Genomic DNA, 61,812 nt, shown 5'->3' with positions numbered 1-61,812 from the left:
GCATAATTTTGAAATGGTAAACATAACGCTCAGTATTTCTTTCAGACTTTTTTTTTCCTTTGGCGTGGCGTTTGGCACTTGAATTTTTCGGATAGGGATGGGGGGGGGGGGGAAACACTGGTAAAAGTATATATTTTCTATATAATATATTTCGTTATTTCGTTCGTGTGGGTGGGGTGGAGGGGGGGGGGGGGTAGGAATTAGTCGCCCCTCCCATCGGAAGATATTCTGGAAAAGAAACTCAAATACAGCTACCCAACTTTAGAAGACTAGTAGCTGTAAGAGCTTACACCAGGGGCGGAACTACAGTGCCGCCAGACCGTGCAATGCGGGGGGGGGGGGCAGGCCGTTTAGGGGCCCACAGCCGACCATAATCAATTTTTTTATAGTTAAAAAAATTATTTCTTGTAAAAAAAACAGATCTTCACACGCTGTTTCGTAAAAAAAATATAGGCAAACGTTCAAACCACTTCCATTACTTATTTCTCTTTATTAAATAGTCAAATAAATGTGCTCTTAATTAGGAAACTTTTTTTTTGCACTAAACAAATTAAAAAGCAATTACTTCTAATAATTATTATTTTAAATAAACATAATAAAGAATGACATAGTAAAAAAAGGAAATATATTAAAAACTAATAATATAAATACAAAAAAACTTTCAAATAAACATAAGGCGAGAAAACCACTACACATACAAAGCTTTCATGCTTCATATTCTTTGACCGAAACGATACGTCAGGAAGCACTATGTCAAGCAATGAAACAGAGAATTTCAAAACAGACTCACACAAATGATGTGCTGTAACATATTTTAATAAAAATATAAACTAAGAATGTTTAATTTTTTCAAATTTCGAACAAGCCCGTATTGAGTAATGTTCATATTTTCGTATTTAGTTTATATATATATATATATAATATATATATATATATATATATATATATATATATATATATATATATATATATATATATATATATATGAGGCCCAAAACAATTTTTTTTGCAGGGTGGCCCTATTTTCTAGTTCCACCACTGGCTTACACTTAAGTACTCCACATCTCAGTCAATCACTAATTAATTAAGCATTCAAATTCTCAAATATTTAAGCGAAACTAGACAGTATGTATAGTAATGTATATAATTTGGTTTTTCTAATAGGTCTTGGTAGCCTGTGTTATTTTAATGTGCAGGAATTTTAGCTATTTAGTTATTTCTTTGCTTTGTCACTAATATTGTTCAATGTGTAGTAAAACACATTGCGTTTTGGCCAAAAACTATTTTATAAATATTTTTCTCAAACAATTATAATATTAAAATATATAGGCCTATAATTCACGTGTATCAGGTACCGATGGCTAGTCACTTTTTAAACTTAAACGAACTCGAACTAAAGTTTTTGATAAAGTCAAAGAAAAAGTAGAAGCAAACATGAGCAGAACAAAACGTACTTTAAACTATTAAGTTTTTGCCCTAGTGCATTTTTGTATCGACATATTTTCTGGTATTACTGCGATGAAATTTTCAGATTTCTAATTAGCACACAGTGATTAGCGGCTCAATTAAACGCCTTGGGCGAACTATTAATTTATGCATTTGGTATTTACATTGTCTTTATTCGTCAAGATCGTACGCGCTATTGGCATATATTTAAATTACAATTTTTACGTGAAGACGAGTTACCTCTCTTGTAAAGAGTTTATTTCCCATTACTAACGTACATTGCCGTCGTTCTTGTTGTGGCCTAACTTTCTAAAACACCTTTCAGGATGGAGACACGGCTTTACACATTGCGGCCCGTGTCGGCAACTACAACACAGCACAGGCCCTGCTTCAGTGTTCAGCTGATCTCAATATAAGAAATAAGGTCCGTTTTTAAATCAGCTTTTTGTTTCTTTCTAATGGGTACATCTGCGTTCACGAACTAGTCAGTACCGTATCGTATGCCTTTACTACTGCTATAGGTGACTTTTTTCTCGGGGGGGAGGGCACTTGAAATTTTCGGGGAGGGGGGAGGCGGACTAAAATTTCCGGGGGACAGACACTGGTAAAAGTATATATTTTCTATATAAATTCCCCCGAAAAGATGACTGGAAGAAACTCATGTTTGAACGGGTGGTGTATTTTTACTTTAGTTACTATTGTTACAGTTCGGATTAGGGTCAGAATTGTGACTAGCACAAAGGTTATGACCCCTAGAAAAATAGTATGTGTACTACAGCATTTACAAACAAAAGCACTTTTTAAAAAAAACCCACTTAAAATGCTAAAGAAATTGTAATAATAACATTACAAGCGCACTAATAAAAGAGGAAGGGAGTGGCCGGACGCAAGAGCTCACGATTATTCACTTGAAAGTCTCTAGTTCGAATTCCGATCTAACAAAAACTGAGCAACAATACTGCATTTGTTTTTGTTTTGTTTTTTTAATTTCTTTTTTTTTATACTGATATACTAATTGATATATTCCCATTATCTCCTTTGGTCGTACACAGATTGGACAAACTCCTCTTGACTTAGCTGAAGGAAAAGTGCGAAAACTTTTAGAGAAATCCGAGGTAAAACAAAATCATTTTTAATCTTCATTGACCCACAATTTGTATTCGTTATAATGCTATTTTCCCACGTTTTCTTTAACTTGCTTTCGTCTCTGTTTTTCCGATCAAATCTTGCGATCGAAATTTCAGGCACTTTCCAGTTAGCTAGCGCGCTGAAATTTTCAGGGAAGCTTTGTTTTGGATGACAATAGAATATTCAATTGTTATTATTACTAAATTGATCAATGGAAAGATTTTATTGAGCATTTTAGACCGCTATATAATTGTAGTAAAAACGTGGGGAAAAAGGGACATCACCCAGTAACTGTAATTTGATGAAAACAAGGTTCGGTACTCTCCCTCTTTGCTTACTGAGTAGTGTTCACGCGGTGTTTGTGTACAAACAACCGTAACAACTGGTGGCCAGTATGGGGGAGACGATATGGTCGAGTGGTTGGGCACACGATTGCTATCCCACTCGACACGGGTTCAAATCTATGTGTTCTAGTCAGTAACGTATTCACACAACGTGTTTTTTACGAGTTGTCTTCGTTTACCCAAAAAAAAGTGAAAAGATAAAATCGATAGCAAGATTTTAATGCAAACAAACAGACAAAGACTAAAAAGTAGAAAATAATAATCATTAAAAAAGTTTTTAAAAACCCACGTTTTCTGATTGAACTAAAAAGTAGAAAATAAATGCTATACATCACAATAATGCAAGCGATCACTCTACTATAAGCGATCAAAAACGTGGGGCGCCGTGATTTTCTTACAGTTTCTAATACTGTTGACTCTCTACAAGCTCCCTAATAAAAGTCAATAGTATTATCTAATCAATAGTAATATAAATTTTACTTCGGCGCCCCACGTTTTTGATCGCTTATAGTAGAGTGATCGCTTGCATTATTGTGATGTATAGCATTTATTTTCTACTTTTTAGTTCAATCAGAAAACGTGGGTTTTTTAAAACTTTTTTAATGATTATTATTTTGTATATTATGTTTAATCTTCATGGTTCGTATTCATAGCAATTTTTTTTATATTATATGCTTCATTTTAAATATATTATTTGTTTCGCAACTGGCTAGCCAGGTGTTTATGTGGCGCTGAAGAAAGGAAACTCAAAAATATTGTCCAGAATCTTGAAGTATACCTGGTGTAGTGTAAACAACGTGGTTCAGGTATGACCTTATAGTAAAGAATTAAATTATTAAGGTAACCTTATGATCGCTGGAAGGTTCGTGTCGAATGAGTTGTTATGCTAGTGCTAGTGTAACAACCTCAATCCTGGCTCTAACTTACTATACTTCATTTGTCTGTTTTGCTTAGGATGATATGAGCCTCCTCAAACTGGCGCAGTCCAAAGCTGATGAAGATGTAGGGGTGTCAGCATGCTACGATGTTTTGATGAACTTTAAATCAACTAGTGTAAGTAAACCAAAAGGGTATTAAATATTTATATATATATATATATATATATATATATATATATATATATATATATATATATATATGGTGACCAGAAAGATGTGCAACGGAAAAAAGCGCATCTTTCTGGGAATCTATATATATATATATATACACATATATATATATATATATATATATATATATATATATATATATATATATATATATATATATATATATACATTCACAGCTTGGTGTATATTTTTCTATATGCAGGAATTTGTACATGCTGTTCTCTCAGAAGATGTAGATTATCTGCGACGGGTTATATCATCTAAGCGAGGTTGCCCTGTGAATATAAGATACGGGGTAATGCTCTTTCACTGACATGTGTTGGTTTCTTTTATGTTTGATGGGGTAGGGAGGTGGTTACTTTTTATCATGGAACATTCTAATCTCGCGCGCTTCTTGTGCTTATCGACTTATATACCGTATATATAATTTATGTAGAAATCACATACTTCAATCAGCGCCCCTACCTCCAAATAGTCTTAAGCTCCCTTCCCCCCCCCCCCCCCCCCCCCCCCCCCCCCCACCCCCCCCCCCCTCCCTTAAATAAAACCCTGCTCAATTGCATTTCCTAATTTCTATGTTTTGAGTCATGGTGGTTTAGGACTTCTTCTAATTCAATACAAAAATTACGTAATTTTTATGTATAGTCTAGAATGTGAGTTAATCCTTTTTTTTCCTACAGGGTAGAAAGGGCAGGACCCTGCTTTGTTTTGCTATAGAGAGCAACAACATCGAGATGGTGAAGCTACTGGTTGGCGCCGGAGCACGTGTAAATAATGTCAGGGTCACTGAATATGGCTGGGTTGGTTAAACTATTGTAGTTTTATATTTTTGTGATAACTCTTGTTTTAAATTTAGCTGGTTTTCATAAATCACCATTAAAATATAGTTTTAAAATCCCAGTTGTCGGTCCTTAGCAGTAACAGTAACTCTACATTTGCGTTTGGGTTGCCTCCCCTAGCTAATAATAAATAGATAATCATAATTTTAATATTTTATTCTATGCTTCTTACGGTCAAATTATTTGTTTAATAAAAATAATTTTATTACTGTTTTCTTTTTTTTCAGAGTCAACAGACAATACCGTTAATTCAACTAGCCTTAAAACCAAACACGAATCCAGATATCCTATATTACTTGTCGTCAGTTCAAAATACTGTTGCCGAATTGAATGAAAAAGATCAGGTACTCTAGTAGTTTGTAGTAGTACTTTACTTAGTACTTACTTTCTTAAGTTATTACTTAAGTACTAGACACTACTAGATATCTAGATCTAGTAATTGTTATTTCTAAATGTGACCATCACAATGGCTTAGTGAAGCCACTGTGTAATGCAAAGTAAATTTCCCTTTCAAACTTTCAAACCTAATGCCTAATAATGGTCTACGGGCAAGTGAAGTAGAGTTCACCTGTTTCCTGTGCCCAGCCACTTTACTTACCCTAATTGAGTAACTCTAACGCGAGTTAGGTACCCATCAGAGCTGGGTTGACTCAGGTACGGTCTACTGACTTGAACCTGGATTTGCACTCAAGGCTTACTGGTTAGCAGCCAGCTCTCTACCGCTAGGCCACTCTGTCTCTATTCATTGTGTAATGTAGTGCAATATATTAAATATATAGATCTATGTACATGATATAAGAATTTATATCTTAAACTTCTCTTACATCCAGTTTATTATTATTACTGTTCTTAGGTTATATAATTTATAATAAATATGAATAATATGTAGCTTTTTTTTAAAAAAATTACCTACTCTGAGAGTTAAAAATTAAAATTATTATATAAAGAAAAGCTTTAAACCTTATATAAATCAAAGCTTGTAATGAGGTAGCTATAAAAATGAAAACGCAACATTAGTTTCAATATTGTTTTGTATTCCAGAACGGCAACTCTGCACTGCTTAGAGCTATTGAAGAAGACGCAAGTCCAGAGGTTATAAACTGGTTACTAGAAGCTAATGGAAATTTGCTACTTCACCGAAACATTGTAATACTGTTTTCTAATCATCTTTGACTTTGACCATTCTTCAGCTTTATTCTTTACAGTAGCACCACAAGTGGGAGGGGAGGCTGACTACAGGGAGTTACAGCTAATTTTAATGAGAAAGTCTGTTTCTCCCTATTAGTTTAATTTTAATAACTTATAAGGACCATATACCTCAACAGCCATAGGGTGATACCATCATCTGTGATGGAGTTAATGAACAACTTCTCATTGTTTAAGCACATCCAATCTATAGTCGATTGAGGAGGGGATGACACTCTAGCCTAGGTTAATAAATAATGTATGCTGATTGAGAAAGCACTTCTTTATGGCAATAGAAACAGCAATAGAGTTATGGGTGCTAGAAGGAAACTCTTGAATATACAACTAATATGCTTTTTTTATCAGCGATCCCAACATGCAAGAGAGGTTGCTGTTATAAAGAAACGGGATGATGTCATTCAGATAATAGATAAGGTACATCCAACAATTGCTTAATTTGACTGTGTTAAAATTATCATAAATTAAGAACAAATTTATACAATAAAAAAATATATTTAAAAAAATTAATAAATCTGAGTAGAAGTAAAATATTTCCTAAATAAATTGTATTTTTTAAATATAAATATAATTTACTTAACAGTAGCTAAGAAATTATTTAGATTTAATTTATAATTATTCTAATTTTATTAATTTTTTTCCCCCAAGTAATGTTATCATATTAATTTATATGTTTTTTATATTTTAGTTTCTCTTGCAACAAATTGGAAAAGGGTTGTTTTTTAAGCTGGCAGTTCATTTTTATGGTCTTGAAAACCTTCAATTTAAAGATAAGGTAACCCATACTATGAGCATACAAAATGATAGTTTTTCTATTAAAAAAGAAGGCTACTGACTTATGACCTTTATATCAAAACTATAAGAAATGATTGTCTGTTATAACCACCCCAGCAATCACAATTGATAGGAGAAACTATATTTTACCATTTTCTTGAATGTGTATTAAATATGCATTTGGTACAGTGCATTTTAAAAAAATGTATTTTTACTTTATAATGTATTCAATGTTGTCTAGGCAACAGGACTCACATTGATACAGACATTGGAGAAGAAAAAGAGTGCAGACGACATGAAGACTTTAAGGCATTATTCCAATATTGAGGTAACAATAACATTGAGTCTGCATAATATTATGGTTATATACATTCATTGTTGAGCTTTATGAAGTCTATACATTAGTTCATAATATTCCCAAAAAAAATAATTGGTTAAATAAACTGTAAGGAAAGTCTTGCAGTTGTATAAATAGTTTTTCATTATAACAGAAAAAAGGAAAAGAATTATTTGAAGCTGTTTCTATTGGTGATATGGGAGCAGTTAAAAAGCTACCTATGGCAGATTTTCAAGATAAGGTATTTAATTATTTATTTTTTATCTATTAATTTACTGGTTGTTTTTTTTTTTTAAATCTGCTTTTATTGCATGACTTCCAATATCTTTGTTGTTTATTTATCAATTATTTTAGTATTTTATTCATTTAGGTTTAGTAAAAATGATATTACTATTTTAGTAATTAAGTTTTAGTAAAAAAAAAAATTATCTTTTTTAACATTCATCAGAACGGCTACACTGCACTTATAAAGGCCATTGTTTTCAATCAACCAGAAGTAGCCAGATTTCTCATCACCATCAGACCCCAACTAAAATCTATTCCAGACAATGTGTGTATTATTCTATTTACTATATGTTAACTAAATAATCTAAATTTTTAAAATCTGAATAGAAAGAAAATTATCTTTACATACATACAGAGATAATCCCATCCATTATTACTAAGAATATTAGCATCAAGAAGTCTAGTTAAATAATTTGGCAGGGTCTATCAAAAGTTCAGGCTAAGCAGATGGTGATGGGTGCAAGAAATACTTGATTCCAAACTCTAGCAGCCTTTCAACCTTCAGAGCATAGCTGGTAATAGTTTAATATGAAAAGATTTTTATTTTTTCTGCTATGATCTAGACATCTTAGGTATGAAAACATCTTTTAATATTATCTATACCTTAACTCTGAGAATATCTATATATATAATTCTCTTCTGGGATCAGTTAGAAAACAAGCTGCAAGCGCCTCCTTGCAGTCCCCTCTCTTTCTCTCTATCACTATCACTACCACCCCCACCCCACCCCAACATTGTCTGGTGAGCGGTGTTCACTCTAAATTTTTACAAAGCTAAATGTTTACAAATCGTAGAGCCGTACAGCCGGGTTTCTATTAGGGGCAGATAATTTAGTTCGATTTTAAACTTTTTTGAGGTAACTGAGAAATATCTAAGAGGAGGCTGCTTTCTCGGGGGGGGGGGGGGGGGGGGGGGTAGGGTCGGGGTTAGGGGAAAGGGGGGGGGTAGTGTTTTAAAGCAAATATTTTCAGTGGCAGCATTGGTACTGTCGAATTTACAAATTATGAATTACTGAAAAGTAGAAAATAAAACAACTAAATAGATGCGTATGATACGCTGCGGGTCGGCTCGTTCTGTTTATTTTAAGAATTTCTAAATGATTTTTCACTGGGTACCACTATCCACAATGTGTGAAAATGAAAATTATTTTGCAATATTAATAAAAAGTAGCTTTTATAAGTACCCAAATGAGAACTGATCCCACAACAAATCCATCATTATGTAAATGTTGTTTAGAGATGATTAATCCAAGCACAAATGCAAAATGTATGTAACTGAACCAACAAACAAAATTAATATTACTGAATTAAATTGATTGCCCAAATTCTAAAAAAATGAACTAAAAAAAAAACATTTTCAGAGCAATAGATACCCACTTCACTACGCCTTTGCACTTCCAGAATCTGAAAGTATAGAATTTGTTAAAATGCTACTAGAGAATGACCCAGAAGAAATTGAAATGAAATTTGACAAGGTAACAATAGAAATTCATATACTATTTACATTGCTGCCACTGTTTTAAATAGACTGTTCAATTTAAATTGAGTTTCATTAGGATAATCAGATAATCAAGTTTCTTAAATTTTTAAATGCTTATAACAAGTAAATAGGCCTAAATATTACTATATACCTTATGTACTACTTGTAGATATTTTATTTTTGTGTTGCTAGTTTTGTAAACAGGTAAGCTCATTTCTGATGGAATTTGAAACTTAAAACAAACTTTCATTATAGTAGGCCTACTGGTTATTTCTATTTGGTTTCCATCACAGGATGGAATATTTCCAGCAGAATACATCAACCTGAGAGAAACAGACAAAGTCATGGAGTTGTTAAACGATGCCAGAACATTAGACGTGTATGGCGTTAAGAATAAGTCATTAGATTATTGGAATCATGAAAATGAAATACAAAAAATTGACTCAGCTAGTATTAACAGGGTAAGTAGCCTATTAAGAAGCAGTTCTAGAAATACTGGAAGCCTTAGTTATGCTATGGGTATTACTGGTTGCTTAATTCCCTGAAATGCTGGCAATGTGTAATCATGAAAGGTATGTTTTGCTCACTTATTAACTAACTATTTATGCAGGAATAAAAATAAATTCTCTTGTAATAACAGTATAGACATACTGCCTTACTAAATCATAGAGCTTGTGTGTTCACTGTGTAGATTATACTAATACTAAAAAATGCTAGTCTATTTTTGTTATAAATACATATTAGGAAACAAGCCAATGTGCAATATAAGTAAGAAATTGCTATATACATTTTTGTCATTTTAATAATATGTACATAAAAAATAACCACTGTATCACAAGGCTGCATGCTTTCATCAATGATCTTTTTCAAAGTCATTAACTGAATCATGATAAATACAGCCTCAGACCAAAAAGCTGGAATTCAGTGAACCCTTACTAAACAGTAAACAGCTAGACCTGCTAGAGGACCTAGATTTTGCAGATGAAATCATCCCACTCTAACACTGACAGCAGCTTACCCTGTCCAAGCTAAGCAAAGTCTGTGAAGAAGCATTTAAGACAGGCTTACAGATCAACAGGAAAAACAGACATGATGAGAATGAACAAACAAAGAGTTCCCATTCAGGATACAAGAAATGACTATTTCGGAGGTGAATCGCTTCACATAACTAGGAAGTGTAGTGAATGGGTAGCATTAGCAAGGCTAGGCACGCACTCATCACAACCTGGACATGATGAACTCTGTGCCTACACTGTCCAAAATAGACTTTTTAATGATAACAGCATTGTGAAATCTGTTCTCTAATGGTACGTGAAGATGAAGCTAATTAACAAACTTCAGATTTTCATTAGCAGATGTATGTGCCACACACTGAATATCAGGTGGTTTTAAAACGATTCCTAATGCTGAAGTGTGGTAAAAAAACTGAGCAAGATTCTACAAAAAATACAACCAATGGGGATGGATTGGGCATAAACCAATTAATTAGCAGACACTAAATCCCCAAGATGTAGGCCAAAACAAACTCTGAAAAGATCAGTGAAGCAGCTGGAATGATGTGGAGGAAACTAGGGGAATTGCTAAACTGATGGAGAAGTGTTGTGTCCCTATCCTCCTTAGGAATGATTATGTACACAAAATACATACCTACTAATAATGCAATCAATTACTTGCTAGTACTCTAGAAGAACATAAAAACCATTTATAAATAATGTGATTGTCTAAAGATCCACTCAGCTGTAGCACAACTATGCAAATTCCATCTAAATCATGATTTGTTTTATTTCAGGATTTGTCTACAGTGAGCTCACTTTTTGCTGAACATTGCAATGATGCTCAATTTTATCAACACTAACTGGTTTAAATTCTTCAAAATAGATCGTATTTTTACTACAACTTGAACCATACTGCTATTAATAATTACAATGCAATATTTCATGTACTCAGATTGTCACCAAACCAGTTTTCATGTCACATTAAATTTTTCATGTATATAGTGGTTTACTAAATGTTTTCACTTTCATTTGACTGTTTCACACAGCTTAGTGTTCTAAAAAAATTGTTTTACTTTTACTAAAAAATTATTACTAGAGCTACAAATCTCAGTGAGTCAACATGTCTCCGAAGTTGTTATAGCAACCAGAAATTAATCTAAAGGTCAAAAGCCCAACCTTTTTAATAGTTCCAAATTCTTGAGTGCTTATCTTAATTTTTTTTTGGACCAAAATACCAAAACAAGTTAACACTCAACCTAAAGGTAATGTGGTAATGGTTGCTAGCCTGAATATCTGGTTAATATTTGTTTGTACTGACAGGACCTTTAGTTCACCAAACTCTAATGGTACCTGGCTGGGCAGTGCTGACAACACAATATCACTTTGTCATGAACATGTATTCTACTTACAAATTGTATGATCCTGAACAGATTACAAGAGCAGAACCCTACAACTGATCAATACACTAAATACAATTACTTTTCTCACTGGTTTTAGTAACTGTCATATTGAATGAACACAATCACAAACAGACTTGTATCATACAGTTACCCTGAATACAGCCGAACTAAATAAAAACAAGAAACAAAATCAGCAGAAAATTAAAATATATTTTAAAATGTATTTTAACGCTTTCTGCGCATAGATACAGTATTGTTTTTGCGCCAGTTTCTTCTTCTGGAGCCACCAGTAGTTTTGTTGAACAAATGCCCTTTGCCAAGACCACGAGAAGACTTTCCAGCAGAGGTAAGACCACGCAGCTCTCTGTGTTTGTGCACTGGGTTGCAGATCCATTGGATGGCAGGATCACGTCTGATTGTCTTGTGGAATGGGTCCACTAGAATTACCTCAAAGAACTTGTAGGTAGAGTCTTGACCTACCCAGTAAGAGTTCAGTACACGAAGTCCTCCACATTTGCGACCAACACGTTCCTAAAGAGAAAAGTTTTTACTTGTTAGTCTTACACATAAATATCTAAAAATCAAGCATTTGAAATACGTATTGATCAGAGTTGAATAATTGTCCTCATAATATTTCGGAAGACCATCGTGATAAGACTCATCATTTACAATGCAAGAAAAGTGGTATAAAAAAAGTCCAAGACATAAAAAATCAGTTACCTCAGCCACGTTTCTCTGGTTACGCTGGAATTTCAGCTGGTTAACACCATGGGTTTTGGGTTTACCGTAGGTACAACCTTTGGGAACTGGGCGTTTGCGACCACCACGCTTGATGCGCACTCTGTAGACAACGTAACCTGGGGATCAATTTCAAAAATGTAAGCTTTGACTGCTTTCAACAATTTAACAAAAAGTGATGAATAAAACTATCATCTATGATAGCCGGGCTTTCAAATGTATTACCTTGCTTAGCACGGTACCCAAGACGCCTAGCTTTGTCTGGGCGGGTTGGTCTTGAAGCCCTGTGAACAGATGACAACTGCCTGTACTGCCAACAGCGTACACGGATAAGGAAGCGCATTATGTCACTCTGCTTCTTTCTGTAAATCTCCTGGATGTACTTGTAGGCCCCCATGTTTGATCACTTTGTAGAACTAGTCTAATCGGCTTAGATCTAAAATTTGAGGAAAAAAAATAATTTTAATAAACGGCACAAACTTTTCATGCAATTAATTTGCTCCATAAGTAACACCACTCAAAAATAACTCCCTACAACTCCAACCTTTTCGCTAACAAGTTAGCCATTTGTGTTATAATTGAATTCTGACTGGATTGAAAAACTATTTACAATTCCAACAAGTTACTTTAAATCAAGGCTAGATTATATAGTCACAAGATGCAAAACACGTATGTAGACTTTTAGCTTATTAAATAAATAAATTCATATGTCGATGTGAAAGGATTGCTTCAGATTTAGTAACGTGTCAACTCTCAGTACCTGCCGGTTGATCGACCCCCTGAAAAAAAGGAAGTTGCTAACCGGAAGTAGTCAGAAATAGGCTATTTCCAAATTATTTTTGTTTCGCTTTATTACTTTATACAAATTATTTTTTCGAATTCGGTTTGTATAAGTATTAGTATTTTAGGCTTACATATTCTTTAGGATTTAAAAAAGAAAGATTGTTAGTTATAGTTTGTTATTATTATTTTCATCAAGTCAAGAAAAAGTCTACATGATCTCCACATTTTTCTTAGTATTTTTAAAATACTCACACGATCCCTAATGAGTAGTACTTGTCAGTGTTTCTTCCAGACTTTTTTCTCCGGGGGGGCACTAGAAATCTTCGGGGGGGCGGTAAACTTTCTTCGGGGGGGCGGACACTGTTAAAAGTATATATTTTCTATATAAATTATATAAATTTCATTTCGTTCGGGGGGGCGGTAAAAATTTTTCGGGGGGGCTTTGCCCCCCCGAAGAGATGCCTGGAAGAAACTCTGGTACTTGTAGTGGCATTTGGTCTAGGTTAACGAAAACGTGATTACTGGATGCACACCGTACATTTAGAAAAAAAAATGAAAGTAATTTTTCGTCAAGGCTAAATCAGCTCATTAGACTATGGTCTATGACTTCCCACATAGGCTCTACGCCTCTAGGTTAGGGACCAGAAATTAGCGTTGCATATTTTTTTAAAAAACAAATGATATTTCATAAAGGGGTCAGACTATTATTATTATTGTTAAAGTTGTAAGAGCTAGATAGCTAGTCATTTAAAACACAATTGAGAGTCATTCATAAACGACATTACTAGGTTTCATTTTTTTTTGGCTGAATACCCCCCGCCACCCCTTTTCTTTTCTCTATTGTCGCACCTTCTCTCCCAACCCCCACCCCCACCGTATCCCCATCGTGTAAGGGACAGAGTATTAGATCGGTACTTTAAACGAACCGATGTCCATGAGTCAAGCTGTTACGACCTACCTCCCACTGAACTCAGCAAGCATAAATATAAAATATGTGTTTGCTTTTTTCGACATTAGTACTTTAAAGAAATTGGCGCATATAGAGGCTACTACAACCCCTTCTCCTACCCCTATTTTTTCACTAAGTGCAGTGGTTCTTAACCTTTTTGGAGGTGCCGAACCCCACCAGTTGTATATGCGCATTCACTAAACCCTTCTTTGAAAGGAAAAACATTTTTTTTTCAATTTCAAAACACACGTATAGATTTATATTTTATTGGTGCACAAAATGAACCGTGAATCAACATCCCAATGTTCAACGAAAAAAAAAAACCCATTAAATTATTATTTTCACGCCAAAACAAAATGATAAGTATTTACTGCAAAGCAGTGTTACTTCTGCTATTGATTGTCTTTGAGACACCAGTTCAGAAATGCGCGGCTTCACCCTTCAGCGAGTGTTATGTTCTTGTATTTTCCATCTACACGCGGCATAAGGAAGTATTCTCTTAGTTTTGGTCGGTGCTAGACTAGAATTGCTCAACTTGGCTTGGCAAATCATGCAGTTAAAGGACGCTGACTCCCATCAAATTCCTTTATTCATATTCAACAATATATTACAAATTATTACAAATTCGTGCAACCACTTTTTTGTTGTTGCTAGCCATAGTTAGAATGAAGAAAATAAAATATTAAGAAAGTCATAAATGGGTTCGTTAACCGCATATACACGATCAACACGCGCCTGTGTAGGTGGCGTTGACACTAATTCGTGACTGTCGTGACGCAAAGGTTCCACGATGTAGAAATATCACGATTCCTTTGCATGCCATCTTGCTCTGACGCACTTTATTACTATGCCGTGCTGTTGTCTTTGCGCTGTATTCCGTCCAGTGTTTCTTCCAGACTTTTTTCTCCGGGGGGGGGCACTTGAAATTTTCGGGGGGGGGGGGGGCGGTAAACTTTCTTCGGGGGGGGGGGGGGCGGACACTGTTAAAAGTATATATTTTCTATATAAATTATATAAATTTCATTTCGTTCGGGGGGGGGGGGCAGTAAAAAATTTTCGGGGGGGCAAGAAACTCTGATTCCGTCGCTATTTTTATCGTCCGCCCTGACAAAATCCGGATACATAAAGCTACTTGGGTATCACCCGACCTATCTACAGAAAACCAGATAGACCATATATGTATCATAAAAAAGTTCAGGAGATCACTTCAGGATGTACGCGTCAAGAGAGGAGCTGATGTTGCTTCAGACCATCACCTACTGGTAGCTAAAGTAAAACTCAAGCTGAAGAAAAACATGTTGGAAAACAAAAGGAAATACAGGTACAACACAGGCCTGCTAAAGGACCCATCTAAACTCAACGAATTTAAACTTCATATGTCCAATAGGTTCCAGGTACTACAAGAACTAATAGAAGAAGAGACGATAGAGGAAACATGGGAAAAAACTAAAAGTATATTAACATCAACATGCGAAGAAGTGCTAGGCCCTATCAAAAGACAAGCGAAGGAATGGATATCAGCAGATACCATGAAAATTATTGAAGAGAGAAAAAGAAAGAAGGCAACATTAAACAACAGCCGCACACGGGCTACGAAATTAAAAGCACTGGAAGAATACACCGAAACGAACAAAAATGTAAAGAAACACATAAGGAAAGACAAACGGAGCTATTTGGAACTGCTGGCAAGAGAAGCGGAAGAAGCACTGTACCATGGTAATATTAGGGACGTGTACAATACAATTAAGAAGATATCTGGTAAGTACAGTAAGCCAGAGAGGCCAGTGAAAACCAAAGATGGAAAGACAATACCTGATGCGGAAGGACAGATGAAGAGATGGGTAGAACATTTTGAAGAACTACTGAATAGACCAACACCAGAGTGCACGCAAGACATACCACCAGCTGAAAGTGACCTCCCTATAGACTGCAACCCACCTTCAAAAGAAGAGATACATAGAGCTATAAAGCAGCTGAAAAATTGGAAGGCTCCAGGAATAGATGGTATACCGGCAGAAGCACTGACAGCAGATATAGAAACTAGCACCACACTACTATACACACTCTTCAAGAAAATCTGGGAAGATGAACAAATACCAGAGGAGTGGAAGGAGGGACTACTCATAAAGCTTCCAAAGAAAGGCGATCTTAGTGCATGCTCTAACTATAGAGGGATAACACTTTTGTCCATCCCAGGCAAAGTCTTCAACAGAATATTATTAAACAGAATGAAGGAAGCCATAGATCCCCAGCTTCGAGATCAACAGGCGGGCTTTAGGAAGGAAAGGTCATGCATAGACCAAATTGCTACCCTGCGCATCATCATTGAACAGACCCAAGAGTGGAACTCATCTCTCTATATTAATTTCATAGACTATGAGAAGGCCTTTGATAGCCTGGATAGGCAGTCAATGTGGAAATTGTTGAGACACTACGGGGTGCCACAGAAAATAGTCAACATTATTATGTCTTCATATGAAGGTCTCAAATGTAGAGTAGTGCATGGCCAACAGACTACAGAGGCCTTCCCAGTACGGACCGGAGTAAGGCAGGGTTGCCTACTTTCACCATTCCTGTTCCTACTGGCCATAGACTGGGTTATGAAGATGTCAACAGAGAAAACGCGAAACGGTATACAGTGGACATTGTGGAGCCAGCTGGATGACCTGGACTTTGCTGACGACCTGGCCCTCCTTTCTCACACACAACAGCAAATGCAGGATAAAACCAACAGGGTTGCAAATTTTTCTACAAGCCTGGGTCTGAACATCCACAGAGGGAAAAGTAAAGTTCTCAAAGTCAATGCATCAAACAACAACCCTATAACACTGGCAGAAGAAGCCCTAGAAGAAGTGGATAGATTCACCTACCTTGGAAGTATTGTTGATAAGCAGGGTGGGACAGAAGCAGACATAAAAATAAGGACGGGTAAGGCAAGAGCAGTCTTCAACCAACTAAAAAATGTTTGGGGTTCGGGAGATTTAACCCTTAGAATAAAAATCCGGATCTTCAACACACTAGTAAAACCTGTTTTACTCTATGGAGCTGAGACATGGAGAATAACTGCTATAAATAAGAAGAAAATACAATCATTTATAAACGCATGTCTCAGAAAGATCCTGCGAATTCGCTGGCCTAAAACCATCAGAAATGATGTTCTATGGCAACGGACAAATCAACTGCCAGTGGAAGTAGAGATCCTCCAGAGAAAATGGAAATGGATTGGCCACACACTCAGGAAGCCTGTATCCAGCATAACAAGACAGGCCCTCACCTGGAATCCACAAGGCAGGAGGAAGAGAGGCAGACCAAGAAAGACCTGGAGACGTGACCTGGAAGAAGACACCAAGAAGATTGGATACACCTGGGGACAGTTGGAGAGACTAGCCCTGGACAGAGACGTCTGGAAAGCTCTTGTCAGCGGCCTATGTCCCAGTAGGGACGACAGGCAAACATGACATGACATGACAAAATCCGATCGCAAATCATAGAGTCGTGTGTGTGTCTGGACCTCCGTCGAACCCCTGAGACTTGACTCACCGAATGGCCGGTGTTCGATCGAACCCAAATTAAGAATCACTGTTAGATGCTACTGACCTTACTTGCTGATGACAAGCTAAAAACCTAAATTATCCTCATTAAAAAATTTACCTTAGCAGTCCAATATAGGGCAGATAAAGAAGAGTTCACTTGCCTCTGCAACCATGGCATATGGAGGGATAGTAGGTCATCACTATGCCCAGCCGCCTTTACTTTCCCTAACGTGAGTCAGGTACCCTTCAAAGATGGGTGAACTCAAGCCCAGGAATCTGAACCCAAGACTTTCGGGTTAGTAGTCCAGCACGTTGACACCCAGCCGAACCATCCCATAAAATTATACTCATCTTCTCTTCATCTTTTTCCCGTTTTTTGCCCAAGACACATGGGGCAGATGAAGTAGAGTTCATCTGTTTCAATGACCGCGGCATACAAGGGGAAAATGTGGCCAGCATACGTGAGTTGGTACCCATCAGAGCTGGGTGGACACAAGGACGTTCTACAGATTTGAACCCGGATTCGAACTCGACATTTGCAGGTTAGCAGTCTAGCTCTCTACCACTAGGTCACCTCGTCCCTAAAAATTATACTCATAGGTCACTACTAATTTTTTCCTCCTGGTCATTTCTATTTTTTTATTTTTACAGCACCATGAAAATTTGGAGAGGCATGAAACAATACTTGTTGCACAAAAAGTGCTTGGCATACTTCAGCTGGTCAATATACTAAATCCCATAGAAAGTCAAGTAACTGACAAACTATGGACTTTGTCTAATAAAACTTAAAAATGTAAACCAATCCTCTTCTTACAGAAAATTATGTACTTACAAGATTTGATAAATACATTTTTAAAGCACATATAAAAATAAAACAAGTAATGTAACAATAAATGTTTATTTAGTGAACAATAAAAAACATAATAACAGCTTTCATTTGCAATCCACCACACCATTAGTCCAATTATTAAATAGTTCAATAATAAAATTTATTAAAGCATTATTGAGGTGAATAAAGAATAAAAGGGTAAAGAATAAACAGCATTTTTTAAGCAGCTTTAAAACACGCAACTAGGAATTTGTCTCCTACTAACACGGTGGTTCCGAATAGCCATGCAGAAAATTCACAAAGTGATTTGGGTAGTATCCATGAAATCCATCAAATGATATTCATGAATTACTATATTCTAGCCGTATTTAAAAAGACTAATGTAAATTCAAAGCTAGTGCTCTTTTATATATAACCCTATACTTCCGTTATAGTGATAATAAAAGTTACAATATACAGCACAATTAGAAGTATACCGCAAATGGAAAATTGTATCTTAAATATAGTATTTTAAATAGAATTAAATTATTATTCATTTATGGATAAGAATACTAAAGCTACCCATAATGCTGTTACATTAGTTATCACTATTGTCAGATTTGATTTTCGAACAAAACGAAATATCTCAAGCCTTGTTAAGGGAACTATACTAACATACACTATTTGTTGACTATTTCCACAAATTTTTTTAGGTTACAACAGAACATGCAAAGATTAAGGGAGAAAAACATTTTAAAATGTTTAAAATGTAGCTGTGTTACAATCTTTGCACAATTGTACATACAACAATAGTTTTGCAATCATATATGAAGTAGATGAACCATTCTCGCACACCACACAAGAACAAAATTAAAAAAGCTGAAGTGAAAAAAGGAAAAGACAGACCCATACATATGTATAGTTTTGTTATCTAAAACTGAAAATCAATGTTTGTAATTAAATTGATTTCATACTAATGCCTTATACACAAAAAAAAAATCAAAAAGCTTTCTAAATGTGCAAAGTTTAAGCTTTATTTTATTTTTAGTGAAAATTTAAGAGTTAAATTTTAAGTGTTGAAAAAAACACATTTTAAATTTAAATCTCAGAAAATTGAAAAGTTAATCTTTTGAATAAGTTTTGAAGGTGCAAATTTCTTTAACGATAGTGTTTTACTTTAGTTGTTACAAGTTCCAGTGAAAATGTTAGCAAATTAAAATTAGAGGTTTATTAAAAAAAATTGGTACTTCTAGGAACACTAGTAGGGCATATTTAAATGAATACCAGCTTATATCACAACTCTAACACTAACCCTGGTCCTAACCTTACGTGTGATACAGCTACCTAAATTAAAAATAAAAATGCAACGTAATACTGTATAGCCCTGCCAATGTTTTTAGAAGAACCTGTAAATGCAGCAAAAATACTATTTACAATATTGTGTTCCTTGAGTAAAAACAGGACTGCTCAATAGTAAATTATCTATCATCATTCTCTACTTGTTAAATATTTTTCTTAATAACACTGGATTTTCAAATAGTTACTTCAAGAAAAAGAAACAGTGATGTTTCTTATTAACAATATTTAATGGGAAAAAAACCAACATAAAACAATATCTGATCAAATTTAAAAAAAAACTTCTTTGATTTGCTGATACATTCATGGAGTGAGTTACCATTAATGATAATATTTCTAAGTCTACATCTAGGGTTTGATTTGAGGTGTTGGTATCAGCTAATTGAAAATTTTCAAAAAACAAAGTTGGATGTGAAGGTTCTCTAATTGATTTTCTGCACAGCATGATATCCTACTATATTAATGTGAGAATCACTGACCTGTTTGGTAATAGCTTCATTGTGTCGATGCAAATGAAAATGTAATAGGTTGTATTAGGATTATAAATTATCATTAACAATGTGCATTTTCATTTAATTTAACTGAAAATATATAGTTAAAAAAAATGTGGTGTCTATCAAGTATTAATAACTGGCACTTAATTAGACTGAATATTGGAACACATGCAATAATCTTTAAAAACTCATACTAGGAAACGTATTTCAACAAAGGAAATTCTGTTTGAAACAAAATTTTACTTATCTTTATCAAACTTTTAAAATTCTGTTGGCACCTTTATAAGATCTATAAGTAATTTATTAATTACTTTAAGTGGTATTATTAAAATGATGATCCAAAAATTATACATTATTTCGATATGTGGTTTCCATAGAAACAGGTAAAAAAAAATTGATAATCTTTTTAAAAGTGATGTAAAAAATATTTCTAGAAATGTATTACTAGTGTAAATTATCTTACATTTTGAAAGAAACTATTTTCATAAAGCACAATCATTCAAATCCAGGTGGTGAATGGACTATAGATGGACTTATAAAATGAGAGGAGCTTGTTATGATTTCCAAAAGTAAGGATTTTGTTGAAGCCTCCTCTGAAAATTTTCAAACCAGTTCTTGAGTGTGCTCAGGGGGACATATGTTTCACTAAGGTTAGGGGTCATCTGGCTTTGGGTGACAGCAAATGAGGACGAGAAATTGAAAAAGTTCTCTAGCATCTTAGTGGCAAACTCCATGAAAGTTGAGGCTGATGTAGAGGCATTAACCTGAGATGCCGGCACCTGCTGAGCAAGTTGATCTAAAGGTTCAACAGAGATCCCTATCTGTGCTAGATGAGATTGCTGGTGGGACATGTCTCCAAAATGTATCTGGTTATCGTCATTGTCAGCTGAAAATATTTTAAAATTATGTTCACATAAAAGCTAAACAAATCTATACAAATTTTATAAAAAGTTATTTATTGCATTTAAACTATTAGAAAAAAAAAGTTTTTGTTAGAAATAATATTAAAAACTTAAAGCTTTTGTTGCTCCTGAAATCTTTTCAACATATTTAGCGACCAATGCTTCTGTTTTTATAAATACATCTAAAACGAATCTATTTACAAAACATTTGAGCACCATATTTATTCTTTTTATTCAATTAATTATAATTCACTAATAAAATATTTTATTAGACATGCAAAATTTCTGCCCCTTATAAGAATCTGGGTTTAGTTCTCGGGTTTGAAAACATCAGTGGACACAGCTCACCTGACTGGTCAAGTATAGCTACTACTTAATCTTGTTATCTCCCTTTTTGTTATTGAAAATGGTAATTATAAATTGATTTTTAAAGAATAATTTTAAAAAATAAATTATTAAGGCTGTTAATACTAAGAAAAGTTACATAGGCATGTAATTAACATTTTACTTACGAGTCTTTAATGAAGATATTTTGTAAATAGCACTTGGTTTCTGATTGGAGATATGTCCTAACAAGGTCCAAACAGGACCTTCTGGGCGAGGCCAGGAAAAATACACTAGTGAAATAAAATTTAACTTTTAAAAGTACTAATGTGAAATATACCTCTTATGGGCAAGGCCATGAAAAATAAACTAGTAAAATGAAATTTACAGTTTTATGTAGACTAATGTTTAATCACCCTTTTGGCAAGATAATGAAAAACACACTGGTGAAATAAAATTTACATTTTAATTTTATATGTACTAATGTGAAATATACCTCTTACGGACAAGGCCATGAAAAATAAACTGGTAAAATAAAATTTTCATTTTATTTCTACATAATAAAAACAGGATGTTATTTCAGTTTTGATCATGAAAACTAAGAAAAAATATTATACACTAACCAGCAGCACCAATGCCATCTGGGAACGGTGTTTGACCAGTCATAAAAATGACGACATGGTTGATATTATCAGCTTCTGGTATGTTGAAAAGAAACTGTGTTTCACTAACAGGGTGAAAATCTGTCTGAACCTGTAATCAAATAGATTATCCCTATTTAGGTAATCAATAATAAAATTGCATTATACCATTAATTTAATCAAAGATTACATCCAAAGTTGTAAGAACATGATAAAATGTTTATGGAGGTGTTGGAGGTGCAACACTACTTCAAAAGTAGTTAAAATCCAAACAATGAAGATCTGATTATAGCATGTGTATATTGTAAAACTGAAATTTCAAAAAAGTATTTAAAACTAGATTAACGGCAAGTTAAAAAAGTAGAAATAAAGTTTTTTTAAATACAAAAACTAAATAATACATTAGTTTTTTAGTTGTTTTTTTGTTGAAAATTAAAAGGCCTATAGCACCCTAAAAAAGTAACTTGTTTTCCTGATTACAGGACTGATTTAAATTGTACTAAATTTTTACATATGATTTGAAATTTCAATGAAACAAATATTATGGCATTTTTTTAAATTAAAAATAAAACTGTAATGAATAAATGATAGTAAATGATGAATAATTCATACTACAGCATCAAATTCACTGCTCCAATGAAATGTTAAAACCTAAGTTTTATGTAGTATATAGTATATGTTTATGTAGGCTTACTCTCAATTTAGTTTAGAAGTGTTATTTTTAGGTGTAAATATTTGACCAAGCCTAATTTTCTATCCTAGACCTAGAGCAGTAGGGCAGGGCCTAGCCCTAGACTAGACAACTAGTTACTAATCTAGATTCTAATTACTAATTATTGTAATTAATTCGAAAGGAGTGGAATGCGTTTGGATTCAGGGATCGCATCCACGGAGTTGTGAATGTGTGTGCAGAATCATGTTGAATTAAATACACACCAAGCGTCCAGAAACTATAATGCCAAACATTTTCCGAGATTAGTTGTCTAGTGTGAAGTCGAACGTAAATTTTTATGCATAAAACTGGCTTTTTTAGTTTATATGCATTAAATTTAACACAAGCGAATTTGATGTGCAATGCTAGGCAGAGTTTTTTTTGTTTTTTTTTACACAAGCCTTTTCTTCGTTATTGAGAGTAGTTTCCCTTGGCAATGAAATAATGATAAATAAGTCATAAGTGTAGTATGGTTTATTGTATTATGGTCCACACATGGGTCATGCTGTAGGCCTAATCCCATAATATTATAAAATATCGAAACAGTTGTTACTTTTAGAACCATTTAATTTTTATGAATGGCGTTCATTTACGCGAGTTTAGCGGTCTCTCCCTAAAAAATGATACATATCCCACCACACTCAAAACGACGTCTGAAATAAGCAACCTTCTCCCCCTACCCCCTCCATGCCACATACATTTAAATTATGATAGTTTAAGTACATACTTTTTTCTCTCCCCCACCATCACAGAAATCTACCCCCCCCCCCCACTCCCATCAAATACTAACATTTTTCTTTATTGCATTTTGTTAATCATGTAAATAACGAAAGGGGTCATCCATAAATGACGTCACGCTTTTTTGGGACGATTTTTATCCGCCCCCCCCTCCCCTCCATCACACATCGTCACAAAAAGACAGACCCCCGCCCCTAAAATGACGCCACACTTCAGCTTCAGCCTACAGCCCCCCTCAAAATTGCAGTTTTTTTTTTAAACATCGATATTTTTCCAAACTCTTGTCTGAAATCTGTCAAAATAGAGTATTTCAATCAATTCCTATTACAATTTATTAAAACAGTTTTCTAAAACGCGAAATAACTTCTACAATTCGTTTTCTAACATTTCTTTTTTATAATGAAAAAAAGTTTGACGTCGCACCATCTGAACCCACCCGACTCCCCCTCATCACACATCGTCACAAAGTTACCGACCCCCCTCCCCCTACGAGTGTGACGTCATTTATAGACGACCCCCAAAACACGAATGCGCCTATAGAATTTTACATTATTCTTTTATTTTTATCAAGTGCTGCAAAAAAAAATATTTTTAAAATTCGCATTGATGCCACGGAAGTAATGTAGGCCCTATTTAGGCCCTACATTAAAGGTGCATTAGGGGAAACAGCCCAGCGCGAATAAAACTATTTGCCAATATAAAGACTAGTGGTAGATTAAACTAATAACGTTATCAATACGTCATGAGTAACTCAGGCACGAACCAGCGAACCATGGCCTCTAGAACATTGGATGTTAATTAGATAGGAATTTAGATCCCATGGGTTTGAAAGTGTGCTGTTGCAGACCACGCCTGCAATTTTCGCCCTCCTGACTTCATGGTTTTTGTCAAAAGGGATCAGAAAAAATGGGTTCCCAACAGAAAGATCCCTTACTGTATATATATATTAGCTCTTGACAAAAATTCCATTGATGAATTGTGCCCCCCCCCCCCCCGCCATGCACTCGTGCATAAGAGAACTGCACACGAGTGCAACATAAGCTCATAGTACACGGTGGAAATAATGCGAAATTGTTTATTTTAGTTCTCGGTGGGTAGTAGGGCTAAAAAGCAGAGGCGTGGCGACTCATTCCGAACTATCAGTTTTGCGTCCCCGTTTATTTGAAGTTATTAACGTTGACGAAGAAACATCCCACCCTTCGGAAAGGGCGGGGCGCTTTTTACCAATCACTGTCCCTTAACAGTTTTTATTTGGATGTCACACAATTAATTTAATAAAAAGCTCATTATAATGAGCTTTTTATTTTGTCTACCCCATTCGGCGTCGTCCAGAGGCGTAGCGACCCCTCCGGGCGCCCGGGGTGAACTTTCAGTTTGGCGCCCCTCCATATATATATATATATATATATATATATATATATATATATATATATATATATATATATATATATATATATATATATATGTGTGTGTGTGTGTGTGTGTGTCAGTGGCGGAACTAGAAAAAAAGGGCCACCCCGCAAAAAAATTTTGTAGGTCCCCCCCCCCCCTTATATATATATATATATATATATATATATATATATATATATATATATATATATATATATATATATATATATATATATATGTATATATAGAAAGTGAGAGAGAGAGTCCTATATATATATATATATATATATATATATATATATATATATATATATATATATATATAGAGAGAGAGAGAGAGAGAGAGAGAGAGAGAGAGAGATACACAAAAAACGAACATAGGATACTCATTGCTGGCCTGTTCGGGTTATTAAAAAAAGGGTTTCTTTTCCAAGAAAAAAAAGGGGTTTTATTATTTTCAATTAGATCTAATACAATACATCATCATGTCATGTGTATAAGTGCATTCGTGTGTTTTGTGAAAATCAGTTTTATTTTATCTCTGCAATTAGACCTAAAATTAAAATCTATTCATCGGTCAAAAGAACATAAGCCATGAAAGCTTTGTATAAGTAATGGTATCTCATGTTATGTTTATTTGTATGTTTGTTTGTATTTATATTATTCATTTTAAATACTTTTCCTTTTTATTTAATGTTATTCTTTAGTAAGTACTTTTTAAAAAAAAAAGAATCAAGAAAAACAATTGCTTTTTAATATGTTTAGTACAAATCTATTAAAAGGAGCTTTTGATTACCCCTATTTGAATATTTAAAAAAGGGGAATAAGTCATGGAAGTGGTTTGAACGTTTGCTTATCTTTGATAAGCTTGATTGTAGGAGAAAGATGACTCGGCTTTCACAATGGTTTAAAAACAAAGGGAAAAAAAATATACAAGAGCGTGGGGTGGTGTCTATAGAATAAAGATAATCCAACCGCAGCTACTGTAATATTTTTTACAAAACAACCATCAAGATAAAAATGCAAGAAATTTTTTTTAACTATAAAAAAAAATATTATTTTCGGCTGTGGGCCCCTAAATGGCGTGGGCCCCCCCGCATTGCGGGGTCTGGCGGCACTGTAGTTCCGCCCCTGGTGTGTGTATGTGTGTGCGACAGTCTGAAAAAAAAAATAACAATTACGCTGATAGTCGTTCCCTAAAACTTCACTCGACGCCAATAAAATTCCCGTTATATATAAGAAGCATTATCCTTTAAAAATGATGATTAGTAATGTCAGAAAAAAATTAAAATCGTAGCGGTGCTGATTCGTTTTGGCAAAGAGTGTCGCTTCCCACCCACTCGCTCCAACAGTCTGCTATTTTACTGATCGGATAGCGATACAAGAATCCGTTATATTTATTTCTCTTTAATGCAGTGATCCAGGCAAGATGTAATGCAATCAAGTAAAAGTATCAGATCTCTCTCGATGAAGTTGAGAGAATCGTAAGAATCGTACAAAGAACTAGTCGCGTTATTACTTATCAAAACTGGCTAGTGAAATCGTACATTAAAATGTTAATACAATTTATTTCTTTTCTAAGTGTTAAAAGAGTTATCTAGTCACCGATCCAGTACATATCCTGCGTTTTTTGTTGGTGAAAAAGTGCCCCACCATCTTGCACAAAAATGGTAGAGTGGATTTTAAACGTCACTAACTCTTTTTTACTTTCTCGTATATATAGAGAAAGTCTTGTAATCGTGCAAAAAAAAAATCGAGATTTTTGCAAATCTCGACGTTTTGCATCTCACTGATACGGAAAAACATAATTTTGCAATCTTGTCCGTATGTCTGTGTGTGTGTGTGTGTGTGTGTGTGTGTGTGTGTGTGTGTGTCCGTGTGTAAACACGATAACTTGAGTACCGTTACAGCTAGGTTGATGAAATTTCATATATAAGTATTTAATCAAAATCGTAAATCCGTATCAACTTTTGAGCGATTTCCGATAACCGGAAGTGGTACTTTTCCTACTTTGAATTTTTCAAAAGCCTATAACTTGAGTACTATTTCAGATAGAAAAATGAAATTTCATACGTAAGTAAAAGATCTAATTCTCTACCTTCTATTAAATTTTGAGTCATTTCGGTTGACTGGAAGTAGTACTTTACGCTACTTCCGATTTCTCAAAAAACTAATGTAAATTTTAAAAGTAATAATAATATTGCGCACTATTATGCGCTTTTTTATTTCGCGTTCACTTGGTGTGCAATTTATTTGTCTACGAGATTTTATTCTATTTTTAAAACTTTAAGTATTTAAAATGGATTAAAAATCATGTCTATAGCCCGAGTTCCCATCCCCTGTTATTTTATATAAGAATATTCGAGAAAGTTTAGGGGAGATCACTCCCGGTTTATTTATGTTACAGAATCGTAAAATACGCTTTAGTTCAATGTGTTTCTTTTCTGAGTGATATCGGTTATTTATTCCTTGATCCGGTGTGAATTTTTCCGATTTTAGTCTTCGAAAAAGCGCCCCCCCCCCCATCTAGGAAAGCTGAAAAGCGGTTTTTCCGGTCACTATTTCTTAAGGATATACGTTTTACAGTTACACAATCAAGGTAGAAACAGTTAAATCAGTATGCAAGGGCTCTCTGCCGTTACATTTCTTTACTTTGACTGTTTATAATTCAAAACTGCAGCTTAAAATGAACTTTAATAAATTTTTTCTACCCCTTTTGGCGCCCCTCTAGTGTCGGCGCCCGGGGCGGCGGCCCTCCCCGCCCTCCCCTAGCTACGCCTCTTGTCGTGTCCCCCCCCACCTACGGATCAGCGCCCGGGACCGCCACCCCGTTCGCCCTCCAATAACTTAATATAATAACTAAGTTTCTAGATGAAAGCACAAATTGTGCTCACATACCTCCATCTATAAACCACCTTCCTCCCTTTCTTGTCTTTGCTTCGTCACATTTGGTACCACCCCCAACAATCATTACACAAAGTCACATAACATAAATCTTATGTATGGACGATTCTTATGACTCATTTAGTATTTTTTTTTTACAATTTGATCCATATTGAATCAAGTAGATATACGTATGTCTGCTACAGTCAATACCTTTGCAACATTTTTTTGTAAATAAAACTATTAGGTAATAATTATTTTGTATAAAACGAAATGTTTATGTATGCTAAATTTAGATTTTGCATTTCGCACATTGGTTGGTCGAAATTCAGCATACGATTGGGTCGACTGATGCCGGTATTTTCACTACACATTTGTATTAAACAGAATAATAGAAATTTTTGAAGTAGGTATTTGTTTTCTTAAAGTAACCCTAAATGGCATAAAGTAACCAGATGAATTTGTTGTTTTTATTTATTTAGATCTAGACTAGATCTAGCCTGAGTAAAATTATTAAGTTTGCTTGTTAGTTTTTTGTTTGAGTTGCAGTGAGAATGCAGTGGAGTGTGTCTGACACACTGAGTTCACTGACACTCGACTCGACACTGATCTGTCGACAGTCACTCACTCATTTCGGGTGAACTTTGTGCTGCTTTTCTTGTCGCTGTAGACTAGACTCTAGTGACCTAGTCTATGTCTAGATCTAGAAATCTAGACTCCAGAAAAAAAAATCGGTAATCTATCGTTTTAGGTACGTAAAATCGCCCGCGACTAGAATCTATCTAGTAATGTGAAAAACAGGTGACTCCTTAAATTTTAATAATTATTTGTTATTTTGAGGAGGATTTATGTTTTGAAAAATACAAAAATGTTTCCTTGTTTCATTTATGTACCTGGTTTTAAACAACTGAATTTGAATTAAAACTTTTCAGTAATAAACGAAGACTAGCGATATTTCCATCAGATGCAACCATGCTCATTTACTATAGCTGCTGACTACTAATTTTAATACTATAGCAGTCATCTTGTTTATTTTTTTTATTGTAAACTTATAGCGCAAGATTCAGGGGAAGCCACTCTTAGCTCTAACTTACAGATGACCGCTTTTTATATAGCAAATCCTGCTCGCAAACACTGCTGTTTAAAGTTAATTTCCTGCCTATATTGATATATTTAGCCATTGATTTAGGTTTATTATTCATTTATCTATAATATTTGACACAAATATATCACGTGACAATACTTATATTAAAGCCTTGACAATGAGGTAACTTTTTCGTACATTACTAGCCGCGGACGATTTTACGTACCTAAAACGATAGATTACCAAAAAATCAAAACCTTTTCATATTGAACTTTGAAAAGTCAACACATGCCTCTGCTGGTGCTGTGATCAAATCAAGCAAGACACTGTCCTGTAGGCCTAACTAACTACAAGTAACTAGTAAACTACAGTCTGCTGTATGTGGTCTGTGAAACGGCCATTTGATTAATGCCAATTTAATGCTTACCAAGCTTTTAACCGGGTGCTTTTTCCCTGCTGATTATACTAAGCATGTTCCCTAGGCACTTACTTTATGCTCTAGAATGGAGGCTAGTCCAGACTACTGCTCCTTGATTTTGTTACAGACTGGACTAAGTTTAAAGTTTTAGGCTTAATAAGAATTTGATTAGGCCTAGCACAATAAAATAAGAATAATATAAAATAATAATATTGATGTAATATTTTTTTTTCCTTTGCAGAATGGCCCAGACAAGTAATGATGTTAAAAAAACAAAGGATGCTACAGAGCTAAATGAATTTGATGCTGTTTTTATTGAAATTGTTGAAACATTAACTAAAGATGGAAAGGAAAACTGTGAAATCTCTGATGCTTATAACTGGTTTAAAGAGGTTACTATTTTAACCTACTTTCTTGGAAAATTATGTATTAGGCTGATTTATCCTGATTTATAAAATAAATGTTAAGTAGTTTAGTATCCTATTACATTTAGGTTGACAAGAACATAGTCAATGATAGATCTAGCTTTTATGGGATTTTGGGCTCTTGTCAAATAAAGTCATGATTTTGTCAACTTTATTATTTTTTACTTCTTGCAAATCAAAATGAAATATTACTTCCTATTTTTAAAACATTCACATTTTACCAATCTATGCGACTGTATTTTTTTTGCATAACCTATTTATAATATGAAGGAAATTTCTTTATTATTAAATGTCTTTGCTATATTTTATAGCTATATGCAACATATATTTTTAGGCCCTTGAGTATAATGTACCACATGGCAAAAAGAACAGAGGTATATCAGTAGTAACATCTTTTAAAAAGTTAGTGCAAGATCCTTCTGAGGAGGACATAAAACTAGCCCAGATCATGGGTTGGTGTGTTGAACTGGTAAGTTACTTCTAATTTTGAAAATGTTACTTAATATTTCTGTTTTGTTCCTGTTTGCTATGATTAGGATGACAATATTTTGACCTCTTTTTCTTTTAACAGTTGCAAGCTTTCTTCTTAGTGTCTGATGACATTATGGATCATTCAATTAGCCGTAGAGGTTTACCTTGTTGGTACAAAAAAGTAAGGTTTTTATAACAAACGTTAAATTCTTTAATATGGTATTTTTCTGAATTTCACCTGATTGTCTAACCTCAGTAATAATTATAATAATAACTATTTAAATACTATTTTTACTTTACCCTTTTTGATGTTTTAGAATTATATATTTTATTTATCTTTCAAACAGGAAGGTGTTGGTCTAATAGCAATTAACGATGCATTTTTTATGGAGTGTTCCATATATAAATTATTAAAGAAATATGCTAGTCACAAGCCATATTACATCAATTTGGTAGAGCTCTTTTTACAAGTGAGTTTAGTTTTTTCTTTTTGTCAAACCATTAGTTGTTGGAATATTTGGTGTACTTTTAAAAAAAAATTAGTGATAAATAGTAACTAACTTTAACTTTTTTTTTTGGAAAGCTTATTAACAAAAAATTGTTTATCAATGTGTTGAAGAAATGTTTTTTATCACTCAGTGATGGATAATACTACTTTAAAATTTACCTCTTCTTGTGTCAAAATCCAGGAAATTCAGAAAGTACATTTTAAAAAGTCCTTGTCACAGTGTTATGATACCCCATAGAACCTAGTGGTCCATGGGGTAGAGGAAGTAGAGTTCATCTGTTTATTTGACCTCAGCATATGAAGGGATAACATGGTCAGCACTATGCCTAGCCACCTTTACTTAACCTAATGTGAGTCAGGTACCCATCAGAGCTGGGTGAATTCAAGAATGTTGTACAGAGTCAAGCCAGAGATCCGAACTTGATAGTCGTTTGGCTTAGCAGTAGTATATTGTTCCATCTGACCATGCTGTCCCCACATGGTTCTTTGTAACGTTTTTAAAACCTGTAAAAAAATAATGCTACAAAAGCATTAATCAATCGGCTGTTTCACAGACCACACTACAGACTGTTACAGGACAGTGTCTTGATTTGATCACAGCACCAGCAGAGGCATGTGTTGACTTTTCAAAGTTCAATATGAAAAGATACAATGCCATTGTCAAGTGGAAAACAGCCTTTTACTCTTTTTATTTACCTGTTGCTATTGCAATGTATATGGTAAGTATACATTATAGGGTATGGGAATTTGGGTTGTCATATAACTATTAAATATGCCCAGCATTTGGAAATTGGGGTACTGATTTCTAATGTAAGATTGCTTTTTTTCCTGAATATAGGCTGGTATATCAGATGAAGAAACTCACGGAAAAGCGAAAACAATCTTACTAGAAATGGGGCACTTTTTTCAAGTTCAGGCAAGTATTTTATTAAGGTTACCGAATAAAATATTTTAATTCCTGTAAAATCATTTAGGTTGTTTTGTTTTTATATTTATTTGTAATTTATAAACAGTTTATGGATACATCACATATAAAGTTTAACCGGGTGTTCTTTCCCTGCTGATTTCACCAAGCCTGTTCCCTAGGCACTTACTTTATGCTCTAGAATGGAAGCTAGTCCAGGCTACTGCTCCTTGATTTTGTTATGGACTGGACTAATTTCACATCACAAGCAGAAGTTTCTCTAGCAGGCCATGATGCTATTAATAGTATAATTGATCAGACTTACATCATGCTTTACCAGCCTATGTTGAAGGTGTGGGCTGTCAGAGGATTATAGTCAGGGCACCCATCACATTTGAAGCAGAAATGGGTGGGGCGACAACCAACACTTGCCCGCCTTGAACCTGGCTTCCTGCATGATGAAGCAATCAAGGAGAGAATTTGTTGCCAACTTCTCTCTTCGTACCAATATACCCCATGTGGTCCGGTCCATTGACAATGAATCTGCTGGGTCTGGGTTATCTGACATCTTTATTTGAATATTTTCCAGGATGACTATTTAGATTGTTATGGTACACCTGAGATCATTGGCAAGATTGGAACTGACATACAAGACAACAAATGTGGCTGGCTGATTGTGAAAGCTCTAGAGATAGCTTCTGATGAACAGAAAAAGGAACTTGAGGTAGTCTTTATGTCCAAATAATATCTCACTTTTACTATCTTTTATGTCAATATATTACAGTTTAGTACCCAAGTCATAATTTATTTACCTAGTTAAATGTAAAAACTTTTTTAGTCAAAATAGTATAGTAAAAAAAGCTTAAATAATAATTCAAATAATATAATTATAATCTTGTTTTTTCTTCTATGGAATTTTTTTGGACCAAAATTTGATATTTTACTGTAAAATTTTGTTGATTTGAACCAGATGTTTAAAATGATACATTTATTTTTTAGGCCTCTTATGGAAGATGGGATGATGATGCTATTGTCAGAGTAAAAAATATCTACAGAGAGCTTGATATAGAAGGTGTGTACAAACAGTATGAAGAACAAAGCTATGAAAGTATTACACAAGTTATCAAGTCACTAGATTCAGATGTTCCCCAAGAAGTCTTTCTGGATTTTGCAAATAGAATATACAAAAGACAAAAATAAACACTGCCATTGTTCGTCCACATAGAAAAGTGGTATTAATAAATATTCAAGATTTCTAAGTTTTATTAGCTGCCAGACATTAATTTATTAAACGCCACATTTTTCAATAAAATATTAAGTGTACTATGTATTAACACTTTTTATTGTTTTACACGTGGACATTTGTCCTGATTTTTAAAAAGGTTTTGCAAATATTGTTTTAATTTTTTACACTCAACTCAGTTATTTTGATGTATACCTTGTTTAAGTCATGTGTTATTAAAAGGTTGATGCTACATCAAAGGTTTTTAGTGTTTTATAAGCGCTGCATTTTTTATGTTAATCATTATTTTAACTTAAGGTTTGATATTTTCTTTTTAGTGTGGGAACTCTATTTACTTGACAAAAAAACATAAGGGGGGATAACAAATTTTTTTTTAAAATTAAATAATATAGTTTAAATTTGTACCATAAATTGCAAAAAAAAAAAAAAAAAAAAAAATTAAGAAAAAAAGATTATTTCAATTTCAGTGGAGTTTGAGAGGAAATTAAGTTATGATTTTAATTAAGCATTATTGAAAGTTTGATAGCACACTACCTTATGTCAAATAATGAATTCTTTGAAGTCTACTGTTTAAGATGGGATCTGTTGTTAAGGATAATACAATGCTTTTGAAAACAAAATGTTGATTAGGATCACATACAGTTCACAGACTCTTGCTAAATATTAATTTAGGTGACTTTGGTTGTTAAAAACAAAGAGCATGTCCACTAAGGGTGGAAGTGAGGGTGGTCCTCTTTTTGATCATATTTAGGTAACATCTCCTTGTGACATTTACCATATCATAAGGAATGGCGGTCTATTGTAGGTCACAGGCAAACAGAATTCAATGTGGGAGAAAGTCTGCTTAATAACTGACTAACAGCAACTTTTATCTCGTCAAAGTGTAAGGGATAACCATTAAAGCTAGACTGCTAACCCCATAGCCTCAAGTTCTTAACCGGGTTCAAATCACTAGAATGTCCATGAGTTCATCCAGCTCTGGTGGGTACCTAGCTCACATTAGGGTAATTAAAAGCAGCTGGGCATAGTGCTGACCACGCTATCCCTTCATATGCTGAGGTAATCTGAAACAGATGAACTCACTTCATCTGCCATATTTGTTTTGGGCATGAACTGGAAAAGATCTTTATGATGGACCGTTCAAGGTAAGCAGACAAGCTTTGTGCCCTCAGATTAGTGATGACAAAACCATATAACAGGACCAGATAGTTCATAGAGACAGATGAAGTATTTCATGTGGTCACCTTAGTTAAGTGATCCCTTGTTGAACCCACATGCTAAAGTCAAGCAAGGGTAAAAGATCGCTTTACATCAGGGGGTCTCCAAACTACGGCCCGCGGCACATCAGCAAGCTTTGAGTGCTAAATATATAAACATTAACAGTGTATTGAATCCTGTCGTGAAGATTGTGAATTTAATAAGGTCATATGGGCTGAACCATAGATATAGAATACTTGGATCTCGACTGTATTTTCGGCCCCCCGACAGTGTTTCTTTCAGATTTTTTTCTCGGGGGGGGGGGGGGGGGGGCGGCACTTGAAATATGTATATATTTCTATAAAATTATATTTTGTGGGGGGGGGGGGGGGCTCCATAACACCAAAGATATGCCTTGAAGAAACTCTGGCCCCCAAACTGATATTTGATAGTCAATCTGGCCCTCGGTCTGAAAAGTTTGGAGACCCCTGCTTTACATGTTAGCTTATTATAATACTTGTATTTTTATAACACACCACATAAGTATTTTTAACAGAGAGAAAAAACAATCTTTCTACTATGAATTATGGAAAAGTAAATAATAAACTGTTTTATTATCCCAAGAACTCATGATCGTATGTACGTGACTACAAAATATATTTACATCGGCAAATAGTAGAAAGTATTATCGCTTGGTATTTTAATATTTTTGCCATTACATCACTTCAACTCACCACAAATACAATCATAGTTTTTGTTAAGTACTTTCAAAAACAAACATTTAATGTATGAAAGTCTTGGCTTACAAATAGCATGAATAAGAAAGTAGAAAATCCCACAAAAAATGTTCTTTAAAAATGTATCTTACAATAGATTATAAATACTATACAAAAGCATTCTCTCATTACAGGTCAACTTTTGTCAAAAACAGGTATTTAATATTATGAAACAGTCTTTACTAATATATAATACAAAGTGAAGTAAAAAAATGTCCTCACAAAATATGTACATAAAAAATTAAACTTCAAAAAAGCATTTATCAATCACAGACTGAGTAGCTTTAAAAGTGTTTTCAGTAATGCTGAACTTCTAATGTAGATGATATACTAGTGCAAGCATAGATGATAGTTATTACAGGTTTATTCAGGTCTATCAACATTTAGCTGAATTCTGTTACCCAATCTACTTTTTTATTTATACATGTTATAGTTATACAGAATGATTAATCTCAATAATATAAATTGACTGCAAGCTCATTCCATAAAAAAAATAGTTACAAAAATGTGATGCATTTAACATATAGTATTAATTTTAAAATATATAAAAATCAGGTAGATTTTTCAGAAATAATCTTTTTACAAATAAATCTTAACACGGTAATAAAAAATAATTGACTTTGTTAATTAATTATGCTATAAATTAGAGTAATAATTATTTTTAAAGAAATTATACTCTGCGTAGGGGTAACTGGTTTTGACAGCATCAATACCCTCAAAGAATTCGAATTTTTACACCTACCATCTTTCTGTACCTGCAACTACTTTGGGCAAATCCCTCCTCCCCCAATGTGGATGTCCACATGAATCAAAGTACATTTCATCACATATCTATTATTTTCTACATGTACTGCAACATAAATTACTTATTTAAAAGTTATTCTTTTTGGCAAGGTCTATTTTTAAATTCTTTCAATAGAATCAAACAAAAGCATTGAGAAGAAGAAATAAAATGTTTTAAGAGAGAATCTTTTTAAGTGCTATTTTAAATCTAATGATTTTCATTTCCAAATCACAAATTTAAAAATGTGTGTAGTCAAATATAGCACAAAAAACTGGTCCTGAATCTTAAGATCACATTTGTGACTGATATTTTTGTTTTTATTCATTGGTTTCTAAGGTAGACCTACTAACTTCAAAAGACCAGTACCTGTTGAACTATTTAAAAAAACTTGTGTTTGAATTCAGGTTGTTGCCTTGATCCATCTTCCTTCCAAAATCTACTATTCCTGAGGTTCACCTATGGAATGAAGCGTTTAACATTATTATGTTGAACTTAATAGATAGATGAATCAAAGCATGTTCTTATACATGTATAGTGGGTAGGTCTGTCCACCCTAAAATATATTTTTCAAGGAACAAGCAGCAATTTTCCTTAATGACGTTCTATATGTAACTTTTAAATGAATAATACTTTTCACACATTTTTTTGTGACAAATGTTACCATATAAATGACCGTTTGTAAAGTATCAGCAGATGAGGCACAGGTGCTATATTTTTAAAGAGGTTGAGAAATTGTTTTTGGCCTACATTAAAAAAAACCCCACAAAATTAGTGAAATGTTATATTTTTTATCTTACCAAGAGATAATAACCTTACTTGCAAAATGACATTTTATAGCCTATTAAAAAAATTGCATAAAAAGTTTTAATAAGAGGCTTTTATGTGATAATGCACCAAAAAGGGGAAAATAAATGATTTTCTTTAAATATATAATACACTACTATTTAAATAACTAAAGAAAAGCGTGAGTCGCTATAATATGTTTTGGATAATTTTACTAATATTTAGGAAGCCACCCATGCAAATAAAAAAAAAGCAGGCTTATAAGGTTCATAACATGTTGACACATAATACTTAATTGTGTTGGAGGAAATCCCGTATTACATTACATTTAATAGTGAAGAAGATTGCATAATAAACTGTGTTTACTCATGAAATTTTTTCAACTTATAAGTTTTCAGTTACTGCACATTTAGTAACAATGCTCAGCCACTGCAAGGTGGAGTGAAGCGAGTTGTGAACCATAGGTACCAGCAGTGCTTTTTTTTAAAAAAAAAGGTGCCAGTACTCAGTGATGGATTGATTAACTTTTAACTACCAGTTCGCACCTCAATGCAATCTTACTGGGTGCAATTTTTTTAAAAATTCAGTTTTAAATTAATAATATAATATATTAATAATAAACGTTAAAATACAAGTAAAGTAAGATTTTTTTCCACACATTGAAAAAGGTACCGATACACAGTACTGGTGCATACCGTCACAAAAAAAGCACCACCTAGATGTGAATCAGTGCACCAGGAAATGAAAATTACCACAAAGAAACTCCTAATTCAAAACAATTACAATTTACAAAATTTAAAAGCCAAGGGTCCTGGCTTTTAAAATTTATTTTTTCACGTCTTTTTAAAGATTTGAATTGGAAGGAATTTTTCTATTCTAACATAAAATTAACACTTGCATGTCAAAATTGGAGAATCACTGAGTAAAATTGACTGGTAGGCAGCCTGCTATGGATTATCTATTCAGGTCAACCCTCTTGGAGTGTAGTGCAAATAGAGTTAACCGATGGAAGCATGTAAACTAGACTATAGAGGGCGTAGTGGACATAAATGGATGATCCATTCATTTTAAAATTTTATTGGAATACAAAAATTTACAAAAATATTTACTCTTGAGAGGTTTAGATCCAATGCATTTTTGAAAACATGCCGTACAGTAAGTAGAATAGGTTTCCTGAAATTTTGTAATATAAATAAACAATGAATTATTATTTTACATATTTATTGTTTAAGGTTAGGAATTGTTGACGTTAAGCAATTAATGAGGTTAAAAATAAATGTATGACACTTTTTGCCTAGAAGGATTAACACATAACATGTTTTAAGTTTTCCATAAATTTTTTTAATTATTCAAAAGGTTAAATCTAAAATATTTGGGAGTCTTTAAAACTTTCATGAAAATTATATATTTTAGTTATAAATTACCACAGGTCATTTTCTTTTTGACAAAATTGTATTTGGTTCAAATCTTTAAGACGATATACCCAAACGGGATGAAAAGCTAAAAATAGCTTACCATGTTTTAATTTATTATTGTTACTTGTTGGGATTGTAGCATGTAAACCATACTAATCCAACCAGGCCCATTTTAATAATAATACTATTATATAACTATTTAATAATTATTTTTAAAATGGTACCTTTTTGGCTTGTGCTAAATCATCAATGATTTCAGCAAAAGCTTCTTTTTCTTGACTCAGCTTTTGACATAGGTCTTCAAGCCAGTGGCGGAACTAGAAAAAAAGGGCCACCCCGCAAAGAAATTTTTTGGGCCCCATATATATATATATATATATATATATATATATATATATATATATATATATATATATATATATATATATATATATATATATATATATAAACAAAATAGCAACATAGAATACTCTTTTCGGGCTTGTCCGAGTTTTAAAAAAAATAAAAATTCTTAGTTTTTATTAAAAATTAAAATCAAGTTACAACAACACGTCATTTGTGTGAGTGTTATTCGTCTTTTCTTTCTTTTTACTTTCTCGTATATACGTAGTATAGAGAAAGTATTGTAATCGTGCACAAAAAAAAAAAATCGAGATTTTTACAAATCTCGACGTTTTACACCTCACTGATACGGAAAAACATAATTTTGCAATCTTGTCCGTATGTCTGTGTGTGTGTGTGTCTGTCTGTCTGTCTGTCTGTCCGTGTGTAAACACGATAACTTAAGTACCGTTACAGCTAGGTTGATGAAATTTCATATATAAGTATTTTATCAAAATCGTAGATCCGTATCAACTTTTGAGCGATTTCCGATAACCGGAAGTGGTACTTTTCCTACTTTGAATTTTTTAAAAGCCTATAACTTGAGTACTATTTCAGATAGATAAATGAAATTTCACATGTAAGTAAAAGATATAATTCTCTACCTTCTGTTAAATTTTGAGTAATTTCCGTTGACTGGAAGTAGTAATTTACGCTACTTCCGATTTCTCAAAAAACTAATGTAAATTTTTAAAGTACTAATAATATTGCGCACTATTATACGCGTTTTTATTCGGCGTTTGCTTGGTGCGCAATGTTTTTTTTATGAGATTCTATTCTATTTTTAAAAGTTTAAGTATTTAAAATGGATTAAAAATCATAACTATATCCCCAGTTACCATCCCCTGTTGTTTTATATAAGAATATTCGAGAAAGTTTAGGGGAGATCACTACCGGTTTATTTTTTGTATACTTTTATTTTTCAATTTAATACAAATACAGTAACATTCTTCGAAAATCTCAGTTATAATAAACGTTTGCTTAAATGCCTCCTAAAAACAAGTCGGTCAAAAGTATAAGAAGCATGAAAACTTTGTACCTGTAATGGTTTCTCGCGTTATGTTTATTATAATGTTTTTTTGTATTTATATTATTAATCTTAAATATTTTCCTTTTAAAAATACTTGTCATTCTTTATTAAGTATTTTTAAAAAATAATAATTAAGAGAAGTAATTGCTTTTAAATTTGTTAAGAGCAAATCTATTAAAAGGTGCTTAAGAGCACACATATTTGACTATTTAAAAGGGGGAAATAAGTCATAGAAGTGGTTTGAACGTTTGCCTTTCACGCAATTTATTTTCAAAATAATTTTGCCGTCAGCAGCGTGTGTTTGATTGTAGGAGAAAGAGGACTCGGGATGGTGGCTATAAAATAAAGATAATCAACAGCAGCTACGGTATTCTTTTTACAAAACAACCATCAAGTCAAAAATGAAAGAAAATAACTATTTTTAACTGTAAAAGAAAATTGATTATGGTTGGCAATGGGCCCCTAAATGGCGTGGGCCCCCCCGCATGGCGGGGTCTGGCGGCACTGTCGTTCCGCCCCTGCTTCAAGCTAGGACACAAAAGCAAACAACTCAATTATGTGTAGGTTACATATTTTTGTAAGATACATTCTTTTTACAAATTGATTTGTGTTAGTAACTTTACATGACTGTTGAGTGTAAAACCTTTAAAAACAGAAATATAAGGTAAATAAAGTATCTGTCAGTGAAAAAAAATATGTATAAAAAGACAGAATTTTCAGTGATCCTGTGTCTAATCCATGTTTAACATAAGAGTTGTTTTTATTGAGGATGAATAACAGTTGGGTAATAACATTGCCTTACACACATTTAAAATAGATCAGACTAAAAAAAACCCACCTCTTTTAGTTTTGCTTCTTTTTCTGGTAAGATCTTTTCTAATAGTACTAGCTGTTGATATAGAAATGAAAAGAGTAAACTTCAAATAGTATATTGATTTTCAAACTCAACATTTCTTTTTGAGATAATATGATAGCATTATGACATGGCCCAAAGTAAAGAGGATAGCTAATAGAGTAAGTGGTCTCTCAGGGAGGGGAAAAGAATAAAGCTATTTGGAATATGCATACTTCAAGCCCTCTTTGGCTCGAGGCAATGACTGTAATAGATTGACGATAGAAGCATGTGATTGTATATAAAACGTTTATTGGCCTCAACTACATGATGGTAACGAGAGAGAGCGGAAGTCACGAGACACAAATATATATATACATATAAGGGACATCACTCAAGATAACAGTATAAATATAATACTAATACAAGAAGAGTGAGTTCCCTTGACTTCACAATTCTCACTATATTACAATGACAATTTCATCACTGCCTCTACAAAAAATATATTGCTAGTGTCAGTAGAGCTTCTCTTAATGAATGGTAGATGCAACAACAAATGTTCGTGACAATTTGTAGTTAGGTCTGGTTAGTTGATAATGCAATGGGGTAAAACATTCGTGTGCCACACTGATGTGTGATATTTTTTTCTAGTAGTTTTCTTGATAGAATGAGTTACACCATTTTTAAAGGTGATTTTTAAAAAATTCATTTTTTGCTATAACATTTAAATTCATGAAGCAAAAACTTTACTCATTAGATATAATAACCAGAGTTTCTTTCAGGAATATCAACTGCCACCACCACCCCTCCGAAACAAAATAGAAATGTATAATTTCTATAGAAAATGTATACTTTTACCCAGAAATTTAAGTGCACCTCAACCCCCACCCAAATGTTTCAAGTGCCCTCCCTCCCCCCAAGAAAAAGTCTGAAAGAAACAGTTTAAAACACTTTGCATTACAATTGCATTGAATAAGCTTAACATGCTCTCAACTTCACCCATTTCATATTTAACATGCATAATTTATCATGTGGTTAAAAGGTCTGGGTTAATAAAAACAACAAGTTGCAAGTAATTAAACTTTAGTCATTGAGAAATCTGTGTTCTGCAGATTATTGCAATTGCCTCCCTTTACTGGCAGTTAAGTTTGATTATTGTTATTGTTAAATAACGCTAGTTATATATATATACATATATTTATCTATACTTAGTTTTCTCAGTGTAAAAATAAATTCCCTTTAAACATACACTATACACATAAACCAACAGTGCAGCCATACAACTATACAATTACTTTGCCAATAACTGTTGATACATAAATATACAATTGAATTTAAGCTATGGTTCAAGTTTTTTATATTTTGGAGATAATGTTAAGTCAAGGGGCACATTCATGTTTCTATTAACTATTAGGCCTACCATACTACGACAAAAATTAGTTGCTTTCCAGACAATAAATGAAAAAATTTACCCTCTCTTTCATTTGCTTTACCGTTGGTTCCTTATGTCTCTTCCTCTTTTTTGTTTTCTTTTTGCTAAATTTAAAAATGAGTTCCAATAAAATACATTTTCTCTTTTTCTATAAACAAATTTTTTACTACAAAGATTGCCAATGGTTTAAAATTTTTGGAGTAAAAATTAGAATTTATCTTGCTTCAGCTTATTCCTTTTTAAAAATGCAAGTGGCTATAATTACCCCACAAATATAAAATTTCATCTCAGAAAGAGCTTAAAAAAATAATTTGCATAGTTAGCTGAGCTCATCATAATAAAATTTAAACTCTAAAACTGAAGATTTAGAAAAAATACAACTATTTAACCCAGATCAGACGTGTAACTTGCAGAACACATCTTGTCTGATGCAGCTCCTGATTACCTGGTGTGTTGATCAAGTAAACCTGTTCAAAACATTTAAAAAAAAAATCAATTAACAAACTGCAATTTACACACATGAAGAAGTGATGTAAAAAAAAAGTCTTATTAAATTAATCATGAAGTATTTTTATTCTTTTTCTGTAAACTAAATGAGATTATTGAAGTCTTGTCAATTAGTAATAACAATTGTGTGAATATGAATGAAAATGTATTTATTTTACATACTTTTTGCTTTGATACACAAAAACACATTTTTTAAAGATAGCATTTGAAATCTGTATTACTTTTTTTGTGTAGTAGCAAAAAATATATAAATATCACACTGATGATGCAACTACAATAATACGGCTATGTAATGATGATACAAACACAAGGATAAAATTACAAAATGCACCTTTACCAGATGATGTTCCATTATTTTTCTGTTGTTTTGCCTGTTTCTGTCAAATAAAAAAAATTGAGTATTTATGAACTTTAATACCCACTTAACAAGAGGGATGGGGGTTCTGATACAGAAAAAAAGTAATATTCTTAATCCAGATTTTGAGAAAATCTGTTTCTTACCTTACTTGACAGTGTAGCAAACAATGAAGGATCTTCAACTTCCCTTTTAGGTACTGAAACTTTTTGCACCATTTCCTGATCAACACATGATTTAGATTATTCAAAAAATTGATCTCTGGATTAAACAGATAAACCAACATGATAAAAAGGTTCAATTCAAAGACTTGTTTGAAAATAAATGTTTTTTGCCATCTCTACTTAAAAGAGTTTTTTTTTATGGAAATACAATAGGGTATTGTAGATTTTTAGGAATAAAAAAATGTACCACCAGAAGCACTTAATACTAAAATTTCTTTAGTCATTGAACATCACTATGTTATTTAAGAATATGTAAACATCACAGAAGTTTCAAGACTTAATTAAAGCTTCATTTATTGTTATTTTAAGAATCTTAATTAGGACCATTTAGAAGATTTTTTAATAGAACAAAGGGAAATAAGAAATACAGTTGTGTTACAGAGTTATAGTTAATGTAACCATAATTGCAATTTAACATTTCTTAAAAGTAGAAAGCTACAAATTTGGAAGAAATAATAGTTTTTAAAAAGAGGCTGGGGAAGGGGTAATCAAAAAAAAAATACCCACAAGGAATATTTTCTGGTTTGGTTAGTGACATCCAACATTGGGTGAAGATCATCTAGTGTTAAATTATAAATAACATTTAATATTTGTTTATTAGGGTGCAGGCACACTTTCAGTGGGTTCCCACTCAAAAAAGTGGTAAATAAAATTAAAAACATGGGCTACATACTAATAGTGAAGCAGTTATAAAGATTAATCTTTAGTCAATTTGTCGAACATTGCTAACTATTTCATACTCTGCATACAAATATTCTGCTCAGTAATAATTTTTAATTTAATTGGAAAGAGTGGAAAGAAATGAAAAAAAAAACAATAGCAGAAGGCAGAAAAGCATGGATGGATGCTGTTAATGGCCTATGCACCACTAAAAGTTGAAAAGGCAGATTAGAAGAAAAAGTTTTAGATAATTTTTTGTGTTATTATTTATTGAAATTGCACAAATTAATAAACTATCTTACATCAGGGAGTTGGGTTTTGACCTGAATCAGAGTTGAGTCTTTACTACTTGAAGGAATTTGCCTGTTGGTTAAAGATAATAAGTTCAAGAAACCACACATTTCCTCAGGAAGCTTTTAAGAAAATAAAAAATCCAGCATACCTATTTACATTTAAAGTTTCTTGAGTTTTTTTCAGTTTTTTGCATTCTTTGGAGTAGTACATCTGTAATAAAAGTATATCTTTTTCAAATATTAACTCATATAAAAACTGATTGTAAAACTGACAAGTATAATTATAATTGAAAAAAAAGACAGTTTTCACACGAAAAATATATAATGATACTTCATTTTAAGTGATATAGATGGTTTTTGGTTTTTGTTGATTTTTTTTTTGCCTGGGAAATTTGTGAAATTTTTTTTTGTTAGTTGTTTTAGATGATCTGAGATGTTATCTCTATCCTAAATGTACACAAACTTAGTGTGTTGAGTGTACACTTTGGCTCATTTTGGCGCTGTTCCTGGTTGAAGATCAACCATGTATCCAGCTCAACAATTAATTGCTGTTCAGTGTTTTTGTGAAACAATACCCACAAGTTATAATAACTTTAGTATATGATGCCTATGGTCCTTATAATTGTGAATTCATTTTCCAAACAATGTCATCTCTCTGTATTACCATACCTTATTTGCACCCAATAAAGTTTTTTTAGCAAGAATTTTTTTATTATTCTGTTCTATTATTTTTTTTTATGTTAGTTCTTACATTTAGTTAGTAATAACAGATACAAAATGTGTTCTGCATAGACACAAACTGAATTTATTGTGCATTTTGGAGTGTCTACAATAGTGTTTCTTTCAGACATTCTTCAGAAAGATGCCTGAAAGAAACTCTGCTTGAACATGTTCATTTGATTTGCAAATTGCCTTGATTCTGAGGTTTTAGATTTCGCCACATTAGATAGATTATCAACAAAAAATAAAAAAATGAGGTTTTACAGTGTGTAAATCTCACTAATGTGCAATGATTACTTTGCCTTCCATTGACAAGTTTTCCCAACTTTGTCTAAATTTTTGCAGTCTTTCCTGCATGCTGCACTTTGGAAATTGTAAACTTTCAAACCGTTTATTTAAATACAAAGAGAATGGTGTCAGTTGTTGTTCATCAGACTGTAATAAAGATAATTACCTTGATGATAATTTAAAAAAAAAACAAGACAGAACAAAATAAAAATGACATGTTGTAGTGAAAGATTTCTAACTTTTTAGAATCAACTTAGGAACCATATTGCATTAATAAAAGAGTCTTTATTCCTTTAACTATATTTCTTCATTATAGAGCTTTGAATTTTAAAAAATTAGGGTGATAATGAGAGTTGTGGTCCAAAATAGGGTTAAAGCAAAGTCTTTTTAATTTTTTAAAATAGAAAAAAATTGTAATAAAAAGTGTAATAAGAAATCAATTTAGAAACCACATCGCATTAATAAAAGAGTATCATTTCTATAGCTCCATTTCTTCATTAACAAACTTTGAATTTTAAAAAAGTAAAGTTGACAATAAAATTTGTGGTAGGAAAAAGGGTTAAAGCAAAGTCTTTTTAATTCTTAAAAATAGAAAAAAAAATCATTTCAAAGTAAATGAGAAAAAACAACCTTAAATGCTCCAATATATTTACTCTTAGTCCAGTTTGGTTAATGTTTTACAAGCTTTTCTTTAGTTCGCAAAACTTAATTTTGACCCACTTCTAATGCAGCGATTTCGTTCAAACTTTCCCTATATGTTCCACTTTGATAACAATACAAGTCTATTTTTTAATTTAATTAGATGTTTAATTAGTCATTAAAAATTAATTAAACGGTTTTGGCACTTAGGGGGGATAACAAAATTAATTCACTTGATAGATTACTATATTTAATAACAGAAGGAGAGATTCTGATGAGCTGTGGTTCATAAGAATGTTCACAATTGTAGAACTGGTAGATCTAGGGGCAGATAATATAGCTTTTAAACGGTTTAAAACTAAGGGGAGGTAGTAAGATTAAGAGCTAATTTGCTTTCTTTAATAAAAGTAATGGTTGCTCATGAGATCTACAAATTTTAGCAACAAAAGCTTTTTATTAAAGAAAGCAAATTAGTTTTATTTTCTCATTTTCAGTGCATTTAAAAGCTTTTTGCCATAAAAGGTATTATATTTGTTTTATGAATTCTAACCATGTCTAACAGATTTCTTTTAAGATGATTATTCTTCAATTTCAAATTATTTACCTTTTATAAAACTCCTTAGATGTTTTGAGAAGTTTAAAATACCAGTAACAAAGTTGTTTTTTTGTGTTTGGTTTAACTAAATCTTGAGTAGGAAATTTTCACTGTGTTTTACAGGATTATGATAAAAAAAGTGTTAAAAACAGTAACAAGATAATACCTCAGAAACGAAGCCTTCCATTCTAAAAATTCTGTTCTATCTGAAAGGATAAACCCTACACTGAAAACAACATTCTCAACAAATATAAATTTTAAAATTAAAACTAGATCTACAGAGTAAAAAATGTCGGTGACAACAAATACTTATTTAAAATAAGCTCATTCTTTATAATCTACTTGACAATTATGTTTGAGAATTGATAAAATGCAGTTTCTATTAGTTTTGGTACAGCTAAAGGTGATAAATACACCCCAGGGTCCATTTCTTTTCTTTCTGAATATTATCTAAAAAATTGATTTGTATTGTAACAACAGACCAATAACAAGTCTAAAAAAAATGAAACATAGTAAAAAAAAATGTTTTTTTACTTTTAATGAAGAAAATATGTTAATTTTGACACAAATATTAAAATTCACACAAAAATCCACAGAAGCTAAAGTACTTGATAAATAGTAATATAACTTTACAAAACATTTTGCAGTATGTAAAAAAGTTTCCCTTTCAAACCTAACAGTCTATGGGGCAAGTGAAGTAGAGTTCACTTGTTTCTGTGACCTCGGCATATGAAGAGATAGTGTGGTCAGCACTATGTCCAGCCGCCTTTACTTTCCCTAACGTGAGTTAGGTACCCATTAGAGTTGGGTGGACTCAGGGACGGTCTACTGACTTGAAAACCCGGATTCGAACTCAAGACTTACGGGTTAGCAGTCCAGCTCTCTACCGCTAGACCACTCCATCCCATTTTGCAGTATGTAGATTTATATTAAATAATTACAGCTGTTGGTGGTCATACTATGATCAGGAAAAAAATAGTTGACTAAAACAAATGCACCTCCTAATTGTGACCTAATTTTGGAGTTTATGACAAGAATTTTTTTTGTAAAAATGTAATATGTAAAGACACTCAAACTTAAACATGTAATTCAGTAGAAGAGTGCACTATAAATAAATATGCCAAATTTTAAGACTATAGCTACAAAACTTCATATTTTACGGCCTGGAACCTTCGTAAGAAAATAGAAAAACAACAAATTGAGAAAAATCAAAAAAAAAAATTAAAACATTGCCTAAAACAACATTGTGTAAAATCAGCAAACGGTAATGAAATATTTGTACATACATAACAGATATATTGAAATATGCTGCTCAAACAATATAATTTCTGACATTAGCCCAAAAAAAATTGAATTCCATGACCCATAAAAATGTTGACCTAAAAGTCACTAGAACCCCCTACTAAGTATTGTGGACCACTTCCTATCTGAACTAGTCTACCTGATTCCCTCCTTTCAGCATTCCTAATAATCTTCCTCCTCCTTTTAACACCCTATCTAACAGCACCCTCTGCTTTTGCAACCCTAATGTCATGTCGCTGTCCCAGTTTTTCACTCTCCTTCCCTATAGATAACCCTAACACTATCGAAAATTCCCTCGAAGACCTGGATTCTATATTGAGTTCCCCAACCCCCACAGTAACAGCTGCCTCTAGACATAGTCTCTGAACAACTATGTGCTTAGGGCACCGTGACCGAATCAATGAATGAATACTTTCATTTACATTTTGCGTTATCCCCTGCAGGCAACGTTGCAACAGTACCTCAGACGTTTTTCATAGACTTCCTCTACATAACCTGCCACAAGAGGATTCAGATAGGCTGCTGCTGTGTGTTGAGCAACACCTTTAGCCAGAGCTTTTTTGTAGAAGCACCAGGAGCCTACACCATCAGGACAATCTTCATGATGTGGTTCATCCGGTGCTGGCGCCAGGTTATTCAGCACCCTAGGCGCAAAACTTATTAAAAGCGCGCCCCCCCCCCCCCCCCCCCGCAATTTTTCATCATGCCCCTGTATTGTCAGAGGCGTAGCGACCCTTCCCGGCGCCCGGGGACAAACTTTCGATTTGCAACCCTCCTCAAACTTTCAATTTGCACACCCCCTTCCCCACCCTAGGCAACCGCCTAGTTCGCCTTATAGGTAGCACCGGCCCTAGGTTCATCGTCTGTTGATGTGCAGTGCAGAAAACTTGCCCATATAGCTTTTTGCATATCTGGCACATTACTGCTAGATCTACCAGCCTTGGTGTAGTACTTCTGGAGTTTCTTTATTTTGTCCTGGGTTAGGCGACACAAGCCTCAACCACCAAGGGTTATTTTTTTGTTTCTTTTTTGTGTCGACTAAGGTGCGCAAAGCAGTGCCCAAACATTTTGCAACATGGTTGATACATTCCTGTTTTTGCACTAATAAGCCAGGATATGGGTCTGCCTTGTGGATAGCCTTGATGGTATTGGTGTCGCCATCTGAAACCACAGAACGGTAGCGGAGTCCATGGCATGTTATAGAACGATTCCACATCGTAACTGCTGCCTTTGGGAAATAAGTTTTTAGGCAATCAACACATTCTGACATATGGCCCTTGAGCAATTCTCATCCAGGCATTTGTCATGGATATTATTTAGTTATAATATAAGTTAAGTTAGCTATAATAAATTATAAAATTAAATACCTCAACTCTATGCCGTAGGTTTAGATGTACTATATATATAGTATAGTAGTAAGTTAAAATTTTAATTTAGGCTTAGACAGAAGTTTTAAAGACATATAATATATTGTCATATACTTTAATTAATTAAATCTAGATCTAGATAGTAAGTAGATAGATAATAATAGTATAGGCATATTAAGTATTACTAAATAGTAAATAAAAATTAGCATGAAAATACTTATAAAATATTATTTAATATTATTATTATTTAAGGCAGGCCTAGGCTAAACATTTAGTGCTTTAGTAAACATTACAATGATCACCCTCTTGTTTTTCAAAAAACTGTGTATGCTTGACGGAACAGAAAGAGCTAAACTTGCTCTGTCTGACATCTTATTCTGATCTAATCATCTTGATCTGTTATTTGAAGAAAGTGTCAAAATTTTAACAACCAAGAAAGGTAACTCCAGTTTTCTCAATAACGATAACTTTTCTTTTTAGAATATCGGCAGGCAGCCACGGTTGGAGGGGGTGGGTGGGTGGGGGGGGGGGGGAGATGGGAGGGTGTTATGATTGGGGGGAGTGGATTAAGGGAAGTAATTTAAAAGTCATCCATCTACAACCCAGTATCGCTAACAGGCGGTCACTGGTTAACGTATATATTCTCTATAATAATTTCATTAATTATTTGGAGAGGGGGGGGGGGGGGTAGGGCAGAGGCGTAGCTAGGGGAGGGCGGGGAGGGCGGCCGCCCCGGGCGCCGACCTCAGGGGGGCGCCAAAAGGGGTAGAACATTTTTTTACAAGCTCATTTTAAGCTGCAGTTTAGAATTATAAACAGTCAAAGTAAAGAAATTTAACCGCTGAGAGCGTTTGCATACTGATTTAACTGTTTTCTAACTTGATTGTGTAACTGTAAAAGGTATATCCTTAAGAAACAGTGACCGGAAAAACTGCTTTCCAGCTTTCCTAGATGGGGGGGGGGGCGCTTTTTCGAAGACTAAAATCGGAAAAATTAAGGAATAAATAACCCATATCACTCAGAAAAGAACCCATGGAACTAAAACGTATTTTACGATTGTGTAACATAAAAACACAAATTATTGACGTTTAACATCCACTGTACCATTTTTGTCCAAGATGGTGGGGAGAGGGGGGGGGGGGCGCTTTTTCACCAACAAAAATCTCAGGATTTGTATTGGATCGGTTACTAGATAACTCTTTTAACACCTAGAAAATAAATGTGTTTCCTCTAGCTTGTTTTATTATACAATCAACCAGTCAACGAAATGCACATATCGTATTCCAATGTGAACAATAATTTGCTATTGTATGTCAATTGTATGACCTTAATCTAACAAACTTATAATCCAAATATATACTATATCATAACAGAGACTGTTCCAAAGATAAAACGTAAAAAAAAATTTCATAAAAAACGTTTTAATAACAAGCTTTTATGTAATGATGCACTAAAAAGTAGAAAATAAATTATAGACTACTATTTAAATAACTATAAAGAAAAGCGTGGGTCACTTTAGTATCTATTGGATACCTTTACTAATGTTAAGGAAGACACCCACGCTTTTCTTTATAGTTATTTAAATAGTAGTCTATAATTTATTTTCTACTTTTTAGTGCATCATTACATAAAAGCTTGTTATTAAAACGTTTTTTATGAAATTTTTTTTCAGTACTTTACATGTTTTATTTACAATAGAGTTACATGACTAAAAACCATTGCGCGCCTACTGAACATCACGTTCAGTAGGCGCGCAATGGTTTTTGAACGCAGCCATTACGTGATGGCGCAGCTATTGAAGGTGATGACGCGTGTGGTGTGGTTGGCTAGACATGCCTACTAATTCGGTCCAAATTTTAATTAATTAATAAAAAATTAATTAGGCATCCAATTAAGTCAAATTTAGTTTCAGATTGCATTGTCTTCATGTCTTGACCCACGTGCCAACTGTGAATCGTATCGGTCAAGTAGAACTGTCCGAATTTTCACTCCTGCGTTTCCGTCTAGACAGACAGACAGAGGAAGTGAGTTAAATAAAAGCTTGTAAAAAGTCTGTCCTAAACGATTTAGCACCGCTACAATTTTTTTTCTGACATTACTAATCATCATCTTTAAAGGATAATGCATCTCAGGGGGAATTTAATTGGTGTCGAGTAAAGTTTTAGGGAACGAAAATCACCGTAATTGTTAATTTTTTTCAAGACTGTCGCACACGCATATATATATATATATATATATATATATATATATATATATATATATATATATATATATATATATATATATATATATATATATATATATATATGGGGGGGGAGCGCCAAACTGAATGTTCGCCCCGGGCGCCGGGAGGGCTCGCTACGCCTCTGGGGTAGGGAGGAAAAGGATCGCAGTGTTTCTTCCAGACTTTTTTCTCCGGGGGGGGGGGGCGGTCAACATTTTTAGGTGGGGGGCGGACACTGATAAAAGTAAGTTTTCTATATAAATTCCATCTCGTTCGGGGGGGGGGGGGGAATAGGCCACACCCCCCCCCCCCCCCCCCACAGAGATGCGTGGAAGAAACTCGTGAGAGATGCCTGTAAGGTGAACTCTACTCTATCGGTCTCGTGGTTTGAAAAGGGTATTTAAAAAAAAAATCATTTTAATATCAGTCATCACTCTTCGCCCGATTTCGAAGTTCTTTATAAATATTTTTTTCATAAGGGGATATAACCAAGGTAGGTTGATTTCGTCCCTAATGTTTAATGTGCTATTTCCCTTTACAGGGAAAAAATGATCAATCGCAAATTGTATTAAAAAATGGTAGTAAACTGAGTCAGCTTTTAATTGCTACATTTTTATTACATTTTACCAAAAAAACACTCTTTATACAAATGTAAAAACGACTAGGATTAAATTTTAAAAAAAAATACAAATGTGTCGCTCTTGAGTCTTTATTAACACCCCGACCCCCCAAGAGTGTGGCACCATTTATTGACGTTCCCTACAAATACGCCATATTATTTAGCCTTAGCCTAAACCTGCATATAGTATAGGGGTTATCAATTATCGACAACACACTTTTTAAAACTTCCACCACCGCAAATATAACAAGTACATTTAGCATTAAATTTCAACAAACATAACATTTTGAAAAAAATATACTTGTGTTCTGTTCCATAAAGTCTATTAAAGTCGTCAGCCGACTCAGTAAAAGAAGGATTAATGATTATATGATTAACATTAGCTTTTCAAACTTTGAGACCTCCATAAAAGGTTGTTTTGTTCTAGATGGCCGCCTTTACCATTGCAACCATACCTTCAGAAGAATCCGTTTACTGGGAGTGGGGGATGATATCTTAAATGCCATGGAGTGGGGGGGATGACATCTCAAATGCCATGGAGTGGGGGATGACATCTTGGATGCCATGGAGTGGGAGATGACATCTTAAATGCCATGTGAACACCAACGGCACAGATGATGTGACAATGTGGCTACAATACAACAACCAACACATGGAAAAACAAAAAAAAAACAGACGTTTTTAAATAAAAATGAACATGTTTATTACACCCTCTATCAGAGGTATTGAACATTATCAGGAAACGAGAATCTAAAATCAACAATAGCAAAGCCCAGTAAATCAGTCAAGATGAACAAATAAGGAAAAAAAAATCACAGAAGGTAAAAAAACAAAAACAAAATTTTAAACTCAAATTTACAAAACCTTCCACTGGAGGGAAATTAAAAAAAAAAAACATTTGAAAACATCATGATAAAAACAAGAATAGTAAGATCAAATTAACAACAGTGATACAACCAATACAACAGGGACTCAAGTTTATGAACCCATAGTTTCCACCTTGAGAAAGAGGTTGTGGAATCCCATCAGGGGTTCTCCTAACGGTTTAGTTGGAACCTTGAGATTTCCCTCAGCTGACGGGAGTATGGCTGGTAGATCCTGGATGTGAGAGATCTCTCCGTGGATGCCTTGAAGGCAGCTTAGTTTAGAACCAGGAGAGTCTGTCAAAGTTAGAGCTTGACATAGATCAGAAGCTGTGGTGCTGTCAAGACCTGGACTGGTGGTAGGCAGGGAGGTGATCACGGTGGAAGATTCTAAAGAGGCGCCATCTGGTAAAGTAGCGACAACATCAGAGGGTGTGTGGATGGTGGTGTTGGAGGGTTCCAGGGGATCTGTGGAACTCAAGAGCGTGAGGCTGGGGTTAGGTGAACTTGGAGATAGCATAGCCATCTCGCATGAAGAAGGAATGGCGGAAACACTAGAAGCAGTGTGGACAGGGGAAGCGATGGGTGGTGAGGTGAAGGTCACTGAAGTCTCCACACGACGCCCGCAAAGAGCTGACTGGTGGGACCAATTGCAACCGGTGGGGACAGATACTGAAGGCACAGTGGGGATAGATACAGCGGGCACAGATACAGCGGGCACAGATACAGAAGGAACTGGGAAAGGAAAAGAGGTGCGTCTAAAAGACGGAGAGGTGGAGGTAGACGAAATACCGGGTCTAGGACCACGGATGGAAGGCTTTGACACCTGGGAACTTGCGGGTAACGGAGATGAAACAAAATGACCTGAAAATCTGGCAGAAGAAGAAGACACAACTTGGTCAGGCATACAGGCAGAAGAGCCAAAGACAGGTGGGGGATTTACAGAAGAAGATACAGACGAGGAAGAAGAGCCAGTGAAAACTAAGCCTGGACCAGGAAGCGAAGAATCCCGCAAGCCAACAGGTATTAGAAGATAACCGGGGGTAGCAGGAGGAACCACAAGGCGCCGGTTACAAGTGGAGCTGTGTCCGAATTCATAATAAAAATTTAGACCACTAGGCAACGTTGCACCTGAACTAGACCCGTCACTGGTTAAACCACACGGCTGGGCCAGGAGCTGAATAGAAGGCAACGAGCCAAAGAAGGAGGAACAGGTATCTTCACTGATCCAAGTCAGTACAGATGGACCGGATGTGTTCCGTGATGAAGACCTTGATGAGCTTTCTGCTGAGGAAACACCTGTATGACTATCCAGATGGAGGGTGGCCTTGCCAGCACTACTGTGTCCAGAGATGTTTGTGGGTAAAATTGAGCTTCCGGACTGGGAATCCAGGGAGATGCCGGTATCCTTTGATAGGTTAGAGGACTCTGCAGGTGATTGACTGGGCACAAATGGCCTAAACCAGGCCTTGGAGTCTGAGGTTGGAGCATCAGATGAGGCAGGACTCTCAGAGCTCATGTGGGGCAAACTATCAGATCTATCAGATCCTTGGTGTTTGGCGGAGACGAGAGGACTGGCCATCTCAGCAACATCCGATACACAGGATGCCGGCCTGACATCAGGAATCTGGGAAACAGAAAATAATTAAATTAATTTATGGGGGAAAAAAAATGTATCAGGGGATTGTGTGGTCAGGTGGTGGAGCTTACAACTGCTAACCCAAAAGGAGTTTGGATATTGGGTTCAAATCTTTTGGAAGTCTGTCAGTCCACCCAGCTCTGATGGGCAACTGACTCAGGGACGACACTAGCCACATGCATGCAGAGGTCATTAAAACATACGAACTCTACTTTATCCGCCTATCCCCTGCTTTTGTCTTGCAATGGCAAAAGTAAGGGCTACATTGAAATAATGGACAAGCATGGCTATAGAACTAGGAAATAAGAAAAAAAAAACACGCACGCGATTCTGGTACTGAAATTGTCATAATGCCACCTGGGTAAAAACCTAACCCACTTTTGATATGTGTGGTTGCAGCCCTTTGCTCCCCAGGGGCCACAAAGGAGTGATGATGATGATGATGACTTTGATATTACTTATTACTGATTGTCTGTTACCTGCTGTGACTTTGTCATCAGATCCACAAACTTTTCAGCGAGATTTATTTTTTCCTGTTGTGTCTGCTCCAATTCTTCACGAGCCTAAGGCATAAGCAAAGGGTTATGTTTAATATATATTTACAATATTTTAAAAATCGATCAACTTTGTGCGAGTAGTAAGTAAGTAAAGTTCCCTTTCAAACCTGACAATCACTTGTTACTTGTTTCTGTGACTTCAGCATATGAATGGATAATGTGATCAGCACTATGCCAGGCCACTGTTACTTTTCCTAACGTGAGTTAGGTACCCATCAGAGCTGGGTGGACTCAGGGACGGTCTACTAACTTAATCCCGGATTCGAACTCGAGACATACGGGTTAGCAGTCCAGCTCTCTACCTCTAGGCTACTCAGTATGTGTGAGTATTGAAAATTAAATCCTTACAACCCAGTACGGTTAGGCTAAAAATAATTCTGTTTGTGAAAACAAAAATTAAAATCAAATAGAAATGTAAAAACCAATTAAATTTTTAACTTTAAATTAGTATTAAAATACGGTTTCAAGTTTTTGACTAACACATTTAATGAGATAAGACTAAAGCAAATACCTGTTTTAGTTGTTCTTGTAACACATGGGTCAAGATCAGCTCTGGGCTTTCTGTTGAACTGTTTTCAGGATCTGCTGTCTCACTTTGAAGCTGCTGATTGACAATTGAAAACAATAAACTGTAAAATGATATCAACATATCTTTCAAACTATTTTTTCCGGTAATTATGAATTAAACCTCGTTAACAGTAATAACAGCATATATGTAGGCCTATGTCATTACCAAGTTATGTCAGAAATTTTTCTTAAAAGTATACCTTTTCAGCCTTTCTCTTTTTTCTGTAGATTAAAAGGCATGTATGTAACTAGATATTTTACATTTTAAAAATAAAAATTCTCTATTTAAAAAACAAAATCCCAAAAAAGAAAAAAATTATTTTTCATTGAAAAGAATGAACAGAAACTAAATTAAACTGATGATTACCTGTCCTTCTTTTTCTGTGAATCTGGCTCTAGTAAATGAGACAAAAAATATAATTTACATGATTTGAGATGAGGACTCTTTATTAAGTAAGGCACCAAAAATATTTTTTTTAAAAATTACTCTAAAATACAACGATGTTATTAATACAGCTACATTAAAAACACTTACCAGCTGAAACATTATCCTCAGTAGATGATGGTAATACTTGAAATGTATTAACAAGGGGTTCTTCATAAGTTGCAGCAGAACTTCTCTTAGGGGGCTGTAAAAAATAAATGACTTTTTGTCATCATAGTGATAAGTGTTGATTTTCTGATGTTTTGTAGTTAACAAACATTGCTTGCTTTCTTTTATTTAAATTTACTACATAATATATTTTAATAAAATTCATAAAACATGCAAAATGATTCACAAATTAGATATCTAAAACAATTGTTAAAAACCTGCTTTTAGTTTTAAACTTTTGAAATTCAATCGTATTGAATAAACTAAATATTATATCACCTGCATCTAAATAACTTTCTGTATTTTTGAAAAATGTATGGCTACAAGGTGGAGATTGATCAAAGAACAAGCAAGTAATTAAACCCAAGTCATAGTGTATGTCATTACCAAGTTTAGTGCAACACTTTCCAGGCGTAAAAAAAAAATTGACACAATACCTTTTCTCTTGTTTTTTTATCATGTTTTAGTTTTTTCCGCTTTGATTTCTCACCACTGCTTGATGTAAAGAATGTGAACATACTAATAATTTATTAAAAAAAAACTTATTTTAAATTTTTTTTTTTTAAATTCCCTATTTCAAATTTTAAAAAAAATTAAAAATTCATTAACTTTTAACCTGTAATCAAAAAATCGCACTGATGATTACATTACCTGTCAGTTAGTTTTTGTTTCTTTGTCTTTGGTGCTTTCTCCGGCGAAGTAGTCAAAATTTTACATGGAAACTATTGATTTAAAAAAAGGAAGTAAACTGTAAATGACATACATGTTATTCAAATGTTTTTGAGATAATAGACAAACATTTCAAGGTTCTTTTAGCAAATAGTTTTAAGAATAGCTGAATCTTTTATCCTTCAGAATTTAGCACAAATGGGAACAGGGCATTTCCCCCCGTCAATTGCCCCCCCCGGACATTTCTTTCTCGTCATTACCCCCCGTCCAGTAGGACATTACCCCCATAGCTTCAGCTAGGGTTAGAGCTAGGGCTTGAGTTTTGGCTAGGTCTAGGGTTAGAGTTGGGGTTAAGGCTAGGGTTCTTATCAGGGTTAGGCTTAAATCAATGTCTAGAGTTGAGTTTGGTTTAAGTTTAGGGTGAGGTGAATTCTTAGGCTTTTCGTCGTATGGTTAGGATTAAGGTAATATATAGGTATAGAGTTGGAGTTAAAATAAGGATTCTATCTTGGTGGATGGGGTAGTAATTCCCCAGGGGGGGTAATTGCTTGGGGGGGGGGGGGGATGTCCTGTAGCCAGCACAAATGACTTTAAAAAATAGTTGTCAGTTTTTGAAAAACTTCTCTCAAGGGGCAAGGGCACTTTTTTTTAAAAAATTGTAGTAGTATGAGTTGTTTCCCTTACCATGTTGTGTAGTTAATACTTATGGGCTAATACAATTGTAGGGGTAACTTGACAAACCAAAGTATGCAGTCTGTATCATTTAATATACTGGAAATGAAACTAGCTTGTTTTTTTTAAATAACAGAATACATTTTAATCACATTTATAAATGTATACTGGTGTATATATATATATATGTATTTCTACAAAATAACTCCGCGGAGCAAACTGCATACTGTCTATCCTCTCCAAGGTCGTAGGATAGGCTAACAATTATTACTCTGCATACAAATACAATATTCTGCTCAGTAATACTGTGATAGCTTTTCAATTTAATTGGAAAGCGGGAAAGCATTGGGAAAAAAAATAAAAAATAGAGAACGTTGAAGGATGTTATAATGGCCTATTCACCACTAAAACTTATATAGCTTGAGTAAAAGAATAAATTTTAGATCATTATTTGTGTTTTTATTTATTGAAATTGTACAAAGGAATAAACAATTCTTACATCAGGGAGTTGGGTTTTGACCTGACTCAGAGTTGAGTTGTCTAACAGTTTAGAAGGTTCATTATCTTCATTACTTGAAGGAATTTTCCTGTTGGTTAAAGAAAATAAATTCAAGAAACCACACATTCCCTAAGGTAGCTTTTAAGAAAATAAAAAATCCTGTATACCTTTTAATATACAAAGTTTCTTGGGTTTTTTGCAGTTTTTGCAGTTCTTCACATTCATTTTTGTAAAATGTCTGTAATAAAAGATTTAAAATATTACCTCATTATATAAAAACTAACTGTGAAACTGACAAGTATAATTGTAATTGAAAAAAATTTTCACACGAAAAAAAATATATATAAATTGAAACCTTATTTTAATTGATGGTTGTTGGTTTGGTAATTCTCCCCCCCCCCCCCCCCATTGAAATGGTAAATTTTTTCTTAGTTGCTTTGGATATTCTTACTAAATGTAACATGAAGAATGTATAGTGTTCCTAGCCCAACAATCTATAGCTATACAGTATTTTTATGAAACAATTATAATAATTTTAGTGTAAGCTGAGGGGTCGGCATGGTTGAGTCGGTAAAGCTCATGGCTGCTAAACCGAAAAGTCTCGAGTTTGAACCATCGGGCAGATGAGGCTTGTTAGCTGGGGACGGCCACTCTTCTAGGAGAGACAACTCCAAAATCAAACAATTGCTGCCTTGTAGTTTGTTCTTGGTTGGACAACGGCTATGGAAGCCAAAAAAAAAAGCAGGCTGAAATCGGAGTCAATGGCCTCAATGCTCAATTGACACGTAATACTTAATTGCGCTGGAGGGGACCCCTTGCAACACTAAAATTAAGAATAAAGAAGAAGAAGAGTGTGAGCTGCCTGTGGTCCATATAAATGTGGATTTATTTTCAAAACAATAACATCTCTCTCTGAATTAATATGCCTGCTTTGCACCCAACTAAAGTTTTTTAGAAAGAATTTTCTATTATTGTGTTCTTCTATTATTTTTTATGCTAGTCTTTTTAAGTTCTTATATTTATTTAATAGTAACAGCTGCAACATGTGTTATACGTAGTGTACACAAAATGTGAATTTATCATGTATTTCGGAGTGTCTAAAATACAGTGTTTCTTTCAAACATATTTTAGAAAGTGGAGAAGGCACTTGAGAGATGCCTGAAAGAAACACCACTAGAACATGTTCTTTTGATTTGCAAATTTCGGAGTTTTAGATTGTGCCAAATTGTTTTTAGATACATTATTAACAAAAATAAAAAAAGGTTTTACTGTATGAAAATTTTGCTAGTGCATTTAAAACATTCTGGTTTATTAAAATATCAGATGGAAATGCAAAATTATCATATAGGTATCCACAGGCACATGATGTAAATTTAATGTTATCAACAATATCATTACAAGTCACCTTGACTTTCCTTCAAGCAAATGATGCCTAACTAATGTGCAAAGATTACCTGACCTTCCACTGACAGATGTTCCCAGCTATTTTTAAACTTAGCTAATCTTTCCTGTATGCTTAAGTTTGAATATTGCAAACTTTCAAAACGTTTCTTTAAATATAATCCAAAGGGTGTCAACTGTAATAAAGATAATTAAAATGATCTCAAGATAATTTAAAAGACAAGGCAAAACCAAATAAAAATTACATGTTGTAGTGAAACATTTCAAACATTTTAGAATCAATTTAGAAACCATATCGCATTAATAAAAGAGCCTATCATTTCTATAGCTCCATTTCTTCATTAACAAACTTTGAATTTTAAAAAAGTAAAGATGAAAATGAGATTTGTGGTAGGAAAAAGGGTTAAAGCAAAGTCTTTTTAATTTTTAAAAATAGAAAAAAAATTATTTCAAAGTGTAATAATAAAAAATCTTTAAATGCTCCAATGTATTTATTCCTAGTCCAGTTTGGTTAATTTTTACAAGCTTTAATTTAGTTCGCAACACTTGTTTGTTTGTGGGTTTTAACCCACTTGTAATGCAGCGATTTCTTTCAAACTTACCACATACATTCCACTTTAATGATAATACAAGTCTAGATTTTAATTTAAAACGATGTTCAATTAATCATTAAAATTTATTAAAATATATCCACGTGTTAAGAAAAAAATAAAACATGAATTTAAAAACTGGTTATTTAACATGGTGTAATAAATCATCCTTACTTCTGGATATTGTTCTTGAACTCCTGGACATTTTAGCTTTGGAGTTGGGGAAGCACTGTCTGTCATCTCTGACAACTTGGCATCTAAGATTCTGTAAAATAAAATGAGAATGAAAATTAGTGCTGTGGCACATAAAATGTTTATGTAATTAGGTAAATTTGAAAAATCACATGTAATTTAGTGTAGTGTAATGTATAAAATGAAATACTCAACTCTTCTGTATTTTTTAATTTAATAAGATGTTCAATTAATCATTAAAATCTATTAAACAGTTTCGGCGCTTAAAGGATTTATCAAAAATAATTCACTCGACAGATTACTATATTCAATAACAGAAGGGGCGATTCTGGTGAGCTGTGGTTCATAAGAATGTTTACGATTGTAGATCTGGTAGATCTAGTGAAGGCTATTTTGGGCAGAAAAATCACATGTAATTTAGTGTAATGTATAAAATGAAATACTCCACTCTTCTGTATTAGCCATAAATATCCCTTAAAGGGATGCTTGTTAAATTTAAATATCTTTTGCAGTGTTGTAAAAACATGATTGTGTTTTTTTGTATTACTATGTAATACATATGCAGGAGAAGTAGAGTTTGTCTATTTCAGTGACCTCACCATATAAAGGACCTTAATGACGTCCTGCTGACATGAGCTCTAGACTTTCGGGTAAGCAGTCGTTTGCAAAAAAAAAAAAAATTTTGTTCCTGATAAACTAGTAGCTAATCAAAGTTTGTAGGCTATTACAAAAGTGATACAGCAAGAGATGTCATGGTAACATGTCAGGCATATATATGTGAAAAGAATTGTAGTAAAAAATGTTTTCATGTTCTCTGCATTAGCAATTTTTTTCTTCTTAGTTTTAATATTTTTGAAACATTTAAGGCCAGGCCTACTCAGTGGCATCACAAGGTCAGGTGATATCTGGGTGTTGTCTCCCGTCACCCCCCTCGTCAGTATGGTGTTACCCTGTGCCTTATTACATGTTTAATAAGCTATTAAACAACTAGGAAAAGCATATTTTCTCATTAAAATTAGCTATAGTATATTTCATTTTGGTGTTACCCGCCTTGGATGATGTCACTGAATGCAGCCCCCCCCTCCCTGGGGTGTTAATGGGCCTATTCATAAGTTTAAGTAGTTAAAGTAGACAAAATTAAAAATTATTATAAGTCATAAGCAGCTAAGGTGTACGAAACATGGTCTAAAATTAGGTCCAGATAAAACATAGGCTTATCAAAGTTTGTAGTAGGGTATTACAAAAGTGATACAGCACAAATGTCATGGTAAATACTAAAATTTAAAAAAATAGTAATATGCCAGACATAGCCTACACAATACACATAGATCTATCAATTTCTATAGGCCCCCTAGGTCTTGGTCTAACATTTCTTTTTAAGTTTTTACTTAATAATATTTTATTATTAGGCCTACTTTACTTAGTACTTTATATAATATATTGTGAATAATATGTACTTCTACTACTATTTTTTAATTTTAGGATTTTAGGTCTAGTTCAATAAAATCTAGAATAGATTATTAACTAAATAAATTCTAGATTCTAGAAAATCTTAATATTTATGTAGATCTCTAGATCTAGATTACATTTCTTTAACCTAACATTCAACATCAACATGCAAGCAGGGTTCTTACTTCTTACACTGAAAGTAAGACTGTTACTGTTAGTGACTGTTAGTGATAGTGTTAGTTGAAGCGAGGGCGCAAAGAAAAGTAGGAACTCACGGCGCTATTTTCAGATGCCAGATAGTTTCGCAATTTACTTTTAATTTCGATTTTTAAACTAATCTCTAGATTTCAAGATCTATCTATACACTTAGGATATACTATATATCGATCAAGATAGATCTAGAAATAGACAGAGGCGTCGCGAGGCGGGGGCGGGGGATGCGGACCGCACAGGGTGACACCATTTAGGGGGGGGGCACCAAGACAAAAAAAAAAATATATATATAGAAGAAAATGCTTTTTGTTAGTTCGATTGAAAATTAATAAAAATTCAAAAGTATAATATTAAGTACAAATTGATGATCCCGACAAGTTGGGGGGGGGGGAGTGACATCATGACGTAAGCATGCTAACTAGAGACTCACTACAGAGAAAACACAGTGATACATCCAGCTATATTAATAACCGACTATGGATAAAAGTAAACATAATTACTATTAATATTAACTTTGCACACTCTAAAGCTATCACCCGAGGAGGGCGGGAGGTGGCTCAGGTGACTCTGAATGCTAAATTAGAGAGGAAACACAAATTTAGTGAGGGTGGTGTGACATCATCAGGTGCCGCCCCGGGTGACACCCAACCTAGCGACGCAACTGGAATTAGATTCTAGATCTAGATCTAGTTATTTTAAAATAGAGGGTGACAAAAAATGACATAAATGACGTCACACTCGGGGGGGGGGGGGGGTCCGTAATTTTGTGACGATGTGTGATGAGGGGGAGGGGGGGGGGTTCAGATTTTGCGACGTCACATTTTTGCATTATAAAAAAGCA

At 33.9% G+C, this 61,812-nt stretch overlaps 5 protein-coding genes across 8 annotated transcripts; 2 read left to right on the top strand and 3 right to left on the bottom strand.

The window, feature by feature from the left end:
- Nucleotides 1-1,771: 1,771 nt before the first annotated feature.
- Nucleotides 1,772-10,925, top strand: LOC131953713 (putative ankyrin repeat protein RF_0381; the record flags this gene model as incomplete). The annotated part of the gene is given in 16 exon segments (XM_059317042.1): nucleotides 1,772-1,870; nucleotides 2,499-2,561; nucleotides 3,632-3,724; nucleotides 3,873-3,971; nucleotides 4,230-4,322; nucleotides 4,708-4,827; nucleotides 5,094-5,210; nucleotides 5,908-6,012; nucleotides 6,418-6,486; nucleotides 6,758-6,844; nucleotides 7,085-7,171; nucleotides 7,335-7,421; nucleotides 7,629-7,730; nucleotides 8,826-8,939; nucleotides 9,238-9,405; nucleotides 10,734-10,925. Coding segments are annotated over 16 exon segments (1,569 nt in total), but the record flags the coding sequence as incomplete, so codon positions are not given.
- A 604-nt stretch (nucleotides 10,926-11,529) lies between these two features.
- On the bottom strand, nucleotides 11,530-12,919 carry LOC131953715 (large ribosomal subunit protein eL15). 2 transcript variants are annotated; one of them, XM_059317047.1, is made up of 4 exons: nucleotides 12,838-12,919; nucleotides 12,303-12,513; nucleotides 12,060-12,196; nucleotides 11,530-11,870 (listed from the first exon to the last, which is right to left on the bottom strand). In XM_059317047.1, exons 2-4 carry the CDS (start codon nucleotides 12,472-12,474, stop codon nucleotides 11,565-11,567), a joined length of 615 nt encoding a protein of 204 aa, XP_059173030.1. In that variant the 5' UTR covers nucleotides 12,475-12,513; nucleotides 12,838-12,919; the 3' UTR covers nucleotides 11,530-11,564. The 2 variants fall into 2 exon arrangements, with proteins under 2 accessions (XP_059173030.1, XP_059173029.1); XM_059317046.1 differs by lacking the exon at nucleotides 12,838-12,919 and adding an exon at nucleotides 12,688-12,830.
- A 5,307-nt stretch (nucleotides 12,920-18,226) lies between these two features.
- LOC131953716 (protein OPI10 homolog) lies at nucleotides 18,227-22,963 on the bottom strand. Its single transcript, XM_059317048.1, has 4 exons — nucleotides 22,804-22,963; nucleotides 21,850-21,979; nucleotides 21,415-21,519; nucleotides 18,227-20,886 (listed from the first exon to the last, which is right to left on the bottom strand). Exons 1-4 carry the CDS (start codon nucleotides 22,831-22,833, stop codon nucleotides 20,555-20,557), a joined length of 597 nt encoding a protein of 198 aa, XP_059173031.1. The 5' UTR covers nucleotides 22,834-22,963; the 3' UTR covers nucleotides 18,227-20,554.
- Nucleotides 22,964-27,920: 4,957 nt separating this feature from the next.
- LOC131953712 (farnesyl pyrophosphate synthase) lies at nucleotides 27,921-32,879 on the top strand. Its single transcript, XM_059317040.1, has 9 exons — nucleotides 27,921-27,998; nucleotides 29,336-29,486; nucleotides 29,854-29,988; nucleotides 30,091-30,171; nucleotides 30,338-30,460; nucleotides 31,053-31,217; nucleotides 31,337-31,414; nucleotides 31,992-32,126; nucleotides 32,402-32,879. Exons 2-9 carry the CDS (start codon nucleotides 29,337-29,339, stop codon nucleotides 32,600-32,602), a joined length of 1,068 nt encoding a protein of 355 aa, XP_059173023.1. The 5' UTR covers nucleotides 27,921-27,998; nucleotide 29,336; the 3' UTR covers nucleotides 32,603-32,879.
- Nucleotides 32,880-35,638: 2,759 nt separating this feature from the next.
- Nucleotides 35,639-44,464, bottom strand: LOC131953714 (uncharacterized). Of its 3 annotated transcripts, none has more exons than XM_059317043.1 (11): nucleotides 44,332-44,464; nucleotides 43,464-43,525; nucleotides 43,324-43,384; nucleotides 42,284-42,358; nucleotides 42,114-42,159; nucleotides 41,721-41,742; nucleotides 41,316-41,379; nucleotides 39,851-39,900; nucleotides 37,825-37,906; nucleotides 37,283-37,358; nucleotides 35,639-35,858 (listed from the first exon to the last, which is right to left on the bottom strand). In XM_059317043.1, exons 1-11 carry the CDS (start codon nucleotides 44,389-44,391, stop codon nucleotides 35,842-35,844), a joined length of 615 nt encoding a protein of 204 aa, XP_059173026.1. In that variant the 5' UTR covers nucleotides 44,392-44,464; the 3' UTR covers nucleotides 35,639-35,841. The 3 variants fall into 3 exon arrangements, with proteins under 3 accessions (XP_059173026.1, XP_059173028.1, XP_059173027.1); XM_059317045.1 differs by having other exon boundaries at nucleotides 37,295-37,358; XM_059317044.1 differs by having other exon boundaries at nucleotides 42,120-42,159.
- Between the last annotated feature and the right edge of the window lie 17,348 nt (nucleotides 44,465-61,812).

Source organism: Physella acuta, unplaced genomic scaffold (assembly GCF_028476545.2).
Source record: "Physella acuta isolate Inbredline_101_S28 unplaced genomic scaffold, ASM2847654v3 ptg000942l, whole genome shotgun sequence".
Taxonomy (NCBI): Eukaryota; Metazoa; Mollusca; class Gastropoda; family Physidae; genus Physella; species Physella acuta.
Note: the sequence above shows the minus strand (reverse complement) of the source record. Positions and strands in the feature narration are given on the sequence as shown.

What these genes read in the sequence shown, in the direction of transcription:
- LOC131953715 (XM_059317047.1), bottom strand. Translation starts at nt 12,474, where the DNA reads ATGGGGGCCTACAAGTACATCCAGGAGATTTACAGAAAGAAGCAGAGT. An exon ending in TGGGTACCGTGCTAAGCAAG is followed by an intron (nt 12,197 to 12,302) that starts GTAATACATTTG and finishes ATTGATCCCCAG; the next exon opens with GTTACGTTGTCTACAGAGTG. An exon ending in ACCAGAGAAACGTGGCTGAG is followed by an intron (nt 11,871 to 12,059) that starts GTAACTGATTTT and finishes TTTTCTCTTTAG; the next exon opens with GAACGTGTTGGTCGCAAATG.
- LOC131953714 (XM_059317043.1), bottom strand. Translation starts at nt 44,391, where the DNA reads ATGCAGGAAAGACTGCAAAAATTTAGACAAAGTTGGGAAAACTTGTCA. An exon ending in TGGAACATCATCTGGTAAAG is followed by an intron (nt 41,743 to 42,113) that starts GTGCATTTTGTA and finishes TGTTTTGAACAG; the next exon opens with GTTTACTTGATCAACACACC. An exon ending in TAAAGCAAATGAAAGAGAGG is followed by an intron (nt 39,901 to 41,315) that starts GTAAATTTTTTC and finishes CTATATCAACAG; the next exon opens with CTAGTACTATTAGAAAAGAT.
- LOC131953712 (XM_059317040.1), top strand. Translation starts at nt 29,337, where the DNA reads ATGGCCCAGACAAGTAATGATGTTAAAAAAACAAAGGATGCTACAGAG. An exon ending in TGGTAGAGCTCTTTTTACAA is followed by an intron (nt 30,461 to 31,052) that starts GTGAGTTTAGTT and finishes GCTGTTTCACAG; the next exon opens with ACCACACTACAGACTGTTAC. An exon ending in GGCACTTTTTTCAAGTTCAG is followed by an intron (nt 31,415 to 31,991) that starts GCAAGTATTTTA and finishes AATATTTTCCAG; the next exon opens with GATGACTATTTAGATTGTTA.
- LOC131953716 (XM_059317048.1), bottom strand. Translation starts at nt 22,833, where the DNA reads ATGTTTGGCATTATAGTTTCTGGACGCTTG. An exon ending in TTATAGTTTCTGGACGCTTG is followed by an intron (nt 21,980 to 22,803) that starts GTGTGTATTTAA and finishes ATTTGATTACAG; the next exon opens with GTTCAGACAGATTTTCACCC. An exon ending in AGATGGCATTGGTGCTGCTG is followed by an intron (nt 21,520 to 21,849) that starts GTTAGTGTATAA and finishes TTATTTCACTAG; the next exon opens with TGTATTTTTCCTGGCCTCGC.